General features: G+C 38.0%; 3 protein-coding genes across 3 annotated transcripts; 2 read left to right on the top strand and 1 right to left on the bottom strand.

The window, feature by feature from the left end:
• Positions 1 to 40,011: 40,011 nt before the first annotated feature.
• LOC136206592 (uncharacterized) lies at positions 40,012 to 45,107 on the top strand. Its single transcript, XM_065997705.1, has 2 exons — positions 40,012 to 41,060; positions 43,952 to 45,107. The coding sequence occupies exons 1-2, from the start codon at positions 40,084 to 40,086 to the stop codon at positions 44,928 to 44,930; spliced, it is 1,956 nt and encodes a 651-aa protein (XP_065853777.1). The 5' UTR covers positions 40,012 to 40,083; the 3' UTR covers positions 44,931 to 45,107.
• Positions 45,108 to 48,314: 3,207 nt separating this feature from the next.
• LOC136207241 (inactive protein kinase SELMODRAFT_444075-like) lies at positions 48,315 to 54,653 on the top strand. Its single transcript, XM_065998545.1, has 10 exons — positions 48,315 to 48,504; positions 50,233 to 50,390; positions 50,573 to 50,667; positions 52,105 to 52,571; positions 52,656 to 53,219; positions 53,457 to 53,620; positions 53,694 to 53,770; positions 53,847 to 53,994; positions 54,132 to 54,278; positions 54,366 to 54,653. Exons 1-10 carry the CDS (start codon positions 48,315 to 48,317, stop codon positions 54,639 to 54,641), a joined length of 2,286 nt encoding a protein of 761 aa, XP_065854617.1. The 3' UTR covers positions 54,642 to 54,653.
• Positions 54,654 to 54,662: 9 nt separating this feature from the next.
• Positions 54,663 to 59,038, bottom strand: LOC136205488 (uncharacterized). The gene is made up of 2 exons (XM_065996099.1): positions 57,941 to 59,038; positions 54,663 to 55,855 (listed from the first exon to the last, which is right to left on the bottom strand). Exons 1-2 carry the CDS (start codon positions 58,939 to 58,941, stop codon positions 54,913 to 54,915), a joined length of 1,944 nt encoding a protein of 647 aa, XP_065852171.1. The 5' UTR covers positions 58,942 to 59,038; the 3' UTR covers positions 54,663 to 54,912.
• Between the last annotated feature and the right edge of the window lie 13,051 nt (positions 59,039 to 72,089).

The following is a 72,089-nucleotide window of genomic DNA, read 5'->3' as shown; positions in this document are numbered from 1 at the left end:
TATCAAAGGATGCAAATAAAGTTTGCAAACTTGAGAGATCCATTTATGGACTCAAGAAAGCATCTAGAAGCTGGAACAAGCGTTTTGACGAAACCATAAAACAATTTGGTTTCGAACAAAATTGCGAAGAAGCTTGCATTTACAAGAAAGCAAGTGGGAGCTCTATAGCATTTCTCATACTATATGTGGACGATATACTGTTAATGGGAAATGACATTGCTCTATTACAATCGGTGAAAGTTTGGTTATCTGGTAACTTCTCAATGAAAGACCTTGGTGAAGCAGCCTATATACTTGGTATAAAGATCTACAGAGATAGATCGCGTAGACTGCTTGGTCTTTCACAGGCTACATACATTGAAAAGGTGCTAAATCGGTTTAGCATGCTTGAATCGAAACGAGGTAACTTACCCATGGTACATGGAGTAAAGTTAAACAATCATCAATGTCCTAAAACTGATGATGACAAACGACGCATGGCTGTAGTCCCATACGCCAGCGCGATCGGTTCGATTATGTATGCTATGCTATGCACTAGACCTGACGTAGCGTTCGCGTTATCTGTAACGAGTCGTTACCAAGGGAATCCGGGAGACGAGCATTGGATTGCCGTCAAGAACATTCTTAAGTACTTGAGAAGGACTAAAGATATGTTCCTAGTGTACGGAGAAGGAGATCTGAAAATACAAGGATTTTCAGACGCTAGTCATCTCACAGATGAGAATGATTTTAAATCCCAATCAGGATACTTGTTTATCCTAAATGGGGGCGCGGTCAGTTGGAAAAGTTCCAAGCAGGGAAGCGTAGCTTTCTCTACGACCGAGTCAGAGTACATCGCTGCTGCGGAAGCGGCAAAGGAAGCAGTTTGGATTAGAAAGTTCATTATAGAACTAGGTGTGGTGCCTGACATTGTCAATCCCATTACTCTGTACTGTGATAACAATGGAGCCATTGCGCAAGCAAAGGAACCACGGTCTCATAATGCATCCAAGCACTACCTAAAGCGATACCACATCATAAGAGAGATTGTGGCTAGAGGAGATGTGAGAATAGAAAGAGTACCTACAGAGGACAACGTTGCAGATCCGTTGACAAAGCCTTTAACCCAGAAAGTAAATGATCGTCATTTAACTTCTACTGGGATAAGTTTTAGAAACAATTGGCTTTAGTCCAAGTGGGAGTATGTTGGGGTTTAGTGTCCTATAGTCAATTGTTGCGGGATACAAACTTATTGTAAATGAATTGTTCTTTATATCATTTGTTTTAATGAGATATATGTTTTATAACTATATAAAGGCAATCCCTTTTAAGCACTAAATAAAGTCTAATAAAAGGAAATCCGTAAGTTTGTTTAAAGTGATTATAAAGTGTTCATACAAGCATGAAGTGAGACAAAACTTTATAATAAACTAATAAACTTAAAACCACCCCAAGTCAAGTGATATGTTTAGGATTGATATATCACGGTTGAGACTTGTATGTAACAATGTCTTATGTCCGACAGAAAGCTGATCTCACAAGCTTCATATATATAGATATCTGGACAGTTACATAGATCCGGTGAAACGTTGTTCATTAGAATTGGGGATCCGATTTGAGATAACAGGATGGGTAGATTCATCCTTGTCAACTGTTCATCTCATTGGTATTACTAGGTATAACTAATCCTCAAACTCAAAAGAATATTAATTGGTCATCCTGAATTACTGAATGTGAGACTTTGATCCTGCGGTCCCATGATCCTTAACAGAGATGACTCTAGAGTGTGAACTGCAAAGGTTGGGTGTCACAGGAAGTAATGTCAGGGTAGTTATACATTGGATTGAGCATTTATCACTCCCGATTAATGGGAGATACATCCAAGGATCGCTTGTGGAAGACTCGACTCTAAACCCTTGTAAGGTGATAGCTTAAGAGTAGAAATACAGATTTCACTTAACCTATCTTTTTGAGTTGACTCGGCCAAGAACAAGTAAAACGAACGTCTCGCTATATGTGACTTGACATTACCCATAGTCATAAGATTCAGTTCAAGGATGTAGTTGATAAAGGATCGTATTATACCGTAACTAATACGGAAGGGTTAACGACAGAATCAACCTGTCTTCTTAACGGACTCTGGGGGAATGATTACAGACTTGCCAATAACATACTCAGTACATCATTCCGTTATGCAAGGATTAAATATAATTCTTGAAGAAATTAATTTAATAGTTGCATACGGCCAGAAGTAGTAAGAACCTAATGGATCACAGATAAGACTTGGAACCAAAAGAGAGATGGATATGATTAATAGATGGAAGCCCAATTGAGCCGAGTAAGGCCCAAATATATGGAGGGGGGCGAAATTTGTATATAGAGATAATGAATTGATTTTATTCCATTAATCCTAATTTGATTAGGATTATGAATTAAATTAATTAAGAGATAATTAAATTAGGATTTTTAATTAGATTAATATACTCATATTATTATCCAATTAGGTTATTTATTACTATCCTAAATATATTAGATATATAGTGAGATAATAATAAGGAATCCTTTTTCGAATTGGATTCCTATTAAGTAACCTATTCCTATCTAACTAGGGTTTAGATTCAAGCAACTATATATACCCCCTCCCATGTGAATTTCGACCAAGCCTCTAACCTCCCCCTATAGTGATTTTCGAAATTACTAATTAGAGAGAGAAAAAGAATTCCCATCCCCCAGTTCGTGGACAAGAATTCATACGACATTCCATCGATTGATTAATCTTATTCATCCCTCTTTCTCTTTGATCTTGTGTTGGTTAATTAGAGGCAATATATTTTGGTTGCATCTCATAAGGGTTGATTTCATCTTAACCTCACCGTATTAAACTTTGTGGTTGGAATCTCGGAGAAGAATTGTGGGCGCTTCTTTAACAACGGTAGATTGTTCATCGAAAGGTATTCCTTCTTATCCCTCTTTATATGAAATAACGATTAACGGATCCTATGGTTAAAAGGAAATAGGCTAAAATTTTTATATTTCCGCTGCTATACCTTAGCCCTAATTTCCTCCAGCTTGAAGAAGTAGCATGAACAGTAATCGGCTCAACCTGACTGGTTGAGGTGGCAGAAGCATTTTGTTCGTCATGTTCCTGTTGAGAAGAAACAGAGGCTTGCTTTTCTAATGGCGCTGATGTAGTGGAAGTTGATTGGCGTTTGAAAAATTTGAGCTTTACTGATGAGGGGTCCTTGGTTGTCTTTCAAACAACAAAATCAGGAATAGTTGGTGGTGGCACAAAATCTTCACTGACAACCTTGTCACTGGCCTTAACCAACTTTCGTCTTCTAGGAGGTGGAGTGACAGTCTGAGTAGGATCTCCTGAGTGAGAAGGAGAAGATTCGTGTTGCTCATCAGCAGGTTAGTCAGTTTGCACTTGGACTTGATCAACATTGTGTTGGTCAAGTACTTGCTCATTTTCAGCATCCAACCCAGTATTGGCCTGCTCAGTTTCATGCTCGCTTGCTGTCTCCTTAGAGTCCTCAGTGTCATCCTAATCGCTGGCCTCTTCTTCTTCTTCCTCTGTACTGTCACCATCAAGTTCTTCCTCAACTTGTGAGATGAAGTGATCATCCAGTTGTACCTCATGTTCATCATGCTCAGCTTCTGTACCTTGACACTGGGTGAAGTGAGAGTCACCCGGTACAACGAAATTAGTAGGTATGGCATTGAGGGGAGTCAGTGTAGAAGGCTTCTGCTTTTTCTGAGGTTGCTCAGCAGTTTCCTCAATTCCAGGCTCACTTTGCCTGCTTCGTTTCTCAGCTGACTTCTGTCTTTTTGCTGGAGACTCAACATTTTTGGAAGGAGTCTCAGCAGTTTTCCTTTTACGGGAAGCTGGGGCCTTAGTCCTTCTCCCTTTCTTTGGCTCAGTGGTTCCCTCAACTTGTCCAGCAGCAGCAGCAGCTTTACCTTTCTTCAAAGGTTGTCCAAATTTCAATGCTCTCAGCGAGGCCGCTGTGATCTCAAATCCACGAGTCTTCTCTTTACCTTTGAGATCAACTGTGTGGTCAATCAGGATTCTGGTAATGATTGATCCTAGCCTCAGCATACCAGAGCTGCGTAAGAAGCCAGCGACGAGAAAAACTGGCATGTTGATGGGAGTGTACGTCAGCATATGCCATATAAAGCACTGCTCAAAATTTGTTAATGATGTGGTGCAGTTGATCTTTGGGTACATGAAGTAGGTCAGCAAGTAATGAGCCATCTTCTGGTGCTGACCCATAGAGGAAGCTGAGACTTATCCTGAGTGACCCTCAGGTTTGCAAAAGTTGTGTGCATACCCAGTGCCATCCTGATCTCCAGATCTCCTCAGCCTTGCTCCCTCAGTTTTTAATTTGAGCAGATTGCCTAAGTAAATAGGGTTGATAAAGATGGTTTTCTCTTTCACCACTGTGCACAGGTAATCAATGTTGTCATTTGCAACTCGGAGGTTGTGGTAAAATTCCCTTACCAAGTCAGGGTAGGTGTCATCCCTAACCGAAAACAGCTCTGTCTAGCCGTTTTGTGAAATCCACTCGCAGAAAGGTTGTTCGTTTTGTACGAAGTTTTCTGATACCCATCTTGAGGGCTCAACTTTCCATTCGCGGACGTTCTCAAAGACCTTGGAGTAGGTCCTGACTTTTATAGGCTTTCCCTGACCAGAGGTCTGGCCAGCTTTTCCTTTGCTCGGCGAGGTGACTTTTGTAGGTTCAGGCACAGAGGTTTGCCTGAAAGTGTCATCGGAGCTGGGCTTAGAGTGGCCAGCACCGGAGATGTTGTAGGAAACCTTAGTCATTGTTGAGGATGGGAGGGCTTAGAGGGATTGTTTAGAGAGAAAGAATTTCTTTGCCAGAGTATTCGATAAGCGTAAAGAATAAAAAATGGGGAATTACCCATTATTTATAGAGGTAAGGTGTGGTATGGATCTTAATCGAATCCATGTGTCAGTTTTTCCTTGGGATTGTGAACCGACAAAGATCCTGGCATTTATGACACATACGGCGTATACGTCATCCTAGGGCTATACGCGTGCTATTGCATTTATTCTAACGGATCTAACACTCAGCGTTTAGAATACTAAGCGTTTGATATTCTGAGTGGTCAGTATTGCATCAAAAGGATGATTTCGAAGTTCAAGTTTAAACTAATTTACTCAGTGTGCAAGTTTACTCAGTATTTGATGTTCAATCAATTTCGATGAGGTACTCAGCAAGAAAAAATCATTCAGCATAATAATTCACTCAGCATGCATATTCATTTAGTTCAGGAATTTACTGAAGAGGATTAAACATACCAATAGCTTCTCTCAGTATGCTGAACTGCTCACGAGCCAGTGGCTTCGTGAAGATATCCGCAAGCTGTTCGTCCGTTGGGACAAAGGTCAGCTTGATCTCACCCTTGAGTACATGGTCTCTAATGAAGTGATGTCTGATGCTGACATGCTTCATTCTGCTGTGTTGAATTGGGTTCTTTGAAAGATCAATTGCACTTTTGTTGTCACATTTGACTTCAATTGTCTTCGTTTGAACACCATAGTCTTCAAGCTGTTGCTTAATCCATAGGACTTGAGCAACACAATGACCAGCAGCAATGTACTCGGCTTCAGTGGTAGACAAGGCTACTGACGCCTGCTTTTTGCTGAACCATGATACAAGACAGCTCCCTAAGAAGTGACATCCTCTAGAGGTGCTTTTACATTCCAGCTTATCCCGTCCATAGTCAGCGTCAGTGTATCCAATGAGTGTGAAATCATTAGTATTGGGATACCATAAACCTGCGTTCACTGAGCTTTGCAAATATCTAAGGATTCTTTTTACAACAATTTAATGAGATTCCTTAGGGTTAGATTGATATCTAGCACAGTAGCATACTGAAAACTGAATGTCCGGTCTACTAGCTGTTAAGTAAAGTAGAGAGCCTATCATACCTCGATATAATTTGCTGTCTACTGGCTTACCATTCTCATCAGCACAGAGGACAGTGTTAGTGCCCATAGGAGTGGATATTGGCTTGTAATTCTCCAAGTCATATTTCTTTAATATCTCCTTGGCATATTTGGCTTGACTGATGAAGATGTCATTCTTTCCTTGTTTAATTTGAAGACCGAGGAAGAAGTTGAGTTCTCCCATCATGGACATTTCAAACTCAGTCTGCATTTGCTTGCTAAACTCCTTGCACATTGATTCGTTAGTTGCACCAAATATTATATCATCAACATAAATTTGGGCCAGCAGGGTATCTTTACCCTTTCTCTTAATGAATAAGGTTGTATCAGCTTTGCCCCTGACGTAATTTTTAGTCAGCAGGAAACTGGTCAGCCTCTCATACCAAGCACGTGGTGCTTGCTTGAGGCCGTACAGAGCCTTTTTGAGTTTGTAAACATGGTTTGGGAATTTAGAGTCCTCAAAACCTGGAGGTTGATTAACATAAACCTCCTCGTTTATAACTCCATTAAGAAATGCACTTTTGACATCCATTTGGAATAATTTAAAGTTCATGTAAGATGCATATGCACATAGAATTCTAATTGCCTCTAGCCTTGCCACTGGGGCAAAGGTCTCACCGTAGTCAATACCTTCTTGCTGACTGTAGCCCTTAGCTACAAGCCTTGCTTTGTTCCTGACTACATTCCCTTGTTCATACATCTTGTTCCTGAAGACCCATCTTGTTCCAATGGTCTTTTGGCTCTTTGGATGAGGTACTAGCTCCCATACATCATTTCTTCTGAATTGATCAAGCTCCTCTTGCATTGCGATCATCCAGAATTCATCGTACTCAGCTTCAGCGAAATTCTTCGATTCTTGAACTGAGACGAAAGCTACATTGCTGAGGTACTTCCTGAGTTGATTCCTCGTCATCAGGGTATTCCCAGCAGAATCAAGGATTGCACTTTCTGAGTGCCCTCTTGGAATCCTTATTTCTTTAGGTAGATTTATGTCTTGTGCTGTATGTGTTTCAACAATCTCTGCAGAACTAAACGGGTCAGTAAAAGTAATCTTAGGTTCACTCTTACTCTTGGTCAGCCTTTTAATGAATGACTCAGTAGCTGGTTCTTGGTCAGCGGTGGTTACTGAGTGTGGATCATCTTCGGTCAGCGGCTGGTATCTACCTGCAGGGTTAGTTTCGTCGAACTCTACATGTACTGACTCTTCTAAAACTTGAGTTCGCTTATTAAAAACTCTGTATGCTTTGTTGTTTGTTGAGTAGCCCAAAAAGATAGCCTCATCAGCTTTTGAATCAAACTTTGCTAAGCTATCTTTGGTATTTAAAATAAAACATCTACACCCAAAGGCACGAAAGTATCCAATATTGGGCTTTTGTCCTTTCCAAAGTTCATAGGGGGTTTTCTTGAGTATAGGTCTAACTAGAGCCCTATTAAGAATATAGCACGCTGTGTTAACAGCCTCTCCCCAAAAATACTTTGGAAGCCTATGCTCATCCAGCATTGTCCTGGCTATTTCAACCAGAGTTCTGTTCTTCCTTTCTACAACCCCATTTTGCTGAGGTGTTTTAGGAGCAGAAAATTTTGGTCAATGCCGCTGGCTTCACAAAATTTAACAAACTTTTGGTTTTTGAATTCTCCACCATTATCACTACGGATGTGAGCTAATTTTAGGTCTTTTTCATTTTCAATTTTTCTAACCAAATTTGAAAATGTCTCAAAGGTTTCATCCTTGCTGGTCAGCAAGATGACCCACGCATACCGAGAGAAGTCATCTATAATGACCAAGGAAAATCTTCTTCCACCCAGACTCAGCGGCTGGACTGGACCAAAGAGATCCAAGTGTAGTAACTCTAACGGACGCTTAGTTGAGACAATATTTTTGTTGTGAAAAGATTGTTTGGTTTGTTTTCCAGCTTGGCAAGCGTGGCATAATTGATCTTTTTCAAATTTAAGTTCGGGCAGTCCCTCAACCAATTGCTTTCTTGCTAGTTTGGCCAGGAGGTCCATGCTTACATGACCAAGTCTCATGTGCCATAGCCAGGAATTCTCTTCCTTTGATACTAAGCACACATTTTTTGAAAACTTTTTCTCTAATTCTAGCATAAAGACATTATCTATGTGAGGGGCAGTTAAGATTAACTCATTTGTTTTACCCTCATATATTTTACATCCAGTAGCATCAAATATAACTTTTCTCCCATTGTCACATAGCTGAGCTACACTGAGTAAGTTATATTTGAGTCCGCTGACTAAGGAGACAGATTCAATAGTAGGATTACCTCCGATGGTTCCTGACCCTACTATCTTACCCTTCTTGTTGTCTCCAAAACTTACACTTCCTCCTCGTTTACGCTCAAACATGATGAACTAAGTTTCATCACCAGTCATATGCCTTGAGCATGCGCTGTCAATATACCACATCTTTGACTTCTCGGCACATCTCAGGCTTACCTGCATTGTAACTAGTTACTTTTAGGTACCCAATTATTTTTGGGTCCTTGCTTGTTAGGTGTGTTGGTCCCTAGTAATTAGTTCCAAGGGGGGGTTAGGAACTAATGTAACTTTTTTTCGCTTTTAATTATGCTGACTTAAAGTTGTTTTAAGAGTTTGATAACTCAGCGTGTTGGTCAGCATGGGCATTTGTTTAGTCAGACAGTTTTAGTTCTATACTGACTAAGACTGCTTGACTTGAGAGTTGGGAATTGACACTTGAGAGGTCAGCTTCCAACTTAGCACTCCGAGTTACTCAGTTTCCGTTTTAACAATTTATAAGCTGAGTAAACACAACAAGCAACACACATGCATATATGTATATATTGAGAGAGAGAGTTTAGAATTTACTCAGCACGACTTATCCTGGTTCGGCCTCTCTGCCTACGTCCAGTCCCCAGTTCCTCCTGGGATTTTCAATCCAATACTGAGCTCTTTCAAGGTAGAGCACAAACCCTTTACAAGGCAGTGAGTATGCAAGAGTACGTCCTCTATTCGTCTACTCAGCTCCTACTAAGTACTACAACCCAGCACTTAGATTTTCCTACCACTGAATGCTTACAACCAAGCACTCAGCATACACTCTCAATATTACAATTGATGAAAGGACTGTTCTCTATCAGGTAAAGAACACTTTAGAAGATTACAAAGAATCACTCTAGCATTTACACGAGAATTGGAAGTTTGGTGTAAGATCTCTTTTGTTGTTGAGTGCTTTTGAGATTTTTCTCTCTTGTATTTATCGCTGCAAATCTTAGCCTTTTTTTTTTATCCAAGGACTCTGATTGTCCTTATATAGGTGAAGGATCTGATGTTTGGATCTTTTGAAGATGATGTAGCCGTTGAATCCAAAACGGCTCTTTTTAGGGAACATCTTCCGGTCATCTCCAGTCTGTACCGCCATTCCTTTTCTCTGGTTTCTTCAGGAATCAGATTTGTCTTCTTTCTACAGTCTTCGTCTTTTAGTAACAGTTGTCTTTTACCAATAATCCATCGTCCCATGATTCTTGGAATTACCCTCCTTTGCATTTTCGAGACTTCAATTATTGGTGCAGAAGATTGGCAGACTTTGTCTTCTAGTAAACGGATCCTTCATGCTTATCCTGACTGTCACTCAGCTTCTTCGAATGTTCAATCTTCATGCTGAGTTTCTTCTTAGTCAGCTCCGTTCTGTTTGTAAAATTCTGAAGGGGCCTTTTAGTTTAGGCAGCTTCGTTCTAGTAGCTTTGAAGGAAGCTTCTGATGCTAAGTTCTACTCCACTCAACTTCTTGTTCTTTCATGCTGAGTTCCGTTTCACTCAGCTTTAGCTTATGCTGACTTTTAACCTGTCTTACTTTATATATATTTTTGCACTCAATATTGAACAAACACATTAGTACAATTAAATCACAGCATTCAAATTTAATTGCCTCTTAATCATGGATGATTTTGTCAAATCAAAATCTTGTGGAAAGGTGTTTCAACAAGGTGCAACAGGTAAAGTATCATATTTTATTTTATTGCGGCATACATGGACAGTATGGCCATTCTTTCCACAGAAGTCGCAACTAACCTTCTGTTTAGGATGTTTCACTGACTTGTCAGCACCCCAGTGTTGAGCGTGCCAGCACACCTTAGTGGTGTGTCCTTTCTTCCCACAAAAGTCACACTGGACTTTTCACTGGGGATTCCATCTCTGTTGAGTACCTTGATACTGAGTTCTCAGAGGAATGTTTCTTTTATTTGGAACCTTTAGTTGGTTCTGGATAGTTGTGACGTCTTTTCTCAGTTTCAATGAAACTTACTGGACTTCAGAGACAGACTCATGTATGATCTTCATGTTATCAGGCAGAGTTGAATTGTCCTAAAGAAGGAATCTGAGGTCACTCAGTTTGACCTCTTCCACTTCGTCACAGCGCCTGCTGAGTGCTCTAACTTTCTTATTACACTTCTTGACAAGTGTGTAGAGATCACTCAAGGCATTAACCATATTGTTTCTGAGCTGAGGAAGAGAAATTACCTCATTTGATTGCTCCTCGTCATCTGATGCGATGGATAGGTCAGCATGCTCAGAGATACATGGCTCAGCAAGTTCGTCATCCATGAAGCATATCTTCGCTGACTCGATGGCCTCAGTTTCTGTGGATGAAGACTCATCACTGTCACTCCATGTAGCCACCATTGCCTTTTTGCCACTCTTCTTGTCTTTCCTCAGTGTGGGGCAGCTTGACTTAATATGGCCGGTTTGATGGCACTCAAAGCATGTAATGGGCTTTGAGCTGTCCATTTTGTATTTGTTGTCGCTTGAGTCTGCTTTATACTTATCAAACTTTCTGTAGGGCTTCTTGGAGTATTTGTCATTTTTCCTGAATAGCCTTTTCATCTTCCTTGTGAACATAGCCATCTCCTCATCATCAGTTGAGCTCCCGTCAGTGGAGTCAGCTTTCATGACAAGGGATTTCTGCTTCTTGTCTTCAGATTTTTCCTTCACCTCGAAGTTCTTCATAGATATCTCATGGGTCAGCAATGAACCGATGAGTTCGTCATATTTGTAGGTGGTTAAATCCTGAGCTTTCTCAACTGCTGTCTTCTTTGCTTGCCAATCTTTAGGAAGATTCCTAAGTATCTTTTTGACTTGTTCTTCCTCAGTGAAGATTTTTCCAAGTCTCTTGAGCTCATTAATGATGTTGGTAAACCTTGCATTCATGTCTGAAATGCCCTCATCATTGTTCATTTCGAACAGCTCGTACAGTCTCATCTGCTGATTCACCTTGGACTCCTTTACTTTATTTGTTCCCTCGTAGGTGACTTCCAGCTTTTTCCAGATCTCTTGTGCCGACTCACAACCTGAGATTTTATTATATTCTGCAGCATCGAGCGCACAATGAAGCATATTGATAGCCAAAGCGTGATTTTGGAGCTTCTTAAGATCATCCTCTGTCCATTTGGCCTCAGCTTTTACAACTGTTTGGCCAGCCACAACTTCGACAGGTATAAATGGGCCTTGGACTATAGATAGCCAGGCACTCATGTTTGTAGTCTGAATGAAATTTTTCATCCTATTCTTCCAGAAGGTATAGTTTGACCCGAAGAATAGGGGAGGCCTAGTGATGGACAGCCCCTCAGGCAGTATCTGAGTTGTTTGGTTTCCAGGGAGAAACCGAGTGCTATTTTCGCCCATGGTAGGGATCAGCTCAAGGTTGTTAGACCTTTTACAGTGAGCTTTTAAGCTCTGATACCACTTGTTGGTCCCTTATAAGGTTGCAAGTATAGTTCCAAGGGGGGGTTAGGAACTATTTAAACTTTTTTCTCAATTAGGGCAAACTTCTTTTTCTAAGGAAAAAGGTTTTAACAGCGGCGTTGAGTAAATAGCAAGATACTGGCTTAGTCAAATGGTGACTTGGTCAGTTTCTTAGCTTGAGTCAGGAGATAGCACTTAGAGTCTATTCCTGAGCTCAAATGTTTAACGCGCACAACTCAACTTGATCTCTTTACTTGGTCAGTTTTTGGTTATTTTAAGCAAGCAATATATATAAGGAGTTTAAAGGTAAGAAATACTTTACTCAGCAGATTTATCCAGGTTCGACTTCTTCTAAGCCTATGTCCTGTCCCCGGAACACGTTCCGAGATTTCGAATCCTCTACTGAGCTCTTTAAAGGTAGAGCCTCAAACCTTTTACAATCTTAGCAACTGAGTATAACAAGAGTACCTTCCTCTATACCTCTACTCAATCCTAATCTCACGTTGAGTACTATAACCGAGTATTATAACCGAGTACTCAGCCTCTCCTTTCTAATCTCTAGAAATGATAAGTGTTTGTCCTATACAAAGATTTGCTAAGACACTTTAGACGATTGAAACAATCACTCTAGACTTTTACACAAATGTATGAATTATAGTGTAAGATTTGCTTTGCTTCTTTGCTTGTAGAACTTGTGTAGAAATTTGGTCAGCGTAATGGCTTGATCAAGTTCTATATTGAGTGAAGCATCTGATGGCCCTATTTATAGAGACGTCTGGGCATCGGTCATTTCGAATTTCGAAATAACCGTTGGAGGGAAACGGCTTCATATCGTTGTCATCCTAACTTGCTCAGAGCTCTCGGCCAATCAGATTTGTGTATCTTCTGTCCTCGGTCAGCTCAGCAGACTGTCTCTCCTTTTATGGTAAAGTCAACTGGACAGCATACTGTGTCGTCTGAACTTTACCCGAAGGGGAAATACTTTGTCTGGAAGTTTTCCTTAGTTAGCTATTGTCTTGTACGTTTGTCGAATCTACTCATCAGCTTCATCTTGAAGTTGTTCCCGAAGGTCTTCTAGATCCTTCTTTTGCTGAGTTGCGTTTTGTCCAAAATAGCAACGTTTTGACAAACGCGGGCCGAGTTGTACTGAGTTGTTTGACTTGGGCTTTCACACTTGTATTGGGCTTAGGCCTTTTAATTCTTGTGTCTTATAAACAATTTAACTCAACATTGAACAAACACATTAGTAGAATAAATCAAAGCATTTAAACTTAGTGTGTTTAGAATATGTATTTAAATTATACTTAAACAATTTTGTCAAATCAAAATTATGTGGAAAGGTGTTTCAACATCAACTTCTTCCTTGGTCTTTAAATTAAACAAGGAAAGAATGACATCTTCATCAGTCAAGCCAAATATGCCAAGGAGATATTAAAGAAATATGATTTGGAAAATTGCAAGCCAATATCCACTCCTATGGGCACTGACACTGTCCTATGCGCTGACGAGAATGGTAAGTCGGTAGACAGCAAATTATACCGAGGTATGATAGGCTCTCTACTTTACTTAACAGCAAGCAGACCGGATATTCAGTTTTCAGTATGCAACTGTGCTAGATAACAATCTAACCCTAAGAAATCTCATTACATTGCTGTAAAAAGAATCCTTAGATATTTGCAAAGCTCAGTAAATGCAGGTTTATGATTATCCCAATACTCATGATTTCACACTCATCGGATACACTGACGTTGACTATGGACGGGATAAGCTAGAACGTAAAAGCATCTCTGGAGGATGTCACTTCTTGGGAAGCTGTCTTGTATCCTGGTTCAGCAAAAAGCAGGCGTCAGTAGCCTTGTCTACCACTGAAGCTGAGTACATTGCTGCTGGTCATTGTGTTGCTCAAGTCCTATGGATTAAGAAACAGCTTGAAGACTATGGTGTTCAAACAAAGACAATTGAAGTCAAATGTGACAACAAAAGTGCAATTGATCCTTCAAAGAACCCAATTCAACACAACAGAATGAAGCATGTCAGCATCAGACATCACTTCATTAGAGATCATGTACTCAAGGGTGAGATCAAGCTGACCTTTGTCCCAACGGACGAGCAGCTTGCGGATATCTTCACGAAGCCACTGGCCCGTGAGCAGTTCAGCATACTGAGAGAAGCTATTGGTATGTTTAATCCTCTTCAGTAAATTCCTGAACTAAATGAATATGCATGCTGAGTGAATTACTATGATGAATGATTGTTATTGTTGTGTACTCATTGAAATTAATTAAACAACAAATACTGAGTAAACTTGCACACTGAGTAAGTTAGTTTTAAACTTAGAAATCATCCGTTTATGCAATACTGACCACTCAGAATATCAAACACTTAGTATTCTAAATGCTGAGTGTTAGATCCGTTAGAATAAATGCAATAGCACGCGCATAGCCCTTAGGATGACGTATACGCCGTATGTGTCATAAATGCCAGGATCTTTGTCGGTTCACAATCCCAAGGCAAAACTGACACATGGATTCGATTAAATCCACACCACACCTCACCTCTATAAATAATGGGTAATTCCCCATTTTTTATTCTTTACGATTATCGAACTCTCTAGCAAAGAAACTCTCTCTCTCTCTAAGATTTCCATACCGTCTTCTCCAGAATTGTGACTAAGACTTCTTTCAATCTCTCCGACGCTGGTCACTCTAAACCCAGCTCCGATGAACCTACAAAAAATCCTCCCACACCCAGCAAAGGAAAAGCTGGTCAATCCTCCTCTAGTAAGGGAAAGCCTGAAAAAGTCAGGACCTATTCAAAGGTCTTCGAAAACGTCCGAGAATGGAAGGTTGAGCCCTCAAGATGGGTATCTGAAGCCTTCGTACAATCCGAACAACCCTTCTGTGAGTGGATTTCACAAAACGGTTGGACTGAGTTGTTTTCGATTAGGGATCCCACTTATCTTGACCTTGTAAAGGAGTTCTACCACAACCTCCGTGTTGCTAACGATAACCAGGACTACCTGGTAACCATGGTGAAAGAGAAAACCATCTTCATCGACCCTCTCTACCTAGGAAATTTGCTCAAGTTAAAAACTGAGGGAGCAAGGCTAAGGAGATTAGGAGATCAGGATGGTACTGGGTACGAGGTCAACTTCTGTAAACTAGCAGGCCACTCAGGAGAAGTCTCAGCTTCTTCTATGGGTCAGCACCAGAAGATGGCTCATTATCTACTGAGCTATTTTATCTATCCGAAGATCAACTGCACTACCTCAGCAACGAACTTCGAACAATGCTTTATCTGGCATATGCTGACGTACAAACCGATCAATGTGCCAGTATTTCTTATCACTGGCTTCCAACGCAGTACTGGCATGCTGAGGCTAGGATCGCTCATCACCAGAATCCTAATTGACCACAAAGTTGATCTTATCGATGAGGAAATGACTCAGGGTTTTGAAATCACAGCGGCTTCGCTGAGAGCATTAAAATTCGGACAGCCTTTGAAGAAAGGTAAAGCTGCTGCTGCTGCTACGGGTGCTGAACAGCAAGCTGAGGGAACTACTGTCCCAAAGAAAGGAAGAAGGACTAAGGCCCCAGCTTCCCAAAAAATAAAAGCTGTTGAGACTACCTCATATGATGCTGAGTCTCCAGCTAAGAGGCAGAAGTCAGCTGCTAAGTCAGCTGAGAAAAGGAGCAGGCAAGATGAGCCTGAAACTGAGGACACTAATGAGCAACCTAAGAAGAAGAAGAAGTCTTCTACACTGACTCTCCTCGATGCTATCCCTACTGACATAGTTGTGCCTGGTGACTCCTACTACACACAGTGTTTAGGAACTGTGTCTGAGGAACAGGAAGATGAGGTGCATTTGGACGACCAGTTCATTGCACAAGTTGAGGAAGAATTGGATGGGGATTCTGATGATGATGATGAGAACAATGATGATGCTGACTCCGAGGAGACAGCTAGTGAAATCGAAGCTGAGCAAGCCAATACTGGGTTGGCTACTGGAGAAGAGGAAGAACTTGACCAACACAATGTTGATCATGTCCATGAGCAAGCTGACCTCCCTCATCATGATCAGGAAGAAACCTCTCCTTCTCACTCAGGAGAGTCTATTCAAGCTAACAATCCTCCTCCTCCTCGAAGAAGAAAACTCGCCAAGGCAAGTCAGAAAGAAGTCAGTGAGACTCCTGTTGAACTATCAACTTTTCCTACCTTTGCCGTTCAACAACCAACGAAAGACCCTTCTGCTCTAAAACTCAAACTTGTTGGTAGAAAACCTGCGGCATCCATCAAAAAACAAGCCTCTGTTTCTTCCCAACAGGAACATGCCGACCAAAATGCTTCTGCCACCTCAACAAGTCAGGTTGAGCCGATTACTGTAAATGCTATTACTCCAAGTATGGTGCTGACTCTAAACATATCCGCCCCCGTCAGCACAGACAATATTCGAGTTACTACTTCTCCAACTCACCTCTCTGCTGATCAATCAACCATACCAGAACCTCAAGTGCAGATTGAAAACACCATTCCAGTCACTGACCATGTCATTCCTTTGACTCCTCTTCCTACCGGTCACACTGATGTCACTGAAGGCTCTCAAAGCTATCTAAATGCCACTGAGTCCGGCAAAAGAATCATCGACTCAGTGCAAGCGTTGATTAGATACCTTCAACAATCCACTCCTCCTGCTGCTGGGTCTTCATCTATTGAGACTACTCAGCTTTCCCAGGTCACTCAGCTTCTCAACGAAGTTAAGGGACTCAAGGACTTGCTGAACATCATCATCTCCTATCAAACACAGCAAGCTAAGCAGGATTCTATCGCCAAGCTGGTCGAGATCCAGCTGACAACTGTGCAACACTTAAATGCTCTACAACAGCAAGTACAGAACTTGTCAGCTGTGCAACCTGGATATGCAACCTCTGATGAGGTAAAGATGCTTTTTTCTCAGCTTCACACCGAGCAACTCAAGACCAATGAGCAAATGGTCTCTTACTCTCAGTGCTCAGTGGAGCAAATTGGTGAAGCTGTTCGATTGCTCAATCTGAACAAGCAGGAGATGGACACTGACGCAATGAAACAAAACGAGATGCTGTCCATCACAAGGCAAACCTTCAATCACATCCGTCATAGCAACGTTCAGCGTCAGTACTATGACACCTATTTACTTAAAACCTTCCATCAAGTCATTACTGGACTGATTGATGCGCTTATATGGATTGGTAAGTCTGAAGCTTTCATAGTAAGTATGATCAGCGCTGCCGAGCTTAATATACCCACTGAAGTCTCAGGACAGGGAGTTGCCATTTTTATGGCGTCAATGAAAGCGCTGACAGGCTTAAAGCACTGTCCAACGAACTAACCAGAGCCGTCTTAACCGATAGCTTTAGGATTCCTCCTCCCGATGCTGACAAAACGGGGGAGAAAGAACAAGCGAGAACACAACCAAGAACACAGCATGGAACTAGTCAGTCCCAACAAAAGAAAAAGAAATAGATATATAGGCTAGCTCAGTATAGGCTAAGTATGTAGTCTGAATTTCTTTTTGCCTATCTTTGAACTGTTGATTGTAAACACTGACTATCTATTTTTAATATCAATACATGCATCTTCCGTTCAAAACTCTGAGTTATGAATTATCTGTATACGATGCTGTGTATAATGTTATTCCGTGTCTTCAATTAAAACCCAATACTGATAACATGTTTGACATTGACTTATATGCCTATATAACATTGTCTTATAGAACTCATTGAACAAAAAATTACTCAGTGCACTCTAAATGATTAAACCTTCCGCTCAATACTGAGTAAATAGAATATGTTAAATAAGCTGACCTATATCTGAAAACTAACCTTAGACTTACTCGATTAAACCTTTAAATGTTTAGAGTAAAACTAAGTCAGTAGCTCAACCCTGACGGGGGAGTTTGCTAAGATATAATAGGTCAACTATCATGGGGGAGCTCAACACTGAGTTCCTCGCTGAATAGTTTTGCCAGCATCAAAATGGGGGAGTTTGTTGAAACACCTTTCCATATAATTTTGATTTGACAAAATTGTTTAAGTATAATTGAAATACATATTCTAAAACACACTAAGTTTAAATGCTTTGATTTATTCTACCAATGTGTTTGTTCAATGTTGAGTTAAATTGTTTATAAGACACAAGAATCAAAAGGCCCAAGTCCAATACGGAAGTCAAAGCCCAAGTCAAACAACTCAGTACAACTCGGCCCGCGTTTGTCAAAACGTTGTCGCTTTGGACAAAACGCAACTCAGCGAAAGAAGGATCTAGAAGACCTTCGGGAACAACTTCAAGATGAAGCTGCTGAGTAGACTCGACAAAGCGTACAAGACAGCAGCTGACTAAGGAAAACTTCCAGACAAAGTATTTCTACTTTGGGTAAAGTTCAGATGACACAGTATGCTGTCCAGTTGACTTTACCATAAAAGGAGAGACATTCTGCTGAGCTGACCGAGGACAGAAGATACACAAATCTGATTGGCCGAGAGCTCTGAGCAAGTCAGGATGACAACGACAGGAAGCCATTTCCCTCCAACGGTTATTTCGAAATTCGAAATGACCGATGCCTAGACGTCTCTATAAATAGAGTGCCATCAGAAGCTTCAACTCACAGAACTTGATCAAGCCATTACGCTGACCATATCTCTACGCAAAGTTCTGCAAGCAAAAAGCAAAGCAACCTTACACTACATTCAATATCTTTTGTGTAAAAGTCTAGAGTGATTATTCAATCATCTAAGGTGTCTTAGCAAATCATTGTATAGGACAAACACTTATCATTTCTAGAGATTAGAAAGGAGAGGCTGAGTACTCGGTTATAGTACTCAGCGAGAGATTAGGATTGAGTAGAGGTATAGAGGAAGGTACTCTTGTTATACTCAGTTGCTAAGATTGTAAAAGGTTTGAGGCTCTACCTTTAAAGAGCTCAGTAGAGGATTCGAAATCTCGAAACTTGTTCCGGGGACAGTAAATCTGCTGAGTAACGTATTTCTTACCTTAAACTCCTTATATATATTGCTTGCTTAAATAACCATAAACTGACCAAGTAAAGAGGCTAAGCTGAGTTGTGCGCATCGAATATCTGAGCTCAGGAATAGACTTTAAGTGCTATCTCCTGACTCAAGTCAAGAAACTGACCTAGTCACCAGTTGACTAAGCCAGTATCTTACTGATCACTCAGCGCCGCTGTTAAATCCTTTTCTCTTAAGAAAAGAAGTTTGCCCAAACTTAGTAAAAAGTTTAAATAGTTCCTAACCCCCCATTGGAACTATACTTGTAACGTTATAAGGGACCAACACTGTGTATTTGAATAATGTGTATGTAAAATGAAGAAAGAACGGTTACATGAACTTGAATAATGTATGAATATGCTTAAATCTTAGGTTGAATTAACGAATTTTGTTGTAAGAATTTGAAAGACATGAAAAGGCGAAGGAGGTTGGGGGAGGTTATGGTATTTTTGTCAAGAATAGATGAAAGTGTCTAATTTGATAAAATAAAAGAGAAACGTGTCAAATATGTTAATGGACCCGCAAATAGGCTAGATTAGTAATTAGCCCATTTTTTTGGGTTTTGCTATTTACCACTCCCAAATTACGGGTTAAATGCACCATTGGTTACTGAACTTACGTAGTTGTCTCGAAATGGTTAGTTAACTTCAATTTGTCTCAATAAAATCACTCAACTTTGAATTTTATCCCAATTAGGCCACTCTGACGATTTCAGTGATTAAAAAGCATCGGAATCATGACATGCGTGACACGTTTGCATGAGTCAACTCAAATATCTGACCGAAACGACATATGACATCCACTTATACGCCACATGGCTATCATATATCGGTTATTTTTATAGAAAAAAAAACAAAATTTAATTTTTTTTCATAAAAATAACCGACACGGGGATGTCATGTGTCGTTTCGGTCAGAGATCTGAGTTGACTCATGTTAACATGCCACCTACGTCATCATTTTCGATGCTTTTCATTCACTAAAAATCGTCAAAGTGATGTAATTGAGACAAAACTCAAAGTTGAGTGATTTTATTGGGACAAATTGAAATTGAGTGACCATTTTGAGACAACCATATAAGTCCAGTAACCAATGATGCACCGCGCCCATTTGGACAATTTTGCCTTTTGCATAATTTTTTTTCAAAACTGAAAAAAGAAATTTGAGAGTCTGTTCCCACCATGGGCCGAATTCGGTTAGGCCAAATTTTAGCCGGTACAATATCGTAAAATTTTGAGTGAGGAACAATACTAAATCGTTCAATTTTTTATGACGAAAAATGCAAAATTCTTCAATTTTTAGTGAAGAAAAATACAAAATCGTTATAAAAAAATTATATATTATTTTCATGAGTTCTTTGATAAAAAAAACGTAAATTTTAATGTTTTCGACTTGTAATCATCCATTTCTAGGGTTCGTGTTGTCACACATCAATTATTTTCATAATTTCAATAATTTTTGTTCGGGTTTATGATTTTGGTGAAAAAAATTTCAGTTTTTGATCAAAATTATGAGAAGTGCCAAAAAAGTAAAAATGAGAACGGTGATAAGTAATTTGAGGGCGGTATTTAACAATCGACTTTAAAGTGGCTCATGACAGTATTTTCTTTTTTTCCCAAAATAGGGAAGGAGAGAAACGTGCGGAAGGCGCAAAATAACTTGATCACCAAACCAAAATCTTTGGGTAAATTACACCCATGGCCACTGAACTTTACTCATTTTCATATTATGGCTACTCAATTTCATTTCTTTCCGGTATGGCCACTGAAATTTATACTTTTTAACATCGGTGGTTACTCAATTTTAACCAACTTCTCAAAATGACCTTTAACGATCGTTAACGACCTCAAAATGAAAATATTCAAGAATTAAAGTTGTTCAGAATGACATTTACCATGAAACCAAATTTTTTATTTTGAAAATCACATTTTTTGGAGCTTTCTCTCTCTAAAAATTCACTTTCTCTCCTAACCAAACAACACCTAAATGACCTCAAAACGAAAATTTTTAAGAATTAAAGCTCCTTAGAATATCATTAACGCTTTGGATTTTTTATTTTTAGCCATCAATGGTCATTTTGAGGCGTTAAGTGGCCATCGGTGTAAAAAAAAAGTGTAAAGTTTAATGGCCATACTGGGAAGAAATGAAGTTAAGTGACCATAATGTGAAAATGGATAAAGTTCAGTCGCCATGGGTGTAATTTACCCCAAAATCTTTCTAAAAAAATCAAACCAAATTTTGATCTTCTTCTTCAATTTTACATTCCAAAACCCTAACCCAAAACCCTGCTGATCATAATGAGACCCAAACAACCTCCCAATGTGACAATAAAATCTGTAGATTTACACAACTCATTTGATTGTTTAAACGACACAGAAGAAGCCATTGATTTAACAGTATCCAATTTCAACAAACTCAATTTGACTCCAGGTTTCACCGAAAATGGCTCTGCAACTTATCTTTCATCTGGAAATCCTTGCCTCGACTTCTTCTTCCATGTCGTACCAAAGACTCCACCGGAATCAATCAAACGGAGGCTCCGTCAGGCCTGGAATCACGATCCATTGACTACTCTCAAGCTGATTTGTAATCTGAGAGGCGTTCGTGGAACTGGAAAATCCGATAAAGAGGGATTTTATGCGGCTGCGCTTTGGCTACATCAGTTTCACCCCAAATCCCTAGCTTGTAATGTTCCATCCATGGCGAATTTCGGTTACTTCAAGGACTTGCCGGAGATTCCTTACCGGATTCTAGAGGGATCTGATGTGAGGCAGAAACAGAAAGATGAGTGGAACTGGAGAAACTCTGCCGCCCGTATGAAAAGGTACCGGTATTTTGGATTCCGAATTCGGCGACCAGAAGTCAAACCGAAGAATCCAAATCGATACAGAATTAAGAAATTGGTTAGTAGAGAAATCAGAATCTCGAACGCTTTGGAAAGGGACAAGCATGAGAAAGGGAAAGCAAGTTTGATTAGGAAGGAGAAGAAGGTAGCTATGGTGAAGAAAGTTCATCAGAGGTGTAACAGAGACTCAGATTTTCGATTTTTATACGAGAGGGTTTCAGATTTCTTTTCCAATTGCCTGAAAGTAGATATGGAGCATTTGAAGTCTGATCGGGTCACAAAGGTTAGCCTTGCAGCTAAATGGTGTCCTTCTATTGATTCATCGTTTGATCGATCAACATTGCTGTGTGAGAGTATTGCGAGGACGGTATTCACCAGAGAATCCTACCCGGAATATGAAGGCGTGGAAGAAGCACACTATGCTTACAGGTATGGATGTGAATTAGCTGATTAATATTGTGTTCTTATTATGTCAATTGCAGATTATTCTTGTGCTCTTATTGTGTCATTTATCAGATTAGAATCGTGTTATTAATGTGTCAATTGTCGGATTAGTGTCGTGTTCTTATTGTGTCAATTGTCGGATTAGTGTCGTGTTCTTATTGTGTCAATTGTCGGATTAGTGTCGTGTTGTTATTGTGTCAATTATGACATTTCCGGCGCATGGGATTTGCTCTTAATGTGTATCTTCCCAAGGTGCTTTCTTACACGTGTTTACGTTTGATGATGCAAGTGGGATTTTGCTTAATTTGGTTGAATGTGAAACGTTTGTGATACTAGGTACTTAATTCACTGTAGATGAATTTTCTATCTCTTAGTAACTCAACACAGGTTAATCACATAGCATGAAGTTCTAACTCAATGCCTACTTAGCACAATATACTTACTCAACGCGTATCTCTACTCAGCACAGAATATTTACTCAGCATTTGTATCTACTAAGCATAGACTATTAAGCTCAATGTGTAGTAGTTACTAGATTGATATCAGTCAGCATGACAATCACACAACATTTATTCAAATACTTAAAATTATTGAAGAGGATTAGACATACCGATGGCTTCCCTTAGTATGTTAAATTGTTCACGAGCCAAAGGCTTGGTGAAGATATCTGCGAGCTGTTCATTTATTGGTACATAAGTCAGCTTGATCTCACCCTTTAGTACGTGATCTCTGATGAAGTGATGCCTTATGCTGACATGCTTCATTCAGCTGTGTTGAATAGGATTCTTGGATAGATCAATGGCACTCTTGTTGTCACATTTGATGTTTATTGTCTCAGTTCTTACTCCATAATCCTCAAGCTGTTGTTTTATCCATAGGACCTGAGCTACACAGCTCCCAGCAGCAACGTACTCAGCTTTAGTTGTAGACAGAGCAACTGATGACTGCTTCTTGCTGAACCATGATACTAGACAGCTTCCAAGGAAATGGCATCCTCCTGAAGTACTCTTACGTTCTAGCTTATCCCGTCCATAGTCAGCATCAGTGTATCATATGAGTGTGAAATCATTTGAGGCTGGATACCATAAGCCTGCATCAACTGAGCTCTGCAAATATCTAAAAATTCTTTTTACAGCAATTAAGTGAGATTCTCTCGGGTCAGCTTGATATCTTGCACAATAACATACTGAGTACTGTATATCAGGTCTACTAGTGGTGAGATAAAGTAAGGAGCCTATCATACCTCAATAAAGCTTACTATCTATTGACTTACTTTTCTCATCTTTGCATAGGACAGTATCAGTACCCATAGGGGTTGATATGGGCTTACAATCTTCCATATCAAATTTCTTTAACATCTCTTTGGTGTACTTGGACTGACTAATGAAGATGCCATTTTTACCTTGCTTTATCTGAAGTCCAAGGAAGAAGCTGAGTTCTCCCATCATAGACATTTCGAACTCAGTCTGCATCTGTTTGCTAAATTCTTGACACAAAGATTCGTCAGTAGCACCAAATATTATATCATCTACATAGATTTGTGCAAGTAGGGTGTGTTTACCCTTTTTCTTAATGAACAAGGTTGTGTCAGCTTTTCCTCTGACATAATTCCTGGTCAGCAGGAAGTTGGTCAACCTTTCATACCAAGCTCTTGGAGCTTGCTTCAGGCCATATAAGGCCTTCTTAAGCTTATAAACGTGGTTTGGAAATTTTGGATCTTCAAAACCAGGAGGTTGATTAACATATACCTCTTCGTTTATAAAACCATTAAGAAATGCACTTTTAACGTCCATTTGATACAATTTAAAGTTCATAAAACTAGCATATGCACACAATATACGTATAGCTTCCAACCTAGCAACTGGTGCAAATGTTTCACCATAGTCAATGCCTTCTTGCTGACTATAGCCTTGTGCTACAAGCCGAGCTTTGTTCCTAATTACATTACCATGCTCATCTAGTTTATTTCTAAAAACCCACTTAGTTCCTAGGGATTTTTGATTCCTAGGTTTAGGTACTGAATCCCATACCTAATTTCTCGTGAATTGATCAAGCTCTTCTTGCATAGCATTGATCCAATACTCATCATGCTCAGCATCAGCAAAGTTCTTCGGTTCATGAATTGATACGAAAGCAACGTTGCTAAGGAACTTTCTAAGCTAATCTCTAGTCATTACTTTGTTGTTTGCATCATCAAGGATGGACTTTTCTGAGTGTCCTCTTGGAATCTTTATCTCCTTGGGTAATGTTGAGTTGTTTGGAACAGGTGTTTCTACAATCTCTGCAGGGACAGATTGGTCAGCAAAGGTGATTTCAGTTTCGATTTTACCTTTGGTCAGTTCTTGTATTGATGACTCAGTATGTTCATTCTGGTCAGCAGGTGCTGAGTTGGGTTCTTCCTCTGTGTGTTGAGTAGTTCTTCCTGCAGGGTCAGTTTCATCGAAATCGACATGGACTGACTCTTCTACGACCTGGGTCCTTTTATTATAAATTCTATACGCTTTACTGTTTGTTGAGTATCCCAAAAAGATAGCTTCGTCAGCTTTGGCATCAAATTTTGCCAGATTATCCTTAGTGTTGAGTATAAAACATTTACACCCAAAGGCACGAAAGTATCCAATATTGGGCTTTCGTCCTTTCCAAAGTTCATAAGGGGTTTTCTTTAATATAGGTCTTACCAATGCCCTATTCAATATATAACATGCTGTATTGACAGCTTCTCCCCAAAAGTACTTTGGAAGCCTATTTTCACTCAGCATTGTCCTAGAAATTTCTACTATTGTCCTATTCTTCCTTTCAACAACTCCATTCTATTGAGGGGTTCTAGGGGCAGAGAAATTGTGGTCAATACCATTAGTTTCACAGAATTCATCAAACAATTGGTTTTTGAATTCTCCACCATTATCACTTCTAATGTGTGCTACTCTTAGGTCTTTTTCATTTTCAAACTTTTTTGATTAATGTGGTAAACACCTCAAATGTCTCATCCTTGCTACTTAGCAAGATAACCCAAGTATACCTAGAGAAATCATCTACAATAACTAAGGAAAATTTCTTACCTCCCATGCTGAGTGGCTGGATAGGTCCGAAAAGATCCAAATGTAGTAATTCCAATGGTCTTTTGGTTGAGACAACCTTTTTGCTATGAAATGACTTTTTGATTTGTTTACCTTGCTGACAAGCACTACAAAGTTGATCTTTTTCATACTTCAATTTTGGTAATCCCTCAACTAATTGCTTTCTAGCTAGTTTGGCAAGGAGGTCCATGCTGACATGCCCAAGTCTCCTATGTCATAGCCAGGAGTTGTCCTCTTTTGACACCAAACATATACTTTTTGAAAATTTCTTTTCCAAATTCAACATGTAAACATTTTCTACACGAGGGGCTGTTAAAATTAAGTCATTTGTTTTTCCCTCGAGTATTTGACACTTATTATCATCAAATATAACCTTCCTTCCACTCTTGCAAAGCTGAGCTAGGCTTAGAAGATTATACTTGAGACCTTTAACTAAGGAGACTGACTCAATTTTAGGGTTACCTCCGATAGTTCCTGAGCCGACTATCTTGCCCTTCTTGTTGTCTCCAAAGCTTACACTACCTCCTCGTTTAAGCTCTAATGTGATGAACTGAGTTTCATCACCTATCATGTGTCTTGAGCATGCGCTGTCTATATACCAGAGTTTTGATTTCTCCATGCATGTCAAGCTGACCTGCATTTTAAACTATTCATTTTTAGGTACCCAATTCTTTTTGGGTCCTTTCTTGTTAGTGTAAACAGGTGCAAAGTCATATTTTAACTTGTGACGACACACATTTGTAGTATGGCCACTTTTACCACAAAAGCCACACATAGTTACCCTTTGAGGGCGATGTTGAGTGTGGTCGGCATTGTTGTGCTGAGCATGCCAGCATATTTTGGTAGTATGACCTTTCTTACCACAGAAGTCACATTGGACAGTCTGTTTGTTATGCCAGCACACAGCTTTTGTGTGCCCTTTCTTCCCACAACAGCTACATTGAGTAAACTGTTTATGCTGACTAGTACCTGAGTACTCAGCATGGGGTTTATTCTTAATTGAACAATTTATTCGGTTCTGTAAGGTTGTGACATCCTTTCTAAGTTTCTTTGACTCAGTTTGAACCTCCGTGACAGACTTATGTAAGATTTGCATATTCGTATGTAAATCTGAGTTGTCCTGGAGGAGATATCGGAGGTCACTTAGTTTGACCTCCTCAATCTCGTCACATCGCCTGCTGAGTGCTTTACTTCTTTTGTTACACTTCTTAATTAGTGTATATAAGTCACTCAGGGCATTTACCATTTCGTTTCTAAGCAAAAGTAAGGATGTTACCTCATTGTTGTTTTCCTCCTGCTCAGAATCTCCAGAGAGGTCGGCTTACTCAGATTGAGATTTGTCAGCTCCATCATCTGCCATGAAACATATGTTGGCTGTTTCATTTTGCTCAGCTTCGGATGATGTTGACTCATCACTATCACTCCACGTGGCCACCATTGCCTTTTTGCTTCCATTCTTATCTTTCTTCAAATTAGGACAGCTTGACTTAATATGGCCAGTTTGATGGCATTCATAACATGTGACAGACTTGGAGCTGTCCTTTTTGTATCTGGTGTCACTGGGCTCAGCTTTATATCTGTCTCCTTTCTTGTATGGCCGCTTGCTATTTCTTTCATTTCTTCTGAACAGCTTTTTCATTTTTCTGGTAAACATGGCCATTTCCTCATCATCAGTTGACTTTCCTTCTGTGGAGTCAGCTTTCATCACTAGTGATTTTTGTTTCTTATCCTCAGATTTTTCTTTAGCTTCAAAGTTTTTCATGGAAATTTCATGAGTCAGCAAGGATCCGATCAGCTCATTATATTTGTATATGGTCAGGTCCTGAGCTTCCTCTACAGCTGTCTTCTTGGCTTGCCAGCTTTTGGGAAGACTTCGTAAGATCTTCTTTACTTGTTCTTCTTCAGTGAAATTCTTACCAAGTCTTTTAAGCTCATTTATTATGTTAGTGAACCTGGCATTCATTGCTGAGATGTCCTCATTGTCAGTCATCTCGAACAGCTCATACAATCGCATGTGTTGGTTTACTTTGGATTCCTTGACTTTGCTGATGCCTTCATAAGTTACTTCCAACTTTTTCCAGATCTCCTGTGCTGACTCACAACCTGAAATCTTATTGTATTCTGCAGCATCTAGAGCACAGTGAAGCATATTGATAGCCGAAGCATTATTTTGTAGTTTTCTGAGGTCATCCTCTGTCCACTCAGTTTCACTCTTGATAACTTTCTCATTATCAACAGTTTTATAAGGTATATGTGGACCTTGAACTATTGCAAGCCATGCACTCATATTTGTGGCTTGAATAAAGTTCTTCATCCTATTCTTCCAGAATGTATAATTAGACCCAAAGAATAGGGGAGGTCTAGTGATTGATAGTCCCTCAGGGAGTATCTGTGTTGTTTGGTTTCCTGGGAGGAAACGAGTGCTATTCTCACCCATTTTTCGGGATCAGCTCAATATTGTAAGATCTTTGAGTAGTGAGCTCGTAGCTCTGATACCACTTGTTGGTCCCTAGTAATTAGTTCCAAGGGGGGGCTAGGAACTAATGTAACTTTTTTTCGCTTTTAATTATGCTGACTTAAAGTTGTTTTAAGAGTTTGATAACTCAGCGTGTTGGTCAGCATGGGCGTTTGTTTAGTCAGACAGTTTTAGTTCTATGCTGACTAAGACTGCTTGACTTGAGAGTTGGGAATTGACACTTGAGAGGTCAGCTTCCAACTTAGCACTCCGAGTTACTCGGTTTCCGTTTTAACAATTTATAAGCTGAGTAAACACAACAAGCAACACACATGCATATATGTATATATTGAGAGAGAGAGTTTAGAATTTACTCAGCACGACTTATCCTGGTTCGGCCTCTCTGCCTACGTCCAGTCCCCAGTTCCTCTTGGGATTTTTAATCCAATATTGAGCTCTTTCAAGGTAGAGCACAAACCCTTTACAAGGCAGTGAGTATGCAAGAGTACGTCCTCTATTCGTCTACTCAGCTCCTACTAAGTACTACAACCCAGCACTTAGATTTTCCTACCACTGAATGCTTACAACCAAGCACTCAGCATACACTCTCAATATTACAATTGATGAAAGGACTGTTCTCTATCAGGTAAATAACACTTTAGAAGATTACAAACAATCACTCTAGCATTTACACGAGAATGGAAAGTTTGGTGTAAGATCTCTTTTGTTGTTGAGTGCTTTTGAGATTTTTCTCTCTTGTATTTATCGCTGCAAATCTTAGCCTTTTTTTTTATCCAAGGACTCTGATTGTCCTTATATAGGTGAAGGATCTGATGTTTGGATCTTTTGAAGATGATGTAGCCGTTGAATCCAAAACGGCTCTTTTTAGGGAACATCTTCCGGTCATCTCCAGTCTGTACCGCCATTCCTTTTCTTTGGTTTCTTCAGGAATCAGATTTGTCTTCTTTCTACAGTCTTCGTCTTTTAGTAACAGTTGTCTTTTACCAATAATCCATCGTCCCATGATTCTTGGAATTACCCTCCTTTGCATTTTCGAGACTTCAATTATTGGTGAGGAAGATTGGCAGACTTTGTCTTCTAGTAAACGGATCCTTCATGCTTATCCTGACTGTCACTCAGCTTCTTCGAATGTTCAATCTTCATGCTGAGTTTCTTCTTAGTCAGCTCTGTTCTGTTTGTATAATTCTGAAGGAGTCTTTTAGTTTAGTCATCTTCGTTCTAGTAGCTTTGAAGGAAGCTTCTGATGTTAAGTTCTACTCCACTCAGCTTCTTGTTCTTTCATGCTGAGTTCCGTTTCACTCAGCTTTAGCTTATGCTGACTTTTAACCTGTCTTACTTTATATATATTTTTGCACTCAATATTGAACAAACACATTAGTACAATTAAATCCCAGCATTCAAATTTAATTGCCTCTTAATCATGGATGATTTTGTCAAATCAAAATCTTGTGGAAAGGTGTTTCAACAAGGTGCAACAGGTAAAGTATCATATTTTATTTTATGGCAGCATACATGGACAGTATGGCCATTCTTTCCACAGAAGTCACAACTAACCTTCTGTTTAGGATGTTTCACTGACTTGTCAGCACCCCAGTGCTGAGCGTGCCAGCACACCTTAGTGGTGTGTCCTTTCTTCCCACAAAAGTCACACTGGACTTTTCACTGGGGATTCCATCTCTGCTGAGTACCTTGATACTGAGTTGTCAGAGGAATGTTTCTTTTATTTGGAACCTTTAGTTGGTTCTGGATAGTTGTGATGTCCTTTCTCAGTTTCAATGAAACTTACTGGACTTCAGAGACAGACTCATGTATGACCTTCATGTTATCATGCAGAGTTGAATTGTCCTGAAGAAGGAATCTGAGGTCACTCAGTTTGACCTCTTCCACTTCGTCACAGCGCCTGCTGAGTGCTCTAACTTTCTTATTACACTTCTTGACAAGTGTGTAGAGATCACTCAGGGCATTAACCATATTATTTCTGAGCCGAGGAAGAGAAATTACCTCATTTGATTGCTCCTCGTCATCTGATGCGATGGATAGGTCAACATGCTCAGAGATACATGGCTCAGCAAGTTCGTCATCCATGAAGCATATCTTCGCTGACTCGGTGGCCTCAGTTTCTGTGGATGAAGACTCATTACTGTCACTCCATGTAGCCACCATTGCCTTTTTGCCACTCTTCTTGTCTTTCCTCAGTGTGGGGCAGCTTGACTTAATATGGCCGGTTTGATGGCACTCAAAGTATGTAATGGGCTTTGAGCTGTCCTTTTTGTATTTGTTGTCACTTGAGTCTGCTTTATACTTATCAAACTTTCTGTAGGGCTTCTTGGAGTATTTGTCATTTTTCCTGAATGGCCTTTTCATCTTCCTTGTGAACATAGCCATCTCCTCATCATCAGTTGAGCTCCCGTCAGTGGAGTCAGCTTTCATGACAAGGGATTTCTGCTTCTTGTCTTCAGATTTTTCCTTCACCTCTAAGTTCTTCATAGATATCTCATGGGTCAGCAATGAACCGATGAGTTCGTCATATTTGTAGGTGGTTAAATCCTGAGCTTTCTCAACTGCTGTCTTCTTTGCTTGCCAATCTTTAGGAAGATTCCTGAGTATCTTTTTGACTTGTTCTTCCTCAGTGAAGATTTTTCCAAGTCTCTTGAGCTCATTAATGATGTTGGTAAACCTTGCATTCATGTCTGAAATGCCCTCATCATTGTTCATTTCGAACAGCTCGTACAGTCTCATCTGCTGATTCACCTTGGACTCCTTTACTTTATTTGTTCCCTCGTAGGTGACTTCCAGCTTTTTCCAGATCTCTTGTGCCGACTCACAACCTGAGATTTTATTATATTCTGCAGCATCGAGCACACAATGAAGCATATTGATAGCCAAAGCGTGATTTTGGAGCTTCTTAAGATCATCCTCTGTCTATTTGGCCTCAGCTTTTACAACTGTTTGGCCAGCCACAACTTCGACAGGTACAAATGGGCCTTGGACTATAGATAGCCAGGCACTCATGTTTGTAGTCTGAATGAAATTTTTCATCCTATTCTTCCAGAAGGTATAGTTTGACCCGAAGAATAGGGGAGGCCTAGTGATGGACAGCCCCTCAGGCAGTATCTGAGTTGTTTGGTTTCCAGGGAGAAACCAAGTGCTATTTTCGCCCATGGTAGGGATCAGCTCAAGGTTGTTAGACCTTTTACAGTGAGCTTTTAAGCTCTGATACCACTTGTTGGTCCCTTATAAGGTTGCAAGTATAGTTCCAAGGGGGGGGGTTAGGAACTATTTAAACTTTTTTCTCAATTAGGGCAGACTTCTTTGTCTAAGGAAAAAGGTTTTAACAGCGGCGTTGAGTAAATAGCAAGATACTGGCTTAGTCAACTGGTGACTAGGTCAGTTTCTTAGCTTGAGTCAGGAGATAGCACTTAGAGTCTATTCTTGAGCTCAAATGTTTAACGCGCACAACTCAACTTGATCTCTTTACTTGGTCAGTTTTTGGTTATTTTAAGCAAGCAATATATATAAGGAGTTTAAAGGTAAGAAATACTTTACTCAGCAGATTTATCCAGGTTCGACTTCTTCTAAGCCTATGTCCTGTCCCCGAAACACGTCCCGAGATTTCGAATCATCTACTGAGCTCTTTAAAGGTAAAGCCTCAAACCTTTTACAATCTTAGCAACTGAGTATAACAAGAGTACCTTCCTCTATACCTCTACTCAATCCTAATCTCACGTTGAGTACTATAACCGAGTATTATAACCGAGTACTCAGCCTCTCCTTTCTAATCTCTAGAAATGATAAGTGTTTGTCCTATACAAAGATTTGCAAAGACACTTTAGATGATTGAAACAATCACTCTAGACTTTTACACAAATGTATGAATTGTAGTGTAAGATTTGCTTTGCTTCTTTGCTTGTAGAACTTGTGTAGAAATTTGGTCAGCGTAATGGCTTGATCAAGTTCTGTATTGAGTGAAGCATCTGATGGCCCTATTTATAGAGACGTATGGGCATCGGTCATTTCAAATTTCGAAATAACCGTTGGAGGGAAACGGCTTCATGTCGTTGTCATCCTAACTTGCTCAGAGCTCTCGGCCAATCAGATTTGTGTATCTTCTGTCCTCGGTCAGCTCAGCAGACTGTCTCTCCTTTTATGGTAAAGTCAACTGGACAGCATACTGTGTCGTCTGAACTTTACCCAAAGGGGAAATACTTTGTCTGGAAGTTTTCCTTAGTCAGCTGCTGTCTTGTACGTTTGTCGAATCTACTCAGCAGCTTCATCTTGAAGTTGTTCCCGAAGGTCTTCTAGATCCTTCTTTTGCTGAGTTGCGTTTTGTCCAAAACAGCAACGTTTTGACAAACGCGGGCCGAGTTGTACTGAGTTGTTTGACTTGGGCTTTGACACTTGTATTGGGCTTGGGCCTTTTAATTCTTGTGTCTTATAAACAATTTAACTCAACATTGAACAAACACATTAGTAGAATAAATCAAAGCATTTAAACTTAGTGTGTTTAGAATATGTATTTAAATTATACTTAAACAATTTTGTCAAATCAAAATTATGTGGAAAGGTGTTTCAACATCAACTTCTTCCTCGGTCTTCAAATTAAACAAGGAAAGAATGACATCTTCATCAGTCAAGCCAAATATGCCAAGGAGATATTAACGAATATGATTTGAAAAATTGCAAGCCAATATCCACTCCTATGGGCACTGACACTGTCCTATGCGCTGACGAGAATGGTAAGTCGGTAGACAGAAATTATACCGAGGTATGATAGGCTCTCTACTTTACTTAACAGCAAGCAGACCGGATATTCAGTTTTCAGTATGCTACTGTGCTAGATATCAATCTAACCCTAAGAAATCTCATTACATTGCTGTAAAAAGAATCCTTAGATATTTGCAAAGCTCAGTAAATGCAGGTTTCTGATTATCCCAATACTCATGATTTCACACTCATCGGATACACTGACGCTGACCATGGACGGGATAAGCTAGAACGTAAAAGCACCTCTGGAGGATGTCACTTCTTAGGAAGCTGTCTTGTATCCTGGTTCAGCAAAAAGCAGGCGTCAGTAGCCTTGTCTACCACTGAAGCTGAGTACATTGCTGCTGGTCATTGTGTTGCTCAAGTCCTATGGATTAAGAAACAGCTTGAAGACTATGGTGTTCAAACAAAGACAATTGAAGTCAAATGTGACAACAAAAGTGCAATTGATCCTTCAAAGAACCCAATTCAACACAGCAGAATGAAGCATGTCAGCATCAGACATCACTTCATTAGAGATCATGTACTCAAGGGTGAGATCAAGCTGACCTTTGTCCCAACGGACGAGCATCTTGCGGATATCTTCACGAAGCCACTGGCCCGTGAGCAGTTCAGCATACTGAGAGAAGCTATTGGTATGTTTAATCCTCTTCAGTAAATTCCTGAACTAAATGAATATGCATGCTGAGTGAATTACTATGCTGAATGATTGTTTTTGCTGTGTACTCATTGAAATTAATTAAACAGCAAATACTGAGTAAACTTGCACACTGAGTAAGTTAGTTTTAAACTTAAAAATCATCTGTTTATGCAATACTGACCACTCAGAATATCAAACACTTAGTATTCTAAATGCTGAGTGTTAGATCCGTTAGAATAAATGCAATAGCACGCGCATAGCCCCTAGGATGACGTATACGCCGTATGTGTCATAAATGCCAGGATCTTTGTCGGTTCACAATCCCAAGGCAAAACTGACACATGGATTCGATTAAATCCACACCACACCTCACCTATATAAATAATGGGTAATTCCCCATTTTTTATTCTTTACGATTATCGAACTCTCTGGCAAAGAAACTCTCTCTCTCTCTAAGATTTCCATACCGTCTTCTCCAGAATTGTGACTAAGACTTCTTTCAATCTCTCCGGCGCTGGTCACTTTAAACCCAGCTCCGATGAACCTACAAAAAACCCTCCCACACCTAGCAAAGGAAAAGCTGGTCAATCCTCCTCTGGTAAGGGAAAGCCTGAAAAGTCAGGACCTATTCAAAGGTCTTCGAAAACGTCCGAGAATGGAAGGTTGAGCCCTCAAGATGGGTATCTGAAGCCTTCGTACAATCCGAACAACCCTTCTGTGAGTGGATTTCACAAAACGGTTGGACTGAGTTGTTTTCGATTAGGGATCCCACTTATCCTGACCTTGTAAAGGAGTTCTACCACAACCTCCACGTTGCTAATGATAACCAGGACTACCTGGTAACCATGGTGAAAGAGAAAACCATCTTCATCAACCCTCTCTACCTAGGAAATTTGCTCAAGTTAAAAACCGAGGGAGTAAGGCTAAGGAGATTAGGAGATCAGGATGGTACTGGGTACGAGGTCAACTTCTGTAAACCAGCAGGCCACTCAGGAGAAGTCTCAGCTTCTTCTATGGGTCAGCACCAGAAGATGGCTCATTATCTACTGAGCTATTTTATCTATCCGAAGATCAACTGCACTACCTCAGCAATGAACTTCGAACAATGCTTTATCTGGCATATGCTGATGTACAAACCGATCAATATGCCAGTATTTCTTATCACTGGCTTCCAATGCAGTACTGGCATGCTGAGGCTAGGATCGCTCATCACCAGAATCCTAATTGACCACAAAGTTGATCTTATCGATGAGGAAATGACTCAGGGTTTTGAAATCACAGCGGCTTCGCTGAGAGCATTAAAATTCGGACAGCCTTTGAAGAAAGGTAAAGCTGCTGCTGCTGCTACGGGTGCTGAACAGCAAGCTGAGGGAACTGTTGTCCCAAAGAAAGGAAGAAGGACTAAGGCCCCAGCTTCCCGAAAAAGAAAAGCTGCTGAGACTACCTCACATGATGCTGAGTCTCCAGCTAAGAGGCAGAAGTCAGCTGCTAAGTCAGCTGAGAAAAGGAGCAGGCAAGATGAGCCTGAAACTGAGGACACTAATGAGCAACCTAAGAAGAAGAAGAAGAAGTCTTCTACACTGACTCCCCTCGATGCTATCCCTACTGACATAGTTGTGCCTGGTGACTCCTACTACACACAGTGTTTAGGAACTGTGTCTGAGGAACAGGAAGATGAGGTGCATTTGGACGACCAGTTCATTGCACAAGTTGAGGAAGAATTGGATGGGGATTCTGATGACGATGATGAGAACAACGATGATGCTGACTCCGAGGAGACAGCTAGTGAAATCGAAGCTGAGCAAGCCAATACTGGGTTGGCTGCTGGAGAAGAGTAAGAACTTGACCAACACAATGTTGATCAAGTCCATGAGCAAGCTGACCTCCCTCATCATGATCAGGAAGAAACCTCTCCTTCTCACTCAAGAGAGTCTATTCAAGCTAACAATCCTCCTCCTCCTCGAAGAAGAAAACTCGCCAAGGCAAGTCAGAAAGAAGTCAGTGAGACTCCTGTTGAACTATCAACTTTTCCTACCTTTGCCGTTCAACAACCAACGAAAGACCCTTCTGCTCTAAAACTCAAATTTGTTGGTAGAAAACCTGCGGCATCCATCGAAAAATAAGCCTCTGTTTCTTCCCAACAGGAACATGCCGACCAAAATGCTTCTGCCACCTCAACAAGTCAGGTTGAGCCGATTACTGTAAATGCTATTACTCCAAGCATGGTGCTGACTCTAAACATATCCGCCCCCATCAGCACAAACAATATTCGAGTTACTACTTCTCCAACTCACCTCTCTGATGATCAATCAACCATGCCAGAACCTCAAGTGCAGATTGAAAACACCATTCCAGTCACTGACTATGTCATTCCTTTGACTCCTCTTCCTACCGGTCACACTGATGTCACTGAAGGCTCTCAAAGCTATTTAAATGCCACTGAGTCCGGCAAAAGAATCATCGACTCAGTGCAAGCATTGATTAGAGACCTTCAACAATCCACTCCTCCTGCTGCTGGGTCTTCATCTATTGAGACTACTCAGCTTTCCCAGGTCACTCAGCTTCTCAACGAAGTTAAGGGACTCAAAGACTTGCTGAACGTCACATCTCCTATCAAACACAGCAAGCTAAGCAGGATTCTATCGCCAAGCTGGCCGAGATCCAGTTGACAACTGTGCAACACTTAAATGCTCTACAACAGCAAGTACAGAACTTGTCAGCTGTGCAACCTAGATATGCAACCTCTGATGAGGTAAAGATGCTTTTTTCTCAGCTTCACACCGAGCAACTCAAGACCAATGAGCAAATGGTCTCTTACTCTCAGTGCTCAGTGGAGCAAATTGGTGAAGCCGTTCGATTGCTCAATCTGAACAAGCAGGAGATGGACACTGACGCAATGAAACAAAACGAGATGTTGTCCATCACAAGGCAAACCTTCAATCACATCCGTCACAGCAACGTTCAGCGTCAGTACTATGACACCTATTTACTTAAAACCTTCCATCAAGTCATTGCTGGACTGATTGATGCGCTTATATGGATTGGTAAGTCTGAAGCTTTCATAGTAAGTATGATCAGCGCTGCCGAGCTTAATATACCCACTGAAGTCTCAGGACAGGGAGTTGCCATTTTTATGGCGTCAATGAAAGCGCTGACAGGCTTAAAGCACTGTCCAACGAACTGACCAGAGCCGTCTTAACCGACAGCTTTAGGATTCCTCCTCCCGATGCTGACAAAACGGGGGAGAAAGAACAAGTGAGAACACAACCAAGAACACAGCATGGAACTAGTCAGTCCCAACAAAAGAAAAAGAAATAGATATATAGGCTAGCTCAGTATAGGCTAAGTATGTAGTCTGAATTTATTTTTGCCTATCTTTGAACTGTTGATTGTAAACACTGACTATCTATTTTTAATATCAATACATGCATCTTCCGTTCAAAACTCTGAGTTATGAATTATCTGTATACGATGCTGTGTATAATGTTATTCCGTGTCTTCAATTAAAACCCAATACTGATAACATGTTTGACATTGACTTATATGCCTATATAACATTGTCTTATAGAACTCATTGAACAACAAATTACTCAGTGCACTCTAAATGATTAAACCTTCCGCTCAATACTGATTAAATAGAATATGTTAAATAAGCTGACCTATATCTGAAAACTAACCTTAGACTTACTCGATTAAACCTTTAAATGTTTAGAGTAAAACTAAGTCAGTAGCTCAACCCTGACGGGGGAGTTTGCTAAGATATAATAGGTCAACTATCATGGGGGAGCTCAACACTGAGTTCCTCGCTGAATAGTTTTGCCAGCATCAAAATGGGGGAGTTTGTTGAAACACCTTTCCATATAATTTTGATTTGACAAAATTGTTTAAGTATAATTGAAATACATATTTTAAAACACACTAAGTTTAAATGCTTTGATTTATTCTACCAATGTGTTTGTTCAATGTTGAGTTAAATTGTTTATAAGACACAAGAATCAAAAGGCCCAAGTCCAATACGGAAGTCAAAGCCCAAGTCAAACAACTCAGTACAACTCGGCCCGCGTTTGTCAAAACGTTGTCGCTTTGGATAAAACGCAACTCAGCGAAAGAAGGATCTAGAAGACCTTCGGGAACAACTTCAAGATGAAGCTGCTGAGTAGACTCGACAAAGCGTACAAGACAGCGGCTGACTAAGGAAAACTTCCAGACAAAGTATTTCTACTTTGGGTAAAGTTCAGATGACACAGTATGCTGTCCAGTTGACTTTACCATAAAAGGAGAGACATTCTGCTGAGCTGACCGAGGACAGAAGATACACAAATCTGATTGGCCGAGAGCTCTGAGCAAGTCAGGATGACAACGACAGGAAGCCGTTTCCCTCCAACGGTTATTTCGAAATTCGAAATGACCGATGCCCAGACGTCTCTATAAATAAAGTGCCATCAGAAGCTTCAACTCACAGAACTTGATCAAGCCATTACGCTGACCAAATCTCTACGCAAAGTTCTGCAAGCAAAAAGCAAAGCAACCTTACGCTACATTCAATATCTTTTGTGTAAAAGTCTAGAGTGATTATTCAATCATCTAAGGTGTCTTAGCAAATCATTGTATAGGACAAACACTTATCATTTCTAGAGATTAGAAAGGAGAGGCTGAGTACTCGGTTATAGTACTCAGTGAGAGATTAGGATTGAGTAGAGGTATAGAGGAAGGTACTCTTGTTATACTCAGTTGCTAAGATTGTAAAAGGTTTGAGGCTCTACCTTTAAAGAGCTCAGTAGAGGATTCAAAACCTCGGAACTTGTTCCGGGGACAGTAAATCTGCTGAGTAACGTATTTCTTACCTTAAACTCCTTATATATATTGCTTGCTTAAATAACCATAAACTGACCAAGTAAAGAGGTCAAGCTGAGTTGTGCGCATCGAATATCTGAGCTCAGGAATAGACTTTAAGTGCTATCTCCTGACTCAAGTCAAGAAACTGACCTAGTCACCAGTTGACTAAGCCAGTATCTTACTGATCACTCAGCGCCGCTGTTAAATCCTTTTCTCTTAAGAAAAGAAGTTTGCCCAAACTTAGTAAAAAGTTTAAATAGTTCCTAACCCCCCATTGGAACTATACTTGTAACGTTATAAGGGACCAACACTGTGTATTTGAATAATGTGTATGTAAAATGAAGAAAGAACGGTTACATGAACTTGAATAATGTATGAATATGCTTAAATCTTAGGTTGAATTAACGAATTTTGTTGTAAGAATTTGAAAGACATGAAAAGGCGAAGGAGGTTGGGGGAGGTTAGGGTATTTTTGTCAAGAATAGATGAAAGTGTCTAATTTGATAAAATAAAAGAGAAACGTGTCAAATATGTTAATGGACCCTCAAATAGGCTAGATTAGTAATTAGCCCATTTTTTTGGGTTTTGCTATTTACCACTCCCAAATTACGGGTTAAATGCACCATTGGTTACTGAACTTATATAGTTGTCTCGAAATGGTTAGTTAACTTCAATTTGTCTCAATAAAATCACTCAACTTTGAATTTTGTCCCAATTAGGCCACCCTGACGATTTCAGTGATTAAAAAGCATCGGAATCATGACATGCGTGACACGTTTGCATGAGTCAACTCAAATATCTGACCGAAACGACATATGACATCCACTTATACGCCACATGGCTATCATATATCGGTTATTTTTATGGAAAAAAAACAAAATTTAATTTTTTTTCATAAAAATAACCGACACGGGGATGTCATGTGTCGTTTCAGTCAGAGATCTGAGTTGACTCATGTTAACATGCCACCTACGTCATCATTTTCGATGCTTTTCATTCACTGAAAATCGTCAAAGTGATCTAATTGAGACAAAACTCAAAGTTGAGTGATTTTATTGGGACAAATTGAAATTGAGTGACCATTTTGAGACAACCATATAAGTCCAGTAACCAATGATGCACCGCGCCCATTTGGACAATTTTGCCTTTTGCATAATTTTTTTTCAAAACTGAAAAAAGAAATTTGAGAGTCCGTTCCCACCATGGGCCGAATTCGGTTAGGCCAAATTTTAGCCGGTACAATATCGTAAAATTTTGAGTGACGAACAATTATGACGAAAAATGCAAAATTCTTCAATTTTTTGTGAAGAAAAATACAAAATCGTTATAAAAAAAATTATATATTATTTTCATGAGTTCTTTGATAAAAAACGTAAATTTTAATGTTTTCGACTTGTAATCATCCATTTCTAGGGTTCGGGTTGTCACACATCAATTATTTTCATAATTTCAATAATTTTTGTTCGGGTTTATGATTTTGGTGAAAAAAATTTCAGTTTTTGATCAAAATTATGAGAAGTGCCAAAAAAGTAAAAATGAGAACGGTGATAAGTAATTTGAGGGCGGTATTTAACAATCGACTTTAAAGTGGCTCATGACAGTATTTTCTTTTTTTCCCAAAATAGGGAAGGAGAGAAACGTGCGGAAGGCGCAAAATAACTTGATCACTAAACCAAAATCTTTGGGTAAATTACACCCATGGCCACTGAACTTTACTCATTTTCATATTATGGCTACTCAACTTCATTTCTTTCCGGTATGGCCGCTGAACTTTATACTTTTTAACATCGGTGGTCACTCAATTTTAACCAACTTCTCAAAATGACCTTTAACGATCGTTAACGACCTCAAAATGAAAATATTCAAGAATTAAAGTTGTTCAGAACGACATTTACCATGAAACCAAATTTTTTATTTTGAAAATCACATTTTTTGGAGCTTTCTCTCTCTAAAAATTCACTTTCTCTCCTAACCAAACAACACCTAAATGACCTCAAAACGAAAATTTTCAAGAATTAAAGCTCCTTAGAATATCATTAACGCTTTGGATTTTTTATTTTTAGCCATCAATGGTCATTTTGAGGCGTTAAGTGGCCATCGGTGTAAAAAAAAAGTGTAAAGTTTAATGGCCATACTGGGAAGAAATGAAGTTAAGTGACCATAACGTGAAAATGGATAAAGTTCAGTCGCCATGGGTGTAATTTACCCCAAAATCTTTCTAAAAAAATCAAACCAAATTTTGATCTTCTTCTTCAATTTTACATTCCAAAACCCTAACCCAAAACCCTACTGATCATAATGAGACCCAAACAACCTCCCAATGTGACAATAAAATCTGTAGATTTACACAACCCATTTGATTGTTTAAACGACACAGAAGAAGCCATTGATTTAACAGTATCCAATTTCAACAAACTCAATTTGACTCCAGGTTTCACCGAAAATGGCTCTGCAACTTATCTTTCATCTGGAAATCCTTGCCTCGACTTCTTCTTCCATGTCGTACCACAGACTCCACCGGAATCAATCAAACGGAGGCTCCGTCAGGCCTGGAATCACGATCCATTGACTACTCTCAAGCTGATTTGTAATCTGAGAGGCGTTCGTGGAACTGGAAAATCCGATAAAGAGGGATTTTACGCGGCTGCACTTTGGCTACATCAATTTCACCCCAAATCCCTAGCTTGTAATGTTCCATCCATGGCGAATTTCGGTTACTTCAAGGACTTGCCGGAGATTCTTTGCCGGATTCTAGAGGGATCTGATGTGAGGCAGAAACAGAAAGATGAGTGGAACCTGAGAAACTCTGCCGCCCGTATGAAAAGGTACCGGCATTTTGGATTCCGAATTCGGCGACCAGAAGTCAAACCGAAGAATCCAAATCGATACAGAATTAAGAAATTGGTTAGTAGAGAAATCAGAATCTCGAACGCTTTGGAAAGGGACAAGCATGAGAAAGGGAAAGCAAGTTTGATTAGGAAGGAGAAGAAGGTAGCTATGGCGAAGAAAGTTCATCAGAGGTGTAACAGAGACTCAGATTTTCGATTTTTATACGAGAGGGTTTCAGATTTCTTTTCCGATTGCCTGAAAGTAGATATGGAGCATTTGAAGTCTGATCGGGTCACAAAGGTTAGCCTTGCAGCTAAATGGTGTCCTTCTATTGATTCATCGTTTGATCGATCAACATTGCTGTGTGAGAGTATTGCGAGGACGGTATTCACCAGAGAATCCTACCCGGAATATGAAGGCGTGGAAGAAGCACACTATGCTTACAGGTATGGATGTGAATTAGCTGATTAATATTGTGTTCTTATTATGTCAATTGCAGATTATTCTTGTGCACTTATTGTGTCATTTATCAGATTAGTATCGTGTTATTAATGTGTCAATTGTCGGATTAGTGTCGTGTTCTTATTGTGTCAATTGTCGGATTAGTGTCATGTTCTTATTGTGTCAATTGTCGGATTAGTGTCGTGTTGTTATTGTGTCAATTGTCGGATTAGTGCCGTGTTCTTATTGTGTCAATAACGGATTAGTGTCATGTTCGGATTAGTATCATGTTCTTATTGTGTCAATTGTGGGATTACTATCTTGTTCTTATTGTGTCAATTGTCTGATTAGTATCGTGTTCTTTGTATCAATCACGGACTAGTGTCGTGTTCTTATTGTGTCAATCACGGACTAGTGTCCTGTTCTTATTGTGTCAATCATGGATTAGTGTCGGTGTTCTTATTGTGTCAATTACAGATTAGTATCATGTTTTTAATTGTGCCAATTACGGATTAGTGTTGGTGTTCTTATTGTGTCAATTGTCGAATTAGTATCGTGTTTTTATTGTGTCAATTACGGATTAGTGTCCTGTTCTTATTGTGTCAATTACAGATTAGTGTCCTGTTCTTATTGTGTCAATCACGGACTAGTGTCGTGTTGTGTCAATTACGGATTAGTGTTGTGTGCTTATTTTGCCAATTACGGCTTAGTGTCGTGTTCTTATTGTGTCGTTCTTATTGTGTCAGTTACGGATTAGTGTCTTGTTCTTATTGTGTCAACTACGGATTAGTGTCGTGTTCTTATTGTGTTAATTGTCCGATTAGTGTTCTTATTCTGTCAATTGTCGCATTAGTATCGTGTTCTTATCGTGTCAATTGTCGCACTAGTATCGTGTTCTTATTGTGTCAGTTATGGATTAGTGTCTTGTTCTTATTGTGTCAACTACGTATTAGTGTCGTGTTCTTATTGTGTCAATTGTCTGATTAGTGTTCTTATTGTGTCAATTACTGATTAGTGTCGTGTTCTTATCGTGTCAATTGTCGCACTAGTATCGTGTTCTTATTGTGTCAGTTACGGATTAGTGTCTTCTTCTTATTGTGTCAACTACGTATTATAGTGTCCGTGTTCTTATTGTGTCAATTGTCCGATTAGTGTTCTTATTGTGTCAATTACTGATTAGTGTCGTGTTCTTATTGTGTCAATTGTCGGGTTAGTGTCATGTTCTTATTGTTTCAATTACCGATTAGTATCGTGTTCTTATTGTGTCAATCACGGATTAGTGCCGTGTTCTTATACTTACATGTTCTTATACTTCAAGGTAGTGGTGACAATTTCTGAGATTAGTGTCATTTTTGTGCGGTATCAATGATCGGATTAATGTCACTTTTGCTAGGAAACAGCATTAAATATGAACTCTACTAAAGAGGAGTTTCCGTGCAACATAGGTCAATTATCGGATTAATTTTTTTTTTCCTTTTTTGGGTTGAAAATGTAATTGGCGACGGAATATTTAGGTCAATTATTGGGTGAAACGGAATTGGCGACTGATGTTCCGTCGCTGATTCTTAATCCCCACTGTAAGACATCATCTTGTGCCTTTATCTCTGATATGAATTTTACTGTCTTTAATTTTAGGGTAATTAATTTATTAGTCTCTATATTTTGACAAAACACACTGTTTAGTCCCTGTATTTTAAAAAACACATGGTAAGGTCCCTAACTTTTTTCTCAATGAACTGTTTAGTCCTTCAGTCTGTTTGTTAGATTTTTTACTGTTTATGACTTCGGAAATGACTAAATTACCCTTTACTATTTACCTTCAAACTTCAGAAGAGGAAATCCAATTTAGAAAAAGAAGCTATTTGTATGGAGAACAAGAAAAAGAACAGATCCAATGCTTACAAATTTGAACAATTAAGAAGAAAATCAAGAAGAACAACACTCAAAGTTGATTTCAGATGCATGAGAGTTTATAGGAAAGGAAAATAAAGGAAAAGAAGAACGCAAATCCAAATTGACTAACAAAATCTTCATTAGAGTCTAACGGCAGGGACTAAACAGTTCACCGAGAAAAACGTTAGGGACTTTACCGTGTGTTTTTAAAAATACAGGGACTAAACAATAAGTTTTGTCAAAATATAAGAACTAACAAATTAAGTGAGCTGCTATTTACCGCAATATTTTTTCCACCTACCGCACTTTTTTGACAATTTTGCCCTTCTCATAATTTAAACTCATAATCAAAACTCTTAAATCCTCTCTAGCTTTTTGGATTTTCAAAAAACCCGACCTAAAACGACATGCCGCCAAAGGCATGAGCGAGTAAAGGCTTCATGAATGCTCCCGTAAGGTTTTTTTTAAAAAAATTACTCCGAAATCACGGGTTCCGCCTCCGAAACGGAGGCGGAATCCGTATGAATTTAGCCTAAACGGACGGGACGTGCCGTTTCCACCACGGGTGGAATGGACGAACTGCCCGTTCCACCCGTGGTGGAAATGGCACGCGCCGTTCGTTCCACCGTACGGTGAAACGGTGCGCGCTGCCCGTTTAGGCCAAATCCATTTTAAAAAAAATTCAAAAAGAGAGAAAAAAAAGTTTTGGTTTTTGAGAAAAAATTATGAAAAGGGTATAAATGTTAAAAAGAGTGCGGTAGGTGGAAAAAATATTGCGGTAAATAGCATTACCCCAAATTAATTACCCTTAATTTTATTAATTGAAATGCGATGTAAAAATATAATACGAACAATTTTAGATAATGGTTCATTTTCGAGTTAGCAGGTTAACTCGAACCATTCAAAAAACTCTTGTGTCCATTTCTTATCAATCCAAAAGTGACCGAAATTTGTTTAATAAACAACTCACCCAAGTGTACATACTTTACACCTCTATTTACAGGATTCGTGACCGGTTAAGAAAGGAGGTTCTGGTGCCTCTGCGCAAGATTCTAGAGCTTCCGGAGGTGTACATCGGTCAGAACAGATGGGCCGAAATACCATATAATCGGGTTGCTTCGGTAGCCATGAAATTTTACAAAGAGTTCTTCTTGAAACATGATACAAAGCGTTTTCACAAATACTTAGCGGATGTCAAATCAGGGAAAGCCAAGATAGCTGCCGGAGCATTGCTTCCCCATGAGATAATTAGGCCTCTGGATGATGAAGACGACGGCGGACAAGTTGCAGAATTACAATGGAAAAGAATTGTGGATGATCTTCTCCGGGAAGGGAAGTTGAAAAACTGTTTGGCCGTTTCTGATGTGTCGCCAAGCATGTTTGGCACACCAATGGAAGTTTCAGTAGCATTGGGTTTATTAGTTTCCGAATTGAGTGAACAACCGTGGAAGGGAAAGATCATAACGTTCAGCACGAATCCGACCCTTCAATTAGTTACAGGCGAAAATCTGTCGGAAAAAACGCGATTTGTGAGAAAAATGGAATGGGGGCAAAACACTGATTTTCAGAAGGTGTTTGATGTGATCCTTAAAGTAGCTGTAAATGGGAGATTGAAAGAGGAAGAAATGATCAAGAGGGTGTTCGTGTTTAGCGATATGGAATTCGATCAGGCGTCTTCGAGTCCTTGGGAGACGGATTATCAAGTCATAGTGAAGAAATTTACAGAGTCACGGATCAATCGAACCAGTCAAGCTCGGACCGGATTTCTTACCGGTTCCCGATCCGACCGGTCCGACCGGTCGGTCCGGTCCGAGCTTGATAATACTGGTGTTCAGTTCAGTAGCATTCAGTTCAGTAATCAGATCACTAACTTATTATTACTTATTATAATTATAATGGGTAAATTACACCCATGGCCACTGAACTTTACCCATTTTCACATTATTACCATTGAACTTCATTTCTTCCGGTATGGCCACTGAACTTTACACTTTTTAACATTGGTGGCCACTTAACGCCTCAAAACGACCATTGACGGCTAAAAATAAAAAATCCAAAGTGTGAATGATATTCTAAGGAACTTTAATTCTTGAAACTTTTTGTTTTGAGGTCATTTAAGTGTTGTTTGGTTAGGAGAGAGAGTGAATTTTTAGAGAGAGAAAGCATCCAAAATGCGATTTTTTAAAATAACAAATGTGGTTTCATGGTAAATGTCGTTCTGAACAATTTTAATTCTTGAATATTTTTATTTTAAGGTCGTTAACGATCGTTAACGGTCATTTTGAGAAATTAGTTAAAAAGTGTAAAGTTTAGTGGCAATACCGGGAAGAAATGAAGTTGAGTGGCTATAATGTGAAAATAGGTAAAGTTCAATGGCCATGGATGTAATTTACCTTAAATATAATTATTTTATTATTATTAGAACCATTATTATTTTATAAACTTTTTATTTTAATTAATGCTATTTTTAAAGGATTATATTATTATTTCAGTTTTAGTAGAATTTAGTTCAGTAGCATTCTGTTTTTTTCAGTAAAAAAAACAGAGCCAAAGATTGCGGAAGTTCTTTGCTTTACTAAAAATGAAAATATTTTAGTCAAACACCGTAAAATTAATCTCCAAACGAAAATTTTCAATGATTAAAGTTGTTGGGAATTTAGTTCTGTTCTTTGAAATCAAATTTAGTTTTTCAAAATTTTTATTTTGAGGTTGTTAACTGTCCAAAGTAAATATGTTTGTTTTTAATAAAGCTAAGAACCTCAATCATCTCTTGATCGCAAAAAAAACCTAGAGTCATGTATTTGACAATTCGTGTAACCACCGAAGTTTCTTTTTTTTTAATTTACCCTTTATTTTATTTGCTATCAATGAAAATGAACTTAAAGTTCTTATTTTCTTATATTTATATGAGGGTAAATAATTTATTAGTTCCCCCATTTTTACTTAACACATTGTTTAGTTTCTCTAGTTTAAAAAACATATTATAAGGTTTCTATCTTTTGTCAATATTAATTTTTTGGTCTTTCTGTCTGTTTTTTGTTAGATTTTTAACCGAACATATTTTAGCTTTTAGGATAGCTATAGTACGATACAAAATGAATATGTTACTTTATTATTTTTTGTCTGTTTATTTATGCCAAATATAACGATTAAAAATCTAAAAAAAAAAGATAGAAAGACCAAAATGTTAATATTGATAAAAGATATAGATCTTATAATATAGTTTTTAAAATAAGGGACTAAACAGTGTGTTAGGTAAAAATGTGTGACTAATAATATATATATATTTTTTGTTACGACGGAAAGGAAACGAAACAAACAAAGAAAAGCCACACTAGGTAGCAAGCAAACGGGGGAGGTAGACTCCTATGTAATCTTCATGGAGCAACTCAGAAACGTTGGTCGGGCCTTGAGGCAAGATGTGCACCCCAATCAGGAAGTTGAAAGCTTCAGACGCAATTAGCGCAGCGGTTCCGTTCCCTATAAATGTGAGTCAGGTGAGCCATGTCGAACTTCTCCATCAGAAGTTGAATGCTGTGAATAAGCGCCCGCATGGGATGGTGAATGGGGCAAGCATTCAGAACAAAGTTCACCACTTCAGCGCAATCAGATTCAATTTCGATCTTACTGCACCTGTGATCCTTAGGAATCCTCAGTCCTGAGATAAGACCCCAAAGCTCGGCCTCAAACGAGGATCCTCTGCCAATATTATGGATGAATCTAATCCCCCACCCACCATTGTTGTCCCTAACCAGCCCACCTGAAGCAATTAAACTCGTATCCCCACTACAGGACCCGTCCGTGTTGAGCTTCCAAAAGCCATCTGGAGGCTTAGACCAACATAACCATTTCTCCACTTTAGCAGGTCTGCCCTTGCTTTCTCTGAGACTGTCCCAACAACGCTCATTCTCTCTGACACGGTGATAGATGATTCGATCTCTCGCATTCGGCAGAACAAAATCCGTTTGAAAGAGGGATGTATTCTGCCAATCCCAAATGGCAGCTGAGGTGATCAGAAACGTTTGACGCCAACGATTAATACCAAAAGACCCATCGGGAACGACTAATAAAATATTTACCCTTTACTTGTGAGCTATATTTTCCACAAAATAATATATATATATATATATATTTTTTTTTTCAAACTTGTTGAAAAGTTCAAGGAAGATCGATATACTTGCAAGTTCTATTGGATTTTAATTGGGAGATGATCGGTGTAAAGAGTTTATATGTCTGATCTCAAAACGACTAATCATAATATATCCCAGTCCCTTGAAATTCTTCAAAAACTGTAACTGGTCCTTGAACTTCAAAATGTTACAACAAACTGTCTCAACTTGTTTATTTGGAACAAATAACCCATCCCATGCCATATGGCAGCGTGTGATTGGAACTTTAAGAAGTTACAACTAACCTACAATACCAATCATGCGCTACCACGTGACATGTGAGTGATTACTTGTCCAAATAAGTAAGTTGAGAGGGTTAATTATAATGTTTTAAAGTCAGAGGGTTAGTTTTACCTTTTTTTTATAGAACAAGGTACAAATTTTCCTTTGTCCTTAATTGCAAATTTATTCAATTGATCACTCGGTTGCCGAAAAAGTAAGTTAAATGCGGAAAATGTATTTCAGGCATCTTAGAGTGTTATTACATAATTCAAAAATAGATTAAAAAAGAAGTTATTAATTGCTCAACTATAAAAATTTGTTTTCTCTAATATTAGAACCACATACCCTGATCTTAGGCGTTTTACTTTTTTTTAAGACGTGTGCAATACATATTCTGCATTTAACTTATTTTTTTTGCAACCGAATAATCAATTGATTATATTTTATGCAAGTTCAAGGAGCTAACTGAACATTTTATGCAAGTTGAGGTGGCTACCAGGACACTTTGAAAGTTGAGAGAGCCAATCAAACTTTTTGGACAAATTTGGGTGATTTTTTCTGTCTAAATTATTGAAATGAATTTATCGAAACAAAAACACTTTCAATTATCTTTTTGAAACCGATTCCAAACTTCAGTGACGATTAATTGATGCAATTTACCCCAAAATTATTCTACAAGTCAACTTCACCCAAATTGACCCCTTAATCCATTAAAATACCGTCATTAAAACTGACTGGTTCAAAGAGCTGTCAAACAATAACATATAAAAGAAAAAAAAGACTATTTCAGAGCTCATCCCAAGCTGCCCAATGTTGGCTTTTCCATTGTCGTTCATCCTTATGAATCTTTTTGTTTTTTCTCTTGTCACATTAATCAATCCAACATTAAAAAAAAAAATTAGAAAAACTGTCACTATAAGATAATATAATCTCTCATTTAAGCTGTCTGATTTTTCCATTTCAAGATTCAGAAAAATGGTGGATAGTGAAGTGATAATTGTAGCTGTTGATGCTAGTAAAGAAATCACTGATTATGCTTTTGAATGGGCTGTTAAAGATGTGATTAAAGTTATGGATTCTGTAATTGTTCTTGCTGTTCTTCCTTTGAAGAATGGAGGTTCTTTGAATTCTGCAGATAGGAATAATTCTAATCAATTTCTTTCTGGTATGTTGTTTTCCCCCTTTTTCTTTGTTTTTAATGACGGGAACTTTGATTTTAAAGCGTTTCTCGTTTCGGATGTTGAGTTTTAATTTAATACATCGGTTGTGGAAGGGGTGGGTGTTTTGGTATGATGTGAGGCTATGTTGTGTGGACACTCGTCTTTAGTAGCGTTTTGGAGTTTAGTGTCGGTGTCCGCTTTCGTTTGGTATGATGTGTTTTCCCCCTTTTTTGTTTCTTTTTAATGCTAGGTTTCATGGAAACTTTGATTTTAAAGCGTTTCATGTTTTTTAAACGTTTCGGATGTTGTGGTTTAACACAACGGAATTCTAATCACTTTCTTTCTAGTATGTTGTCTTTCCCCCATTTTTCTTTGTTTTTAATGACGGGAGCTCTGATTTTAAAACGTTTCATGTTTGGGATGTTGAGGTTTAATATATCGGTTGTGGAAGGGGCGGGTGTTTGGTTGATAAATGTGAGGTTATGTTGCGCAGGCACTCGTTTTTAGTAGCGTTTCTGAGCTTTGTGTCGGTGTCTGCTTTCGTTTGAAGGCTATTTTATGAAAGTTATTTGATGTTGAGGTTTAACACATCTGTTGCGGAAGGAGTGGGTGTTTGATTGTAAGTGTGAGGCTATGTTGTGCGGACACTAGTAGCGTTTTTTAGTTTAGTGTCGGTGTTCTTTTTGATTTGAAAGCTATTTTATGAAAGGTGTGTTTTAGAAATAACATTTTCGGATGTCTATTTTTGTGTCTGTGTCGGTGCAACAGCACCCAACAATGGTGTCAGAGTCTATATATGGTTACGATATCCCCACGCTGTTAGGGAGGTTGTTGGTGTCCCAACCTTGGCTCGATGTGTAAGAAGGGAGATTGTTGGGGTTTTTCACGTCCAGTGACGGATCCAGATTCACTGATTGAGGGTGCTTGTGGTGGTCTCTCGTGATTTACGGATGCTAAATTGATATTTTTAGGGTGTTTTTACCTAAAAAATTAAAGTCCCTTAGACAGTTTACATAGAATTTTTAGCATTTTCCTGCGATCAGTAAATGCTGAAGCCCCCTCTGGATTCGTCCTTTTCCACATAGGTTTTTTGAAGGGGCGGGTGTTTGACTGTGACGCTATGTTGCACGAACACTCATCTTTAGTGGTATTTTATGAAAGGTTATGTTTTAGAAATAACGTTTCTCGATGTCCATTTTTGCGTCGGTGTCCGTGAATATCACCCATCGGTTGTATCGGAGCCCATATAGTTACAATATCTCCAAGGCTGTTGGTGTCCTAACCTTAGCACCATGTGCGAGATGGAGATTGTTGAGATTTCTCGCATCCCTTGTGGAAGGGTTCGGTGTTCGGTTTAAGGTGTGATAGAAAAACCTCATCTTTTGAGCTACCTTTTGGTGTGAGAAGGTCCAATATATAACACCGGACGAGTCATATTTCTGTAATTTAGATAAATTGGAAACTCGTTTCCTAAGATGTGTTTATGTTTTCACAAGTAAATTGATGTAAATCATATATTCACTAAATCCTTAATATTTTGAAAATAATCATTTTACTTCCGAGTATTATATAATTTTCTTAATATAGATTTATAAACATTAAATATACATTTTTATTCTTTAAAAAATTACAAAAATAGCTATATATTTTTATTCTTTCAAATATCATTTCTGTTTCCATTTCCGTGCAACATTTTTCAACATCTGATATGAATTTTCGGTTTCTCATTCTAGGCCTGCTCGGAAAATGCTGCAAGGGGAATAATCAGAAGGAGAAGAATTCATCAGAGGATGATAGTTTCAACAACCGAACTCAACCGGTTTCGCTCCGGCAGATAAACAGTGTATGTATGCAGATGATGAAGCAACTGTGTTTAACCCATAAAAAACAGGTACGAAGGAAGATGTTCGGTTCACGATTAATTCGGCCGGTTTGAGCGAATCTATCCGCATTTTAGAAAATTATAAATTTAGCTTAACCGAACCGAAAAACTAACCGACTCTGGTCGAACCGGACGGTTCGGTTCGGTTCTTACAATTATGGTGACCGAAATGACCTGTTGTTTATTTGCAGGTTCAAATACAAGTGAAAATTTTAGGGGATGCACAACTTGGATCAGTGGCCTTAGAAGCAAGAGAGCTAGAGGCAAACTGGGTGATTTTAGACAGGTTAGAGTCATTAATTAATCTAATTTTAGTGTCCGTTTGGTTCTCGTTTCATTTTTTCTAGTTGTTTTTTTACTGTTTTACTCCAAATAGTAAATACCGAACATGTTTGGTTCAGCTGTTAATGTTACTGCCAGTTGTTTATTTATAGATATATTAGCTGATATTTCTTCCACATAGCCTTAAGTTGAACGGATATATAGTCATTCAAGTTTGGGATGAGTTTTAAAAATTACACTGAATTTCATTTTGTTTTAATAAAGTCGTTGAACTTTTCTTTTCTAGCCATAAAGTCTTTCCGGACATTTCATACAAAAAAAAAAAAATTATTGAAACAGTAATGTGACAACCATGTTGAAAATGATGGACTCTTACACGCTTAAGGCAGCCACATGATCAAACTGTCGCATGACAGTCAAAAAATATTCAACTGTTTCAAACAAATATTTTTTTTGTCACATGGCATACTGTCATGCCACTATTCTAGTGACTTTTTCTGTCTTAATTGGTTGGAATAACTTTCTTGAAATAAAAAAAAAAACTTCAATGGCTTTATTAAAATAAAATGAAGTTCGGTGGTATTTTTAAAACCGACCCAAACTTGAGTGACTATTAATGCAATTTAACCTCCAAAATACACGTTTCTCAATCCTAACCGAATATTTTATATCTACTGTTTAAAGCGAATCAGCAAAAAAAAATCTATAAAAAGGAGAACCAAACGGACAAATAAAAAATGTTTGGTTAGGATTGAGAAACAAATGCTATTTTAGATGAAAAATCTGTTAATATCTGCTAGCTAGTAGCTACCAGTAACAGCAACCATTAAATGGTAACAATAAAAAAACAAACACGAGATGAACCAAATAGACCCGTAGATTGGTTGGCTTAGTAGCTTTTCGCCGAACTTTAAAGTATTGTAGCATCAATGAAACTATCACCAAATTTTAGTTCCGAGATCAACGATGCTTTTAACCCTATGGTCAGGGGATCACGAAAAACCTCTCTTTTTAGGAAGAAATAAAAAATATATATATAATTACCGATGAAATTTTTGCCGGTCATTGTAAAATTTCCGTGTAATTACAATTTATTCAAGAATTTGAAACGGATTACCGACGAAATTGCTGTCGCAAATACTTAGTCCCAAAAGTAACTCTACTTTTAACATATTTTCATCAATTGAGTCCTGAAGCTATGTTTCCCGGAAACTCTTCTCCATTAGAGTTCCCACGTTTCCTATCCGTTTTCATTTCAGCTTCTTTTTCATTTCCATTATGTTTCCTAGCTATAAGTTTTTAGAAATAACATTTCCCGATATCCATTTCCGTTTCAGTTTCCGTGCAATATAGTCCCAGAGTGTTTTGTTCTTGCTCTACCACTGCTTGTGGTCACATCAAATGTATTTCAAGCTAATTTGTTTGTTTGTTCTAATTACAGACGGTTGAAGAAAGAAGCGGATTGCTGCCTGAAACGACTGAGTTGCAACGTCGTAATCATAGACCACGCTGTTCCGAAACTTCTTCGAGCTGTTAACCCCATAGCAGGGAAAACGTTCAGTTTGAGCATAGACCAATCCGACAGGAAATTCGCCGACATGCTCGGAATGCAACCTAGTATAGCTACAACTTACAGGAGTGAAACAAACACTGGAAGTCTTGGCCTAGAAAGTACAATCTCCGAAGTAGATCGTTCGGTTTCATGGTCAAGTTCCGAAACCGAGCAGTTTAACCGGATTGGTAGCCCGTCTTCTACTTCCTTTCTTCCTTTAAATTCTCAATATTTCAGCCCTCCACACTTTGGTAAATCTGAAACAAAGGCAACAGATTTCGCCGTTGCTAATTTTCCTCGAAGCCCCGGGGATGATAAGATTAAGAGAACGGGTGGCGTTTCGAGGACTAGAACATGTAAGAAAGTCGTTATCCACGTGTATTTCATTCTTTTATTTAATCAACTATATAATTAATAATCTGTCATCTTTTCTGAAACAGACGTCGAAAAAGTTCGAAAGGCGACACTATCAGCAGACTCGCTGCACTTGTCGTCAAGTTCAGAGACCGAAAATAAGCCAAGTAATCGAAAATATACAACGACTAATACTGAAGAAGAATATCCTCAATTTCCCTCTTCCCCGAACCTCGAAAGGACCTCGAGTTTAAGGAAGGCAATGTCGATTTCCATCAAGAATCCGCCCACCCCGCCGCCTCTTTGCTCCATTTGCAAGCATAATGCGCCTATTTTCGGCAAAGCTCCAATTAAGTTCAGTTATGATGAGATAGAAACAGCAACGAATAGATTTTCGAGTGATAACCTCTTGGCGGATGGCGGATATGGATTTGTATATAAAGGAAAACTGGCGGATGGACAGCTTATTGCAGTAAAGCAGCGTAAAACTGTAAGCGCGCAAGCAGCAGCAGAATTTTGCTCGGAGGTTGAGATATTGAGCTGCGCACAACACCGAAATTTGGTGATGTTGATAGGATACTGCATTGAGACAGAATGGCTCCTCATTTACGAGTTCGCTTGCAACGGTTCCTTGGATAAGCATTTGTACGGTAAGCTTGAATAGAGACGCATTTATACATTCCGATAAGCTTGTCAACGGGGCAGGGATTCAAGGCGAAGAGTCCTCGAACCTCACCCTCGTGAGAACACGAAGGGAAGATGAAATCTGTCCCTGTCCCATTAACCGGGACAGGGAAATTACATGCCTCGTCCCTGACCTGCCCGATTGATAAGCCTATGTTCAGCATTGTTCTCGTTGTTAATTGAAATTGCATAAACCTCATTAGGAACCGAGACGAACCAGGTTATGGCGTGGCATAATAGAAGAAAGGTTGCAATTGGTGCTGCTAGAGGTCTGAGATACCTTCACGAAGATTGTCGAGTCGGATGCATCGTGCACAGGGACTTCAGACCGAACAATATCCTACTTACACACGACTACGAACCCATGGTCGTATACTTTTTCCTGTGTTCATAAGGTTGCAGAAATCAGGTTTTCCTAATAGTATGTATAATTTATATAGGTGGGCGATTTCGGTCTGGCTAGATGGCAAGTAGACGGTCAGTCAGCTGAAGAAACCCGTGTTATCGGTGCTTTCGGGTACTAAAATCTCATACTTGACTCCAAGTATTACATTTCTCATACCAAGAGAATCATTCTTGTATTGATTTTGTAGGTATTTAGCACCCGAATACACAGGAACCGGGCTTATAACAGAAAAAGCTGATGTATATGCATTTGGTGTCGTTCTTTTGGAGCTCTTGTCCGGCCTTAAAGCAACCGAATTTTCGAGGATTACAGGACAGCAATTTGTACAAGAATGGGTAAACTTTTTCTCACTAAACAGCAATCTGTACAAATTCGTTATGCTCATCACCGAAAAAACACAGTTTTCACTGAGTTTCACCAAGGTGAAACTCTAGGCAAAGTCTAAAAGTTCTGTTTAATCTGCCTGATGCAGGCTAGTCCGTTGCTCGAGATGAAGTTGATCAACGAGATCATAGACCCTCGGTTAAAAATTTACGAGGAGACTGAAGTGAAATATATGATGTATGCAGCCAGTTTATGCATCTCATCGAACCCAGAAACGCGACCAAGAATGTCCAAGGTTCTATCTTCGGTCTTTTAGATAATCCCGGATATATATTGCCGGTTTAATCTTCCTCAGTTTTATAACATCTGAAGGATTCTGCAGGTATTGAAAATACTAGAGGGTGACATTTCTGCTGATCTAGTTTTCAATTACGGACCAAATCCGTATGGTAGAGACAATCAAAAAACGCAAGCAAAAGAGGGTAAAAACCTGAGTCCGACGAGAAAAATCGGAGTAAATAGCAGATTCAAAGCATCAGAATATAGGGGAAGGCGAGTCCAAGAACAGTACCTGCCCGAAATCAGTGTCGGCGGGGAATATCAAACGTATTTACGAGGTTCTTTGGCCAAATTTGTTCAAAACTTGAATAGAGATTGAGAAAATAAGAACAAAAGAATATAACGATGTAAATTCAAAGCTTTATATACACGAAACGATAAGAACAATTAGTTCATTTACATTGATAAAGGGCGGCCTGGTGCACTACGCATCCCCGCTAAGCTAGGGTCCGGGGAGGGGTCCCACCATAAGGGTGTATTGGGGGAAAACCTCCCCTGCCAATTTTTTGACAACAGGCCGCTCCTAAGACTCGAACCCGGACAACAACGTTTACAGTTGCCAATTTACATTGATACTTGACGGAAAAGAATCAATCAAGAACAGAAAGATTTTGATACTCTTTCCCGGAAATGGCGGCTTCCATAATAGTGATCGGATCAATTTCACCGTTTCCGTCCAAGAAAAGCTTCACCAAATTCTTCGAAAAACCGCTCACAAGTGCCACACCTTTTTGTTTTGCATCAACTGGTGTAGCCATTGAATCTCTCAGATTCCAAAACACAATCTCCGGGATCACATTTCCGTATCCTTTCTCGGTAAATTTATTCACTATGGCCTGATAATCAGTCTCCCAAGGTGTCGAAGACGCTTGATCGAATTCCATATCACTAAACACGAACAACCTCTTAATCATTTCTTCCTCTTTCAATCTCCCGTTTACAGCTACTTCGAGGATCAGATCAAACACCTTCTGAAAATCAGTGTTTCCCCCCCATTCCATATTTCTCACAAATTGAGATTTTTGAAGAAGATTGTCGCCTCGAACTAATTGAAGGGTCGGATTTGCGCTGAAAGTTATTACCTTTCCCTTCCACGGCTGCTCGCTGAGTTCAGAAATTAATAGACCCAATGCTACACAAACTTCCATTGGTGTGCCGTCCATGCTACCCGAGACATCACAAACAGCCATACAGTTTTTTAATTTCCCGTGCTGAAGAAGATCATCCGCCATTCGTTTCCATTGCAATTCTGCAACTTGGCCGCCATCATCGTCATTCAACGACTGAATTATCTCGTGTGGAAGCAATGCTCCGGCAGCTATCTTGGCTTCCCCTGATTTCACATCCTCCAAGTATTTGTTAAAACGCTCCTCGTCGTGTTTCAAGAACTTCTCTTTGTAAAATTTCATGGCAACCGAAGCTACCCGGTTATACGGAATTTCACCCCATTTGTTCTGACCAATATACACTTCCGGCAGCTCTAGAACCTTCCGCAGAGGCACCAGAACCTCCTTTCTCAACCGGTCACGTATCCTGTAAGTAGAGGTGAAAATTATAACACGCTGTTCGTGCTTTATTAAACAAATAATCCCTCATTTTTTGCTTAATACGAATTTGAACGACAAATTTAAGGGACATGAGGCGTTGTCATATCCCGGTTTCTTTGGCACAATTTTTAACACGACACTAACCATGAGTAATAGACACAATAAGAACATGATACTAATCCGATAATTGACATAATAAGAACACTATCAATCAATCCGATAATTGACACAAAAATTCTTAGATAGATTCATTTAACTCATTTAAATGTAATCCGATAATTGACACGACAAGAACACGACACTAATCCGTAATTGACACATAAGAACACAGACACTAATCCGATAATTAACACGATAAGTGCACGACACTAATCGATAAGAGCACGACATTAGTCCGATAATTGACACGATAAGAACACGACACTAGTCCGTAATTGACATGATAAGAGCACGACAATAGTCCGATAATTGACACGATAAGAGCATGACACTAATCCGTAATTGACACGATAGGAACATGAGACTAATCCGCAATTGACACGATAGGAACATGATACTAATATGGTAATTGACACAATAAGAGCACACCAATAATCTGTAATTGACACGTTACGAACACAATATTAATCCGATAAGAGGCATGAGGTGTCATCATATCCCGGCCACCTTGGAAAAAAAAATTTAGATAGACTCATTTAACTCCCATTTAAATGTAATCCAACAATTGACACGATAAGAACACGACACTAATCCATAGACAAAATAAAACACGATACTAATCTGATAATTGACACAATAAGAGCACACCAATAATCCGTAATTGACACAATAAGAACAAAACACTAATCCGTAATTGACACAATAAGAACACGATACTAATCTGACAATTGACACAATAAGGGCACAATAATAATCAGTAATTGACACAATAACAGGACACTAATCCGTAATTGACACAATAAGAACATGATACTAATCGGATAATTGACGCAATAAGAACATGATACTACCCCGACAATTGACACAATAAGCGCACAACAATAATCAGTAATTGACACAAGAAGAGCACAACAATAATCCGTAATTGACACAATAAGAACGTGATACTAATCCGACAATTGACACAATAAGAACAGGACACTAGTCCGTAATTGACACAATAAGAACACGACACTAGTCCGTGATTGACACAATAAGAACACGACACTAGTCCGTGATTGACACAATAAGAACACGACACTAGTCCGTGATTGACACAATAAGAACACGACACTAATCCGTACTTGACACAATAAGAGCATGATACTAATCCGTAATTGACACAATAAGAACACGATACTAGTCCGTCAATTGACACAATAAGAACAGGACACTAGTCCGTCAATTGACACAATAAGAACAGGACACTAGCCTGACAATTGACACAATAAGAACAGGACACTAGTCCGTAATTGACACAATAAGAACAGGACACTAGTCCGTAATTGACACAATAAGAACAGGATTTAGGATATTGACACAATAAGAACAGGACACTAATCCGTAATTGACACAATAAGAACACGACACTAATCCATTATTGACACAATAAGAATGTTAATAAGAACACGGCACTAATCCGTTATTGACACAATAAGGACACTACACTAATCCGACAATTGACACAATAAGAACATTAATCCGATAATTGACACAATAAGAGCACAACAATAATCTGTAATTGACACAATAAGAACGGGAAAGTAATCCGTAATTGACAGAATAAGGACACGATGCTAATTCGACAATTGACACAGTAAGAACACAACACTAATCCGACAATTGACACAATAAGAACACTACACTAATCCGGCAATTGACACGTACTAATCCGACAATTGAGACAATAAGAACACTAATCCGATAATTGACACAATAAGAGCACAACAATAATCGTAATTGACACAATAAGAACACGATAATAATTCAACAATTGACACAGTAAGAACACAATACTAATCCGACAATTGACACATAAGAACACAATATTAATCCAATAATTGACAGGACTAACCAGAAAATTCACTCATACCTGTAAGCATAATGTGCTTCTTCCACGCCTTCATATTCTGGGTAGGATTCTCTGGGGAATACCTTCCTCGCAATACTCTCACACAGCAATGTTGATCGATCAAACGATGAATCGATAGAAGGACACCATTTAGCTGCAAGGCTAACCTTTGTGACCTGATCAGACTTCAAATGCTCCATATCTACTTTCAGGCAATCGGAAAAGAAATCCGAAACCCTCTCATATAAAAACCGAAAATCAGGGTCTCTATTATACCTCTCATAAACTTTCTTCGCCATAGCTACCTTCTTCTCATCCTTAGCCAAACTTGCTTTCTCTTTCTCAATCTTGTTCCTCTCCAAAGCATTCAAGATCCTGATTTCTCTAGTAGCTTCAGCCATTTTCTTAGCTTTTCTGTTCCGATTTGATTTCTTCATCGATTGTCCATTTGGGCGTTCAAATGGACCTCGCCTGTTACAGGAACCAGATCTATTTTTCCACTCACTTCTTTGAATCTGCCTCACATCGGATCCTTCTAGAAGCCGGTAAAGAATCTCCGGCAAGTCCTTGAAGTAACCGAAATTCGCCATGGATGGAATATTACAAGCAAGCGTTTTCGGGTGGAATTGATGAAGCCAAATCGCAGCAGCATAATATCCCTCTTTATCAGATTTACCAGTACCACGAACACCTCTTAGATTACAGATGAGCTTGAGAGTAGTCAACGGATCGTGATTCCAAGCTTCGTGAAGCCTCTCTTTGATGGATTCTGGTGGAGTTTTTGGTACGACATGGAAGAAGAAATCGAGGCAAGGATTTGTAGATGAAAGATAAGTTGCAGAGCCATTCTCGGTGTAACCAATTTGAGGATTATTTACAGAGGACTTGGTTTTGTTGAAATTGGATACCATAAGATCGACGAAAGGATCGTTAACGGCTTTTGATTCGATTTCTGGTTGTTTTAGGAGAAGTGTTGGGTTGTGTAGCTCTGGAGGTCCGAGCAGAGATGATTTGGGTGCCATTTCCGGTGGATTTTGATCTGATCAGTGAGGGTTTTTGGTTAGGGTTTTGGAATGTGAAATTGAAAGACGAGATTAAAGTAAAACAGCACAAAGTAGATTCCTCTCTTCCTTCCTACGCATCCCACTTCTTTCTTTGATTCTTTGGGTAAATTACATCCATGGACACTGAACTTTACACATTTTCACATTATGACCACTGAACTTCATTTCTTTCCGGTATAATTACTGAATTTTACACTTTTTAACACCATGACTACTCAACGCCTCAAAACGATCGTTGACGGATAAAAATAAAAAACCCAAAGCGTTAATAATATTCTAAGGAACTTTAATTCTTGAAAATTTTCGTTTTGAGATCATTTAGGTGTTGTTTGGTTATGAGTGAGAAAGCGAATTTTTAGAGAGAGAAAACTCCAAAAAATGTGATTTTCAAAAATAAAAAATGTGGTTTCAAATGTCGTTCTGAGCAACTTTAATTCTTGAATATTTTCATTTTGAGGTTATTGACAGTCATTTTGAGGAGTTAGTTAAAGTTGAGTGGCCACCGGCATTAAAAAATGTAAAATTCAGTGGTCATATCAATGAGAATTGAAGTTTAGTGGCCATATTATTAAAATGGTTAAAGTTTAGTGGTCATGGGTGTAATTTACCCTTAAAGTGTATTACTTAAAATGTAGTCGATTAATTTCTCGGTTGTAAACCCTTTTAAACTATCTTGATAGCCATCAATTTTCTTAAAATGTAGTGAATCAATCCGACGGTTGCCAAAAAAATAAAGTATAAAGAGCGAGACCAAAGATTTGTATTTGTTTATAGACTCTCGTACCGGATGGGTAATACTTCGAGTAGTTGTTTATGATAAATCTAGTCTAATACCATGTAGATATTATCTGTTTTAGTCTAAATCATACATTTTAGTCCTTATGGCTTTAAAACACGTCTATATGTATTCAATACACACATTACTAGTAATGTCTTAGTCTCTCTCCATTTTCGATGTGAGATTCAGTTTATTCATGCATCCATCGTTATTCTATAGGATCGCTTTTTGCTCAAATCTTCTACTCCAGCCCTTCTCACTCCGAACTGGATCGTTATAAAGTATATGCATGTTTCTTGAAAAAGTCAAAGAAATTAACATGTAAACAACATGTCGGAATTGGACTAACATCTAGGAGAAAAGGAAGGATCTAAATTAATTCCTTTTCACCAGAAAATGCAATATGTAACATTAATTGAGTAAAAATTTTGCCGTTTTTCCTCCCGATGTAATAACTCTTTCTCTCGATATAATTAACCCTTCTTTTTTCCTTACGTATTTGTCCAAATCTAACGTGTACTTATGTGTCAATTTTTTTGACTTTTTCAAAGTGCGTGCAATATACTTTCTATATACAGTTTATTTTTTTGGGTAATTAATTTATTAGATCCTATATTTTGATAAAATACACTGTTTAGTGTCTGTATTTTAAAAAACACACGGTAAGGTCCCTAACCTTTTTCTCAGTGAACTGTTTAGTCATTCCGTCTGTTTGTTAGATTTTTTTACCGTTTATGAATTCGGAAATAACTAAATTACCCTTTTATGTCTTTCTCTCACAACTCGAGCTCACAACAAAATGGAGAAATGATTGAATCCCTAACCCATAATCGAATCACTCATACTCACTCTTTCTGTTTGAATTGAAGGTAGAAATCGACTCAAATCTCTCTCGCTTACTCTTCCTGTTATGATTGAATCTCTAACCCATAATCGAATCACTCATGTTTACTCTCAATGGTGAGTTTAATTTGACTCAAATCCAAATTGACTAACAGAATCTTCATGAGAGTCTAACGGAAGGGACTAAACAATTCACCGAGAAAAACATTAAGGACTAAACAGTTCATCGAGAAAAAGGTTAGGGACCTTACCGTATGTTTTTGAAAATATAGGGACTAAACAGTGTGTTTTGTCAAAATATAGGGACTAATAAATTAACTAACCTATTTTTTTACAACTGATGGATTAAATTGACTGTATTTTAAGTAAGTTGAAAGATGTATATAAAAACTTTTGAAATACTCGAAGCTAGGAAGTGATATATAGAGGGGATAAATTTAGCTGGGCATACGGTGTCGGACTTAGATTTATGGAGTTAGGGAAAAAAAATGAAAGTCCGACTGGTCGGCATCGTAAAATGTCGTTTTAGTGTGTTGAATGCTGAACTATGAAAAGTACTCGGTCTAAAAAAAAATAGATATATTTAATGTTTTATAAATTCTAATACTAATTTTTTTAAAGTTATACAACTTTTATCTTTTATTTTTTAATTATGAATTTCTTATAATTTTTAGGGTTAATTACAAAAAACTACCTTGTAGTTTGACCGATTTGCGATGTGGTACCTGTGGTATTTTTTGTTACAAACATCTCCCTGTGGTTGTCGCCGTTATACAAATCAAGGAAACGGCAAAAAATCTGTTAAAAATCTGACGTGGCACATGGGCAATTTAGGAAATTCGATTTTTTATTTTTTTTCTCTCTCCTCCTCTCTCCTTCATCGTTGATTCTCTTCTTCTACGTTTTCTTCTTCTTCACCTTCACCTAGAATCTTTTCTTCTTCTTCTTCTTTCTCTTCCTCCTCCTCCTCCTCCTCTTCCTCTTTTTTCTTCTTCTTCTTCCTCCTCTCTTCTCTTCTTCTTCCTATTTTTTTTCTTTTTTTTCTAATTTTTTTTAATTCTGGAATTTCCAAACGTGAAGAATGTTCTTCACGTCTGGAATTTTCAGATTTCTGGAATTTCCAGAATTAAAAAAAGAAAAAAAAGAAAAAAGGGAAAGATGAAGAGAATAAATAAGGAAGAAAAAGAAGAAGAAAAGAAAGGAAGAATAGGAGAAAATGGAAGAAGAAGAACATAAAATGGAAGAGGAAATGGAGGAAGAAGAAGAGGAACGAAGAACGAAGAAGAGAAGAGAAGAAGAAGATGAAGTCAACCTAAAAATTAAGAAAAAAAAGTCAAAATTTTTCTTTCCCAAATTGCCCATCTGATTTAACAGATTTCTTGCCGTTTCCTTGATTTGTATAACGGCGACAACCACAGGGAGGTGTTTGTAACAAAAAATACCACAGGTACCACATCGCAAATCGGCGAAACCACAGGGTAGTCTTTTGTAATTAACCCTAATTTTTATAAAGTAAAATTTGTACTAAAAATTAAAAATATGACTCCACATAAAAGAAGTAGATATATTTAATATTTTATAAATCCGTATTAATTTTTTAAAATTATATTTATCTAAATAATGAATTTCATAAAATTTTCATAAAATAAAATTTAATTAAAAACTTATGTTTTTTTAGTCTCAAAACTTAAAATTTTGATAAAATATAAAAAGTTATTTAGAAAAGAAAATTTAAATAATTTGAAATCTTAAAAAAAAGTTCAAGAGACTTAAACATATAACCTCTTGCTATTACCAAAAAAAAACATATAACCTCTTGCTATTAAAACATATCTTAAAATTAGCTTTATCATCTTAAAATATTGACATTACTGTACAAAAACATCAATATAAACTAAATTTAGGAAAGCTATTAAATATTAAAGTAATACACTCAATGATAGAACCAGTGGCTGGAGGGGCCCGCCCTTGGCTATATCCACCTCTACAATCAAGTTATTTGGATAAATTGAGGATATACGATGTATTTAGTCAATAATCTTACTTCATGATCAGATTATGCGTGCAAGTTTCTTGCTCGATTAATTATTCAAATTCAATTATTTTATATTTTTGGGGAAAAAAATAAATATAACTAATTTAAAATAATAATTTAAAAATAGAAAGCGTAATGCAACCTTCTCAACTTTCAAAAAGATAAGCTATTAAGCTATTTTGGCTAATAGTGCAAATGAGCGGCTTGGTATTCTATTCGATAAAAGATCAATTATATTTTACTCGATTAATAAACGAGCCGAGCACGACAAAACTCGACTTGAAAACTCATAAAGAAGCTCGATTATAATGTTCATGAACACACTTTTAATCAAACTTGGTTTGCTTTATTTTATAATAATATTTCTATAAATGGGAAAAGGTAAAACTACGCACTTTTGTATAAAATTAAAGTTTTATAGGTTTTAAAACTATGTAGTTTTATGTCAAATAAATTTCAAATCAATATAATTAATGAGTTGTTCACGAGCGAACTTCATGAACTGAATTACGAGTTCCTCGCGAACAAACCTCGTGAACAAGCTCGTGAGCAGCTCACATGTCACGTCCGTGTCTAAATTTTTAGAATTTATATTTTGATATTAGTATATATTATAATTATTGGGTGTGTGAAGTTAATTTGATGTTATAGGAAAAGTTTGGAGTTAATTTAATGGTTTTATGTGTAAATTAAATGTTAGGATAATTTTGAAAAAATTATATAAAGATGAAGAACCAAAATGGATATTTTACATATTTGAAATATATATCTCAAATGTTGACATCGTGGATCATCATCATCTCCATTTTCTTTTTCTTTTTCTTTTATATTTATCATCGGTTTTCTCTGAACCGTTCTCCGCCGTTTCTTTGATTTACGGAGATTCGACCGTCCGAATCACTCGAAATTGGAACCATAGTATCCTTATGCATAGATCTAAGTTCTAACCGAAGAGTTTTTAAGTTTCGGCAATGTTTAGAGGAAAACGTTTTAGACAGAATTTAGAGAAGAATTGAACGTGTGTGTTTTTCTCAATTAGATACAATGTAAGTAACTATCAACTATATTTTGAGTTTTATATATATACATATATATATATAATCAAAGAATTTTCAGAAATTGATATTTAAAGGTTATGCAGGAATTTTGTAAAATTGGGATTTTTCACGATCTTGCTTTTATTGTGAAATTATGGTTCAAATGAAGCTATTGACTATGCTTCTATGTGAATTTCAGATTTTACTTGATTATGTTGATTTAAGGCTTCGTTTGGTTGATTTGCATATGTATTTTTAAGGTTTAATTTGGTTGATTTACATATATACATATATGTTTTTGGTTTCAATGTATATATATATATATTGACTAAAATGAAATTATGATTTTTTTTACGAATTGTTTTTGGATTGAGAAATCTGTTGCGGTTATTGTTGTTATTATTTTGGATTGAAGTCCAGATATGATTTTTTTATGAGTTCTGATCTTTTTGAAAGATAAAATGATTTTGTCCATCTACGATTGTCTGGGATAGGAGTTGTAAGTTGTAAGACCATACCTAATGGCGGTATGGCCAGAGTGCACGGCTGGTAGTCCTAACGTTAGGCAAGGAACGAGATATGAATGAGATATCTCGATTGTTGATATGATTGATGATATGATAAGCTACACGGGTGGAATTCGAGGATGGATACACATACACAAATTTTATTTTATGAACTTAAGTTTTGAGTATATTTTATAATGTTTTGATTAAATCTCTTTATAAATGTATATACGTAGTAAAATTGGTTTTTATGGCTGATAGTTTCTTACTGAGATTTTTGTCTCACGTTTTTAAATGTTTTAATGTTTTTAGGTGAGAAAGTACATCATATAGAGAAGGTTACTTAGAGACTCATAAGTATTGATTATGATCTTTCTATTTCACGCCCGATGCCGATTGAGGTCGTCTAGGGTCGGGTGTGACATCACAAACAAAATGTTGAACTTGGACTCGAATTCGAGCTCGTCAATTTTTTAACGAGTCGGGCTTAAGCAAGCTCGTTCGGCTCAATTACAGTCCTAATCGCAAAAGCAATTCACTCGCTCGTAACATCGTAAATGTCACAATTTTATTTTTAATGTTTATAAATGGCTTAATAGATCAGTTGCGTCTTGAATTTATCCAAAATACTTAATTGGCTCCTTAAATTTACATGATCTCGTTAGCTCTCTAAACTTGTTTAAAGTGTCACATTAAGCCTCTAAATCTATAAAAAAAACGTTATAAAGATATACAAAACAGAAAGTTAATTTGTTTTTAAAACTCAGAATCATGAATTAGACTTTTATTTTTTAAGTTTTGAATTTTTTATAGATATAGACAAATTGAAATATATATCACTTTAAAAAAGTTTATGGAGCAAATGTATTACTGTAAACAAGTTTGGATGGTTAACAGATCACTTTAAACAAATTCAAATAGTCAATAAATATTTTAAATAAATTAAAGTAGCTAACGAGATATTTTATAAATTTAAGAGCCAATCAAGCTTTTAAAACAAGTCAATCGAATTTTAAACTCTTTATAGATTTAAGGTGTGTTTGGTTGCTCATTTTTATCGTTTCACTTCAAAAGTGAGAGTTTTAAGTGTATGGTTAGTAACCTATAATATTTGTTTTTTTTTTTTGGTAGAAAAGGAAAAGAAAAACGAACAACAACAAACTACCCAGGAATTAGCCTAGGGAAGCTAACCCCAATTCTATCTTCTAAGAGAAGAGGAGAGATGAAACTAGGGGAAACAGGAAGGGTAGTAACGCCTAACGTCCCTTCATGGCCCGCCGCCGCCAAGCGATCAGTAACACGATTCTGCTCTCTAAAAATGTGTCTGAACTCTACGAACTCAAAGGAGGAGCAAAGCCTTTTAATAGCTTTGATGAGGTTGCGACTGTTAAGACCCATAGAATGATTCTCAGAAATCATTTTGATTGCTTCCAAATTATCAGACTCCATAGAGAGCCTCTTAACACTCAGCCTTTTAGCAAGATTGATTCCAGTAAGAATTGGTCTTTTATAGCTTTGATGAGGTTGAGCCTCTTAACACCCAGCCTGTTAAGACCCATATAATATTTGTTTTTTTATATTTGAGAAGTAGTCTTTTATAAAAGTAGAGAATCTCTACTTTTTGAAAAAGCATTGTTTTCTAACAGCAAATAGAAAACTGTAACAGCAAACAGTAGGTAAAACAAACGGACATTTAACTGATTCCATTAATAACCTTTAAAGATATTAGCGGTAAATCAGTGCTGGAACTTTTTGGATGAAATACAAATTTACTTGGATCAAGTACATGAATATCATATTTAAGTACAAAATTACAACTAAGTCATATCACCAAACTTAATTCTTAATATGTCATTATTTTCTATATATTATGATTTTACACCATAATTTAAAAAAATCTAGACTCCAATTTATAAATCATAAAACTTAGAAAATATATGACTTCTAATTTATAAATTCTAATCTTTAAAATATATTAAAAATACTGAATTTACTAGTTTGACATAATCTAATTAAAATTATAATTTGACATAGTTATAAATAGTTTTTAAAAAATGAACTTCTATGTAATTCAATTACTTTCATCACTTTTTAATGCACTGATCTACTTTTAATATTTGAAATGATAAAAAAAAAAATTACTTTTAATATTTCCGACTACTATCTTTAAATAACATAAAATTTTATTATTTGATCCATCATTTAACTGTTAACGAAACATTTCATCCCTATCAAGTCTCGGCTCGTCTCGTCTGGTCTCTCGGCATGTTCATCATGACGTCTTCTAGTTTTCCAGAATTGGCTTGCAGTAATCTAAGGGTCTGTTTGGCTACTTGTTGTTTGTTGTTCCTATTTGCTGGTTACCTTTGGAAAAATGCTGCTTTTCCGAAAGCAGAGGTTCTCTATTTTTGTAAAAAGCTACTTTTCAACTGTAAAAGGCAAATACGAGGTGCCTAACCAAACACCTAAAACTCTGTCTTTTAAAATGAAAAGACAAACAGAAGATGAAAATTAGGTAAACAAACACCCCATAAGTTTAGAAAAGAGGAAGAGGTAGGGGCATAGACAAAACCTAGGAGGCCAAGTCCCTCCAGTCGTCGGAACCACTCTGACTATGGTGGTTCCAGCATTCCTATTTCCAAAAACATATATTAATGGAGTATTGAATTAGAACATCCAGTCTGTTAGACCTTTTCTAAATCTAAATTTCTAATATGCTTTACCTTTAGTGCCTCTCAAATTCAAATTTCTAATTTTTTTTTTCTGTTAGATCATCTCTAATTCCAAATTTTTTAGACTAATTACACAAATGGTACCTGAACTTATTCTAATTTATACTTTGGTACCTAGATTACATTTTGTCCCAAAAATATACTTGAAGTAACGATGACCGGACAATTTAGTATATTTTACCGGTGAATGGCCGATCAATTTAGTATAGTACCTGAACTTTATCATAATTCACGTTTTGGTACTTAAATTTATTTTGTCCAAAAATACACCTCAAGTAAAGATCACTCAATATTTTAGTACATTTGACCGATACCCATCAAACACTTAACTAATATAAAATTACAATACTACCATTTATCTATATATATATATTGTAAGTTTATATTAATTGAGTGCATGGTGAGTCTCAATGTTCAGTTCAAAATGGTCAAACTCATGTTACCCGATCACTAACCGATCAAATGAACTAAATTTTAAAATAAAATCCAGGTACCAAAGTGTGAATTATGATAAAGTTCATGTACCATTGATGTAATTAACTCATGAAACTCGCGTTGACCGGTTATTAACCGGTAAAATAAACTAAATTGTCCGGTCATCGTTACTTCAGGTATATTTTTGGGACAAAATGTAATCTAGGTACCAAAGTGTGAGCTAGGATATAATTCAGGTACCATTGGTGTAATTTACCCAATTTTTTATTAAACATAATTTTTTTTACATGTTAAGAATTTTAGACACAATCTAACTTAAGTTTGAAAAGTTTTATATTGATACTTAACCACTCAGATTATAACATATATACACGAAAAAATTTGAGCATGTTAGGTTTAGCAAAAAAAAAATTACGAACGCACTGATCAGCCTCCCAACTGAGATATCATGTATTCGACACTAGGAAGAGGCGACCGTTGTTTTGGAGAAAATTGATTTGGAAGGGGATCAACTAGACATCTGATGGTGTCTGGTTGGACGGTTTGTAACGGATAACAGATTAATTGTTAGACTAAGGTGCTGTTTGATAAAACTGAAAATTAAGTGCTGAAAAAATAAGTACTGAATTTTAAGTGCTGAAAATTATAAGTGCTGAAAATATTAAATGATTTAATTTTTGAAAAAGTATGAGTTGATAATGTTTAACTTAAAATGATAAGTTAAATATTTTGACTTATCAAAATAAGTGGTTTTTAACTTAATTAACTAATTTAAGTGGTGGAAAAACAATCGTTATCAAACGCACTTAAATTAAATAACTGCTTAACATTTTAATTTAAGCAATTAAGTGCTTTATCAAAGGGATAATTACTAATCTAACCCAATGAAGGACCCCACTTTACATATCTAACCCACATTCCTTTCATTTTACCAAATTAGACAAATAAACCCATTTTGGACAAAACTACCCTTGTTCTCATATAACAACCATCTCCTCTTTCCCTTTCATTTACTTTCACATTCTCACAGCAAAATTCATCAACTCAACCCAAGATCTAAAGACATCCATACCCCATTCAAATTCATGTAAGTATCATTCCTTCATTTTTCATTCACATTACTAGAAATACACAGTTGGTATGCGAATACATTTGCTTGAATCTTGACATTTTCCGATTCCGCCATTGTCTCTCGATGTGTCGCATTCTGGTGCTCAAATGCGACACAGAGAATCAAATGCGACAAGGACTAACATATAGCTTGTCGCATTCATATCCATGTCGCATTTGTGGTCGCATTTGGCGGTCGCATTTGATGTAGCATGTCGCATTTGGCCGTCGCATTTTGGCATAGCTTGTCGCATTTGAGTCGCATTTTGGTGTATCATGTCGCATTTGAGCATCATTTACATATGGATTGGCTTTATTATGTTTTGATCACGTGTCCATTTTACTAAATGTAGAAGTATGTCAACCAAAGAGAGGTGTACGTGTTTTTTATCTTGGAACGGACTGTGGACCACAGAAGGAACTGTGATGACATATGTGGGTGGTAAAGCGAAGTTGTTGGTTTTGCCAACAGATATTGACTTGCAAAAGTTGAAAGAGAAAGTTTATGGTGCACTTCGCGTTGACTCAACCTCGTATGATCTCCAAATGTCCATGCAGGCGACATATGGTCCAAATAAACTGCGTGGTGGGATAGCAGATATTGATGACGATGAAAATGTCATGGGATTCATAGAGTATTGCCGAATGAATCCGACCGATTTGATTCCATTGTATGTTACTCCAAACATGCGAACAATACAAGCTTCAGCATTGCGACCTAACAAGGATGGACATGTTGGTCAAAGCAAACCAACGGAAGTAGTAAGTAATGATCCCACCATCGAACTGGATGCTCCTATACATGGTAAGGATGACAACGATTGTGGAAATGGTATCGATGATTATATGAATAATGATAATCATGATCATTATGATGAGCATTATGATAATGATTATTGTTACGATAATGGTGACAATGTGGAGAATGAAGATACCACTCAGAATGAAATTCATTTTAAAAGTGTTCATGAAACAGTTAAGCAATCTGAATGCGTCCAACGTATCCCATATGAGGATGGCGATGAAGATAGAATGAAAAGGATGACTGATCCATTTCGATGGTGTCCAAAGCCATGCGATGCGCCCGTGAATATGATTGCACCTAAACAATCAAACAGAGGTACTACTTTGAGGGTCAATGATATATTTTCAAACAAAGTTGAATTGCAAGATTCACTTGGAAAATATGCAATTGAAAATTCGTTTGAATGGAAGGTTTACAAATCAAACAAGTCTTTGTTTGAGGTAAAATGTAAGGATGTGGGCAAATGTAAATGGAGGGCTAGAGGGATCGTCATTCCAGGTTCCAATTTGTTCAGGCTTTCAAGAATAGATGGTATGGACATGCACGCTTATGGGAGAGATCAGATATGTCCGCACTATAGGCAAGCGGGGAAACGTGTTGCAGGGATACTACTCCGAAGCAGGTTTGATTTGGAAAATTGGGTGCATCGACCAAAGGATATTGTTTTCGATTTTGAACGAGATTTTTCAGTTAATCTCTCTTATATGCAAGCTTGGAGAGCAAGACACTGGGCATTGGAAGCACAAAGTGGTTCGCCGGAGGAATCGTTCATGTTGTTGCCGGACTACTGTGAGATGTTGAAAAATACAAATCCGGGTACCGTGACACATATCGAGACAGATGATGATGATCAATTTAGATTTTTCTTTATGGCTATGGGTGCATCATTGAGAGGTTTTAAACTACATATTCGACCTGTCATTGCCGTTGATGGAACTTTTCTAAAAGGTAAATATCCCGGCATATTATACATTGCAGTTGGTATTGATGCGAACAAAATGATCTTTCCTGTTGCATTTGGAGTTGGACCGAAAGAAAGTAATGAATCATGGCTCTGGTTTTTCAATAAATTGAAAGAGTGTCTGAATGATGTTGAAGATCTAGCCATTATATCAGATCGGAACCAAAGCATTATACATGCAGTTAGTTTGGTTTTTCCTAATGCTGTTCACGGGGCGTGTGCTCGTCATCTGCAACAAAATGTTAAGGCCAAATTTCGTGGAATTAGTAAGACAGATGAGGGTATTTGGAAATGTGCAAAATCCTATCGGGTATCTGATTTTGAGGAATCCTTTGCAACACTTCGTTCACTACATTCCGGTGCTGCCGAATATTTACTGCAAACTGGAAAAGAGAAATGGTCTCGTGCATTCTTCTGTGGTCGTCGGTATAACATTATCACGACGAATGTCGCAGAATCATTCAACGCGTTAATGGTGGAGGCTAGACATCTACCAATCACAATGTTGGTAGAGTTCATACGCATGACACTACAAAAATGGTTTTACGAGAGACGTACAAAAGCAGGTTATAAACGTGTATTCTATTTTATTTTATTTTATTTATACATACGTAATTATTTACGAGATTAATATGTTTCTGCAGAAGAACGTGTGGGCTATTTGGCAAGGAAGCCGGAAGAAAAGATGATAAAGCGTGTAGGGGCAGCGATACGTTGTTCATATTTCCCTGTGGATAATCACACCTTTCAAATCGGTGATCGGGTTAAGGGTGGACTTGTGATTTAAATGCAGGGACATGTACGTGCAGAAAATGGCAACTAGCCCAATTTCCATGTGAACACGTATGCAAAGTTGCTTCCAAACATAGGATGGATAACGCCTATAGGTGGGTGCATCGCTACTACACCAACGAGTCACTTAAGTTGGCATGGGGTGAGTCGATATATCCACTTGGTCATCAATCAGAATGGAAAGTGAACGAGAATCCTATGAAAGTGCTTCCTCCTAAGAAGGAGGGGCGGTCTGCTGGTCGACCAAAAGGTCAAAAAAGAAGGCTATCCGTGGGTGAAGATGTAATTCGCACAAGGTGTAGCAGATGCGGAAGCATCGGTCATAATCGTTTGAATTGTGCATCCATGCTTCCAAACACTACTCGGCTTCCTAGTGTAATCTCAAGTTCAGCAAGTTGTTCTAACACTACTACCTCGAAGCATTTATGATTGAGTTGATTAATATCATTTGTCTTTAGCATGTGCTTGTTTTAATACTGTATGATTCTATTGGGGACAAACAAATTTATCTTGTATTTTACGCGACAATACTTTAGCTTGTTTGACTACTTCGTGTCGCATTTGAGCGCATTCCATTCAAATGCCGCTCAAATGCGACAAGGTTTACAACAATCCTAGTCGCATTTGTGTGTTGAATGCGCTCAAATGCAGTTCAGCAAATTCCTTGTGTGAATACTTCGTGTCGCATTTGAGCGCATTCCATTCAAATGCGACAAGGTTTACAACAATCCTAGTCGCATTTGTGTGTTGAATGCGCTCAAATGCGGTTCAGCAAATTCCTTGTGTGAATACTTCGTGTCGCATTTGAGCGCATTCCATTCAAATGCGACAAGGTTTATAACAAATATTACATAAATATTACATATATAACAAGATCATGTATCAGATTACAATATCATTTGAAGTTTAACAAACGTCCATGAAACAACTCAACCGTAAGTCGTAAAAGAAAGAAAGTGCCATCCGTAGAATTGTATGGATATACATAAGAGTCGTCATGCGAGAGATCATGTAATCCACTTAAGAATTGTGCGTTTATGCAAGTCCAAACGCCACAGTCATTTGAGCCGGA

Source organism: Euphorbia lathyris, chromosome 9, assembly GCF_963576675.1.
Source record: "Euphorbia lathyris chromosome 9, ddEupLath1.1, whole genome shotgun sequence".
NCBI lineage: Eukaryota > Viridiplantae > Streptophyta > Magnoliopsida > Malpighiales > Euphorbiaceae > Euphorbia > Euphorbia lathyris.
This window is presented reverse-complemented; position numbering and strand designations above follow the sequence as displayed.

Bases quoted from the DNA above. Each gene is read 5' to 3' on its own strand.
- LOC136206592 (XM_065997705.1), top strand. From the start codon at position 40,084: ATGAGACCCAAACAACCTCCCAATGTGACAATAAAATCTGTAGATTTA. The intron at 41,061-43,951 runs GTATGGATGTGA...CTCTATTTACAG, and splicing joins GAAGCACACTATGCTTACAG to GATTCGTGACCGGTTAAGAA.
- LOC136207241 (XM_065998545.1), top strand. From the start codon at position 48,315: ATGGTGGATAGTGAAGTGATAATTGTAGCTGTTGATGCTAGTAAAGAA. The intron at 53,621-53,693 runs GTCGTATACTTT...TAATTTATATAG, and splicing joins CACACGACTACGAACCCATG to GTGGGCGATTTCGGTCTGGC. The intron at 53,771-53,846 runs GTACTAAAATCT...TTGATTTTGTAG, and splicing joins CGTGTTATCGGTGCTTTCGG to GTATTTAGCACCCGAATACA.
- LOC136205488 (XM_065996099.1), bottom strand. From the start codon at position 58,941: ATGGCACCCAAATCATCTCTGCTCGGACCTCCAGAGCTACACAACCCA. The intron at 55,856-57,940 runs GTATGAGTGAAT...CTCTACTTACAG, and splicing joins GAAGCACATTATGCTTACAG to GATACGTGACCGGTTGAGAA.